General features: G+C 34.9%; 9 protein-coding genes and 1 pseudogene across 17 annotated transcripts in view; all 10 read left to right on the top strand.

Annotated features, from left to right (window-relative positions):
• LOC107406076 (OVARIAN TUMOR DOMAIN-containing deubiquitinating enzyme 4) overlaps window positions 1–2,269 on the top strand; it is a 15,764-nt gene extending 13,495 nt beyond the window's left edge. For all 7 annotated transcript variants that reach the window (XM_048465985.2, XM_016013327.4, XM_025069016.3 and 4 more), the window contains 5 exons: window positions 1–592; window positions 729–850; window positions 1,201–1,241; window positions 1,615–1,713; window positions 1,972–2,269. The exon at window positions 1–592 is cut by the window's left edge and continues 5 nt beyond it. In XM_048465985.2, the coding sequence (XP_048321942.1) occupies window positions 7–592; window positions 729–850; window positions 1,201–1,241; window positions 1,615–1,713; window positions 1,972–2,143 (1,020 nt within the window). In that variant the 5' untranslated portion in view covers window positions 1–6 and the 3' untranslated portion in view covers window positions 2,144–2,269. The remainder of the gene's footprint in view (window positions 593–728; window positions 851–1,200; window positions 1,242–1,614; window positions 1,714–1,971) is intronic.
• A 1,691-nt stretch (window positions 2,270–3,960) lies between these two features.
• On the top strand, window positions 3,961–9,827 carry LOC107432411 (receptor protein kinase-like protein ZAR1). The gene is made up of 2 exons (XM_048465977.2): window positions 3,961–5,610; window positions 8,808–9,827. Exons 1-2 carry the CDS (start codon window positions 4,278–4,280, stop codon window positions 9,443–9,445), a joined length of 1,971 nt encoding a protein of 656 aa, XP_048321934.2. The 5' UTR covers window positions 3,961–4,277; the 3' UTR covers window positions 9,446–9,827.
• Window positions 9,828–13,818: 3,991 nt separating this feature from the next.
• On the top strand, window positions 13,819–17,137 carry LOC107404261 (transcription factor bHLH130). Of its 2 annotated transcripts, none has more exons than XM_048465981.2 (6): window positions 13,819–15,054; window positions 15,624–15,937; window positions 16,047–16,214; window positions 16,421–16,486; window positions 16,589–16,657; window positions 16,758–17,137. In XM_048465981.2, the coding sequence occupies exons 1-6, from the start codon at window positions 14,532–14,534 to the stop codon at window positions 16,827–16,829; spliced, it is 1,212 nt and encodes a 403-aa protein (XP_048321938.1). In that variant the 5' UTR covers window positions 13,819–14,531; the 3' UTR covers window positions 16,830–17,137. The 2 variants fall into 2 exon arrangements, with proteins under 2 accessions (XP_048321938.1, XP_048321937.1); XM_048465980.2 differs by having other exon boundaries at window positions 15,600–15,937.
• A 3,543-nt stretch (window positions 17,138–20,680) lies between these two features.
• LOC107409154 (ras-related protein RABA4d) lies at window positions 20,681–23,223 on the top strand. Of its 2 annotated transcripts, XM_016016690.4 has the most exons (3): window positions 20,681–20,987; window positions 21,070–21,316; window positions 22,432–23,223. In XM_016016690.4, exons 2-3 carry the CDS (start codon window positions 21,090–21,092, stop codon window positions 22,871–22,873), a joined length of 669 nt encoding a protein of 222 aa, XP_015872176.1. In that variant the 5' UTR covers window positions 20,681–20,987; window positions 21,070–21,089; the 3' UTR covers window positions 22,874–23,223. The 2 variants fall into 2 exon arrangements, with proteins under 2 accessions (XP_015872176.1, XP_015872112.1); XM_016016626.4 differs by having other exon boundaries at window positions 20,681–21,316.
• A 631-nt stretch (window positions 23,224–23,854) lies between these two features.
• On the top strand, window positions 23,855–26,785 carry LOC107432412 (protein POLYCHOME). Its single transcript, XM_016043541.4, has 3 exons — window positions 23,855–24,006; window positions 24,345–24,744; window positions 25,971–26,785. The coding sequence occupies exons 2-3, from the start codon at window positions 24,358–24,360 to the stop codon at window positions 26,355–26,357; spliced, it is 774 nt and encodes a 257-aa protein (XP_015899027.2). The 5' UTR covers window positions 23,855–24,006; window positions 24,345–24,357; the 3' UTR covers window positions 26,358–26,785.
• Window positions 26,786–30,552: 3,767 nt separating this feature from the next.
• On the top strand, window positions 30,553–32,707 carry LOC107432420 (3,9-dihydroxypterocarpan 6A-monooxygenase). The gene is made up of 2 exons (XM_048465979.2): window positions 30,553–31,619; window positions 31,861–32,707. Exons 1-2 carry the CDS (start codon window positions 30,705–30,707, stop codon window positions 32,494–32,496), a joined length of 1,551 nt encoding a protein of 516 aa, XP_048321936.1. The 5' UTR covers window positions 30,553–30,704; the 3' UTR covers window positions 32,497–32,707.
• Window positions 32,708–44,054: 11,347 nt separating this feature from the next.
• Window positions 44,055–46,010, top strand: LOC107406846 (cytochrome P450 93A3). Its single transcript, XM_016014093.4, has 2 exons — window positions 44,055–45,023; window positions 45,120–46,010. The coding sequence occupies exons 1-2, from the start codon at window positions 44,115–44,117 to the stop codon at window positions 45,744–45,746; spliced, it is 1,536 nt and encodes a 511-aa protein (XP_015869579.2). The 5' UTR covers window positions 44,055–44,114; the 3' UTR covers window positions 45,747–46,010.
• A 736-nt stretch (window positions 46,011–46,746) lies between these two features.
• LOC125419635 (cytochrome P450 93A3-like) lies at window positions 46,747–48,962 on the top strand. The gene is made up of 2 exons (XM_048465978.2): window positions 46,747–47,759; window positions 47,972–48,962. The coding sequence occupies exons 1-2, from the start codon at window positions 46,842–46,844 to the stop codon at window positions 48,605–48,607; spliced, it is 1,554 nt and encodes a 517-aa protein (XP_048321935.1). The 5' UTR covers window positions 46,747–46,841; the 3' UTR covers window positions 48,608–48,962.
• An 8,066-nt stretch (window positions 48,963–57,028) lies between these two features.
• LOC107404437 (uncharacterized) lies at window positions 57,029–59,595 on the top strand. The gene is made up of 2 exons (XM_016011420.3): window positions 57,029–58,218; window positions 59,343–59,595. Exons 1-2 carry the CDS (start codon window positions 57,029–57,031, stop codon window positions 59,593–59,595), a joined length of 1,443 nt encoding a protein of 480 aa, XP_015866906.2.
• Window positions 59,596–67,546: 7,951 nt separating this feature from the next.
• LOC107404530 (cytochrome P450 93A3-like) lies at window positions 67,547–70,367 on the top strand (annotated as a pseudogene).
• The last annotated feature ends 458 nt before the right edge of the window (window positions 70,368–70,825 follow it).

Here is a 70,825-nt window from a genome sequence, read left to right as displayed (position 1 = left end):
GCCAATATGATTGCTTGCCCTCCCATTAGCACATGTGCAAAGAGTGTTGTCTACATAAGGAGCAATATTCAAACACAGATGGGCAGCAAGATCTGCACTGTGATGTCTCGAGGATCATCCAGGTCATGTTGCTTCTGCGTGTATCCTAGGAATTCAAGCACAAAATATGCTTCTCTATCTCTCTCCAAGAATTGTTCATCTGTTATTGGCCAAACATTCCGCGGAAACTTTGTAAGCTCTTGTTTCTCGAAGGAAAGAAGAAGCCAACAGTTTTTATCAGTTAAGAGTTTAGTAAATGCTGGAGGGAGAAGACATCTTAAAATTTCATTGACAAGCCAGGGTATGAGCATGAGATTTTTTGTTCCCAAACAAGGAAAGGTTCCTAAAATCAATATTAATGCAGGACCAGTATCTTGGTCAGTAGGATGTTCCTCTGCTGGTTTAATTTCTGGGTTATCGATCTGTTGTTCAAGTTCTAACCCACTATATGCTGAAGCAATGTTGGAAGCGAAGGATGAAGAAGATGACTGTGATTTATCATATGTTAAATTCTTCAATGGAAAGAAAGTCTACACTGACTATTCCATTATTGGTGAGCAGTACATCTTATCTTGTCTGGTCTTCATGCTATCATTTGATGATAGTTGATGATTATTTCTTTTTGCTGGCATTTAAGTATCTTTATTAAACTACTTCCATATAATTAAAACATGCTGCATGCTTGATAGGGATACCTGGAGATGGAAGATGCTTGTTCCGCTCTGTAGCTCATGCAGCTTGTTTACGATCTGGGAAGCCAGCTCCAAGTGAGAGCCTCCAGAGAGAACTAGCTGATGACTTAAGATCTAGAGTATGTTTTTATGCAGACTTGTAAAACTTCGTCATGATAATAACAAGTCTGAAGTTCCTTTTATCAGAATACATAATGATAAAAAGAAAAAGGAAAATATAAAGAAGGCATGTATTCCTTATGGTTGCTCTATTTAAGACCCAAGACTCGATTGACTTGCCTTTATTCAATTTTCTTTCAGTCCTCTTTATTAGTAACATTTAATTGTGATAAAACATTGCTTTACTTCACCTTTTTTACCTCCAAAACCAAAGCCAAGGCCTAGGACCTTTACCTTTGTTTAACTTGGTCGTAAATTACCTGCATTTATGCATAGGGCCCCTAATATATTGGCTTTATAATTGTTTCAGGTTGCAGATGAGTTTATCAAAAGGAGGAAAGAGACGGAATGGTAAGTTTTCTAGATTGTGCTTGAAAACTACTCTGTTAACATTTTTATGCATGTTTCCTTCAATTGTGGACGATATCTATCATCTATGTTGCTAGAAGTATTGTCATTCATCTTAAAGTTAAAGATTAGCGAAGTGATCATTTAATCATAAAAGCTGATTTCAATGGACTTATCTCATTTGACCTAAAAATGAATTGAATTTGCGTACTTTGCTCCAATAGACTATGCCTATGAAACAGAAAAGGGATTATTGGCTATGTTCTCATGGAAATTGACAAACGTCTACCATATGATGAGATCATTTTACCATTTGTCTTCTAGTTTGAATTTCTTGCTTGATTGAATTGTATTTGATGACTTTACTATGTTGCAGGTTTGTGGAAGGTGATTTTGACATGTATGTTTCACAAATTAGGAAACCACATGTATGGGGAGGTGAGCCTGAATTGTTCATTGCTTCACATGTTCTCCAGTAAGTCCTTTATATCTCCCTCTCTGACAAGGAACCATGATATTCTTGTTGAGTGGTTGTAGTATCTGCTTGAGAATGACCACCTGTAAATCTAAAAACATAAATTTACTAAAATTGCGTAGCCAGATTAAATGTGGGAAGAGAACTTGCTCATGATAAAAATTCCTCCATTAAAGTTTTGTTTTTTTTTTTTTTTTTTTTTTTTCCAGAAGCTTTTATTTGTAGAATTGTTTTGATGTGGCCTTTTGATGACTGTAGGATGCCAATCACTGTCTACATGTACGATAGAAATGCTGATGGTTTGATATCCATCGCTGAGTATGGCCAAGAATATGGCAAGGAAAATCCAATTAGAGTTCTTTATTATGGTTACGGTCATTATGATGCATTGCAGATTCCTGGAAAGAAGGGCAGTAGATCAAGACTGTAACATAATATAGAACAAATAGGAAAATGAATAAAGTTTTTTTACATTATAGTATTACATATTTGTATCCTTAATTGTAACAAAACACTCGATTAAATGAAGGTTTCACCCTATGCATTTTTTTTTTTTTTTTTTTATTGTGTAAGTTCTGCTAAAAAAACATAAATAGATTGTCAGACTAAAGTCTATTTTCGTTTCTAGTTTCCGGTTGACGTCACGTGATTACATGTAATGCTTTAGTTTGTCTAGGCTTTGGTCTCAGAATCACCCAGATTCCAGGAAGTTGGATCTGGGTTTTGTGGAGTTTTTGTCTCAGTTGCTGGTGCAATGATTTTATGCTGGCCATTTTGGATATAGAAAGACTAGTTGACAATGCATTGTCTGGTGTCTGGCGTGCCTTATCATGGTCCTCCTATTGTAAACCAGTGGAATAACCTTAATGGGGTAGCTCAGTTGTGGTCGAATTGGTCCTCTCCTACGTTTTTCCTTTTTGTTGAACCCAATCGGAGTAGTGCTCTGGAGCACTGGTGTTCTACAAGTGGTCTCTGAGTTTCTACTTCTTTAATTTCCCTATTCACCATCCACCACTGTTCTCTAATTTCTGTCCCTTCCTCACCATTTGAATATCTCTCCAGTCTGTTTCTCTGTTTATTTATGTTTTTAATGAATAATTCGACCGACCTGTTTATTTTTATTTTCTTACAATCTTAAAAATAAGATGCAAAAGTGAAAGTGCATGGTAGTTTTTTTTTTTTTTTTTTTTGGCTAAAGGTCCGTGACTAATATATGAAGAGAGTGAAGCCCAATATATTTTGTATCAGGGACTGAATGAATGACACCAAACATTGAACTGTGAAAAGCATTGGACACGAGCTTCGAATTGCAAAACACCAATCAAAATCATAGTTTGTTTTCTTCTAGGGCTGGGCTTCAACACTCCCCTGTCACCATCAATTTGAATCCTTGTAAAGTTGCACAAATGCCCTTTCATTGGTGGAGCCTGAAAAAGTAAACTCATGATCCTGTGCCCTTTGCTCAGTGATTTCCTGACACACTCAAGCACTTACTGAAAATTACAACTCTGTGCCTCACTCTTGCCCTTTTCTTTTCTACTCAAATCTCCCACACGTTCCACAGCTTTCCTATCATCTTTGCATTTTGAAGCTCTTTTTTCTCTTGGAATGTATGACTCAGAAAGTTCAAAATGTAACATCGCAAATGATTTTGTAAAAATTAATCATAAGAAAATGATAAATTTGAATTCCTTAATTTGAATTTTTTTTTTTTATGTATTTCTTTGAAAATATAGATATACTTTTTTTTTCTTCTTATTTTTAATTGCTTTTAGCAAATTATTTTTCGTGTGACATATTATATATGGTACCAAACAAAAATTATATATATATATTGTACAAGATGCATATTTTAATAAAATGAAAAGCACGGATATATTAATTTATATTCAAACTTAGTGGGGTTTTTACCCGCATAAAAAGAAATTCAAACTTAGTGGGGCTTTTCATTTTTTGGACAAAAAAACAAATTGGTTTTACAACGGTCCAAATGGCACCAAAAAAAAAAAAATGTTTAAGATCTCAGATTTGGATAACAAAAATAAAATAAAATAGAAACTACGCAGCAGAAAATCCTTATCATAGAAAAGAATTTTTTTGTTTTTGCCGGGTCTGGAAAAGAGTTTTAATGACATTATATTAAAAAGAAAGTAGCAAGTTGTTATATTAATTTGGGTATTATACTGTAAGAGAAATTTTAATTTTTAATGGCTGGTGCGGAAGTTCTACTGTAGAATTTCAATTTATTTCATATATATATATATATATATATATCATGTGTGATAATTTTATAAGTAAAATAATAACAAAATGTTTTTTAAATGTGTGAATTACGAGGTGTAGAGGCTACTACACTGGTAAGAGAAATTCAAACTACATGGACACGTTGACAGTTGCCACCTCGAGAAGTTCACTACTCTAGTTCAAATTTCATCTTCTTCTTCTTCAAACCACTCTGCACTTTCGTGCTTCCTCTGCAACTTCTCGTTGCTGAACCTACCACCAAATGAATGTATAGGATTAGGAAAGTGCCATTGTTGAAAATCCAAGCTAACTAACAAAAAATGTTCATTCCATCTCCGACTATTTTTATTTCCTTCTTCATCTTCGCATTCGCTCCTGGTCTATTGTCAGCTCTCAGCCCCGATGGACTCTCACTCCTCGCTCTCAAAGCCGCCATTGAAAGCGACCCAGACGGCGTTTTGGATTCATGGTTGGAGTCCGATTCCACCCCGTGTCATTGGCCTGGCGTTGTTTGCACTCACGGCCGAGTCACCGAGCTCTACCTCCCCAGTAAGCGCTTCACCGGCTACATTCCTTCCGAACTCGGCCTCCTCGACTCGGTCAGACGACTCAGTCTCGCTAACAACAACTTCTCCAAAACCATCCCTGCTCACATCTTCAGCGCTACCAGTCTCGTCGCTCTGGACCTCTCTCACAACTGTCTTTCCGGCCCAATTCCGGCCCAAATCAAAGATCTCAAAGCGCTTAGGCAGCTCGATTTATCTTCCAACCTCCTCAACGGCTCTCTCCCCGAAGCTCTCGGCGAGCTCGAAGGCCTCGTCGGAACCCTCAACTTGTCGTACAACAGGTTCTCCGGCGGAGTTCCCGCCTCGTACGGACAACTCCCGGTGCTGGTAAGCTTGGATCTCCGGCACAACAATCTTACCGGAAAAATCCCTCAGGTTGGGTCGCTGGTTAACCAGGGTCCCACAGCATTCTCGGGAAATCCCAGTCTCTGTGGATTTCCATTGGAGACTGCGTGTCCAGAAGCTCAGGATCCTAGCCTTTCCAAACACGCTCCTGCTGAAAACCCTCAGAAGCCTTCGAACCCTAACCCTAGTTCCCCAAATCGCGGTGACGAAGAGCGAGAAGAAGAAGAGAGCGGTGTGTCGGTGACCGTACCGATTATCTCCGGCATTTCGGTAGTGATCGGGGCCGTCTTTCTCTCGGTGTGGCTATTTCGGAGGAAATGGAGATGGAATGCTGGCGAGGGCAAAACGGGAAAGAAGAAAGTTAAAAGCGATGTTGACGAAGAGGAAGGGCAAAAGGGGAAATTCGTGGTGATGGACGAAGGGTTTAATTTGGAATTAGAAGATTTGTTGAGGGCATCGGCTTACGTGGTGGGAAAAAGTAGGAGTGGAATAGTGTACAGGGTGGTGGCTGGGAGTGGGACAGGGAAAGTATCAGGTGTGCCGGCAACAGTGGTGGCCGTCAGGCGGTTAAGTGAAGGTGATGCCACATGGCGGTTCAAGGAGTTTGAATCTGAGGTAGAGGCCATCGGTAGGGTCCACCACCCTAACATCGTGCGGTTGAGAGCCTATTACTATGCAAATGATGAGAAACTAGTGGTTAGTGATTTCATTCGCAATGGCAGCTTGTACACCGCACTTCATGGTAACATTCTTTTTCTTTCCTTTGTCGATTTTGTTTTCAAATATTTTCAGTTGATTGAGACTTAGTTAAATTTTGCAAAAAAACAAAAAAGATATTTGATGGTGCATTTACATAAAAATCCCCGATTTTGCTAAAAAAGAAATATATATATATATATATATATTTCTAATGTTTGATTATTGATGTTTTAAAATGTGCCACCTAACAGGGGCGGAGCCAGGATGTTGATAGTAGTAGGGTCAACAGTAAATGGAAATTACGATAATAGATGTTAATATTTAACATTATATTAAAAAACAGTATAATTTAATTTTATCAGAATAAAATTAAATGGAATATATATGTAAAAAAAAAAATTATGATAACATTTCAACTCAATCATATATCAACTCATATATATATATATATATATTTATTTATTGAAGAAAATCATTAAAAAATATTAATTGTTTATCAAAATAGATCCCTTCGCTATTTCAAGTCTTCAATTTTTTTTTATTAAACTGTGATAAAATAAAATATACACGATTGTAGTTCTACAAAAAAAATTAAAAATAGTTATAAATAGTGAATATTAATAAGTAGAACACAAACAATTCATCCTATGTTATTCACTTCTAAAAAAACCAACAATATTAAAATAGAGTTACATAAATTTCTTGTGTATTTTGATTTGTTGTTGTATTTTTTTATTGTAAATAATATATATGTATATATTTTGGTGATATATTATAGATTTTTTTTTTTTTTTGGCTTAAAAGAATTATATAGATTTTATAGAATGTCAACATGGTGAAAGAAATATATATATATATATATATATATGTAGTTAACTTAGATTAGGCTACCAGATTATAAATTGCAAACTATTTAAAGTAATACTTTAATGTCAAGAAGTTAATTGGAATATCCACAAAGGAAATAATGATAAAGACTTACTAAAATGAATAAAATTTTCAAAATAGCAAAAAATAGGGACGGAAGAAAGATATGAATCATACTTTTGGGGTGCCATATAAGGTCAGTTGATAGATAAAAATTTAAAAACTACCTAAGATGTAAATATTTTTTACCAGGGGCGTGGGGGTCCATGGCCGCCCCTACCACGTAGATTGTTCAACAAAAAGTTGGACTTATATACTTTGTAGCACCATTTAGATGCAAAAGTGATAACATTAAAGAATGTTTAGGATTTGGGCGGCTTAAATTTACAGCAAGTGGTCGCTTCCTTTAATTTTTTTTTTTTTTTAAATAATGATAATTAAATGCTACTTAGTTTGATCCATAGACTTTATATCCTTGTAATATGGAGAACACACATATGCACCCCACACCAAAAAAAATGAACGGATTCAAAATCGGTGCGGGGTATCTTTATGGAACAAGAACCAAACAGGAAAGAAAATGCCACATTTTCATAAAAGCGCATGCATGTGTTATGTGGTTTCTCTTCAATATATCTCGCTTTTTGGTTTTCATGATTATCCAAAATTCCTTTAGCGTGTGTTGTTTTTGTTGTTATTCGGGTTAGAAATAACAAAAAGGTTCCACTTCCACAGTAATGTCATCATCATTCGTTTGACAATTATACCATCCTTCATAATTAAAGGCACATCTCAAATATATTCCCAGTTTTGTTCTATCCATGGCAGCCAACCATCTAATATTTGAAAAATCTCCCACTTTTATAGTCATGGGTACATTATGAATTCTGTACTGTGTGCTCAAGCACCATTGCTCAAAATTAGTCCTAAAGTTGAAGGATTAATAAGATAAAACTGGAGTCCTCTGTTCTTTGTGCTTTGTGCATTTTACATTGTTGATAGTTGGGAAGTTGATGACCTATCATTTAATTTTTTCATTGATTTCTTCATAATTTTCATGACAGCCAATAATTTTGACATGGAATGTTTGTAACTTGTAAGCTAGGCTGTTAAATTATCATGGAAGTGTAACATGTTCATTGTTCCGTACAATCGTCCCAAAGAAACTGGAAGACTTTTTTTTTTTTTCTTCTTGCTTTCTTTTTGGTGATGGAGAAGGAACTATGTAGACTTTAATTTTCGATTAACTTGATAAAATATTTGAATCATTGATCTGATGAACCCAAGTTTTATAGCAGATAGATGTCATTTTAATTTACAGCTCATTCCATGTGGGCTGCGTATCTTACCTTTGAGTTGACCTTTATTTGTTATTAAAATTTTCTGTAGTATTTGATACGAGTCCATATCCTTGCAAACATGTATGTGTTAATCTTTAGAAATTCTGTGAGCTGATATGACATTTTTTTTGTCTTGTTTTTTGTAAGACTTTAATAGCTTCATTTTAATGATTTTGGTCCATGCTACCCATGATGCTATATTACATGTTTGTCCCCCTTAGTGATTAACCAAAATGTCAATATTCATAATTTTATTTGCAGTGATAGCATGTGGTTTTGAGGAAATAGTAAAAACTTGCTTATTTTTTTTATTTTTGAGCATCTTTTAAGTGACAAATATAATTAAAAGCTTGCTCTTGTTTTGGGCCCTCTTGGGTGTTAGTGCTTGAGCTGAAACTCTTGCAGAGCATTTTGTCCCCATATTGACTCATTAATAATTTGAATCTGGCACAATTGTGGCATATTTTTTTTGTTTTCGTTCCCATCCAGTTTTGCATGTTACCTGACATTTTAATTAATTCTTCAAAGGACATATCTGCATGCTCATTCCAATTTTCAAAATCCGCTATTCACAGTTGGTATCGTAGATCTATGACAGCACTCTCATATATAAACAGAGGCTCAAATATAATTAATGATCTTAATGATGGTGACTGACATATGTGTTTCGTATTCCATGCAAATCCCATTCATTGGCCACATCAACTAAATTGGACCACTGGAACAAAGTTGCCCTTGCCATTATGAATCCAAACTACTTTCCACTAGGTCTATTGCATGTTAATTTTTACCTTAGAAATATACAGATTTAATTTTAGTTGATGGGAAACTAGGTGTTGTTCGTCATATAATTGTAGCGTCACTTTAGATGAAGGGAAAATCAGAGTCTATTACAATACTTGTTTGATGCAGGTTTACTTGCAATTTCTGTCTGGGTTGTGTGAAATTTCTTGGTAGTTTGCAATGGAATTGATTAATGTGAATATGTTATAACTAAGTATCACTTTACTACGTGGACAATTAATTACTGCAGGGGTACCTTCCAATTCTTTACCACCATTGTCATGGGCAACAAGGTTGAAAATTGCTCAAGGAGCTGCTAGGGGTCTGATGTACTTGCACGAGTGCAGTCCTCGAAAATATGTTCATGGCAACATAAAATCAACTAAAATCCTCCTTGACGAAGATCTCCAACCTTACATATCTGGTTTCGGACTAACACGTCTCATATCAGGGTCTTCGAAATTTGCTACTTCAGCATCCAGAAAGCAGAACACAAACTTTTCCTTAGTAAACTCTGGTGTGAAAATTTCATCTCCATCAACAATCTACTTGGCACCTGAGGCTAGGCTTCCTGGAAGCAAGTTCTCTCAGAAATGTGATGTATATTCTTTTGGCATTGTGCTCTTAGAGATATTAACTGGTAAACTACCAGATGAGGGGCCAGAGAATGATGGCAAGGGACTAGAAAGTCTGGTCCGGAAGGCCTTCAAAGAGGAACGGCCATTGTCTGAGATTATAGACCCAGCACTGATGCATGAGGTCCATGCAAAGAAGCAAGTTGTTGCAGCCTTTCATATTGCCCTCAATTGCACGGAACTTGACCCGGAAGTTCGTCCGAGGATGAGGACAGTGTCTGAGAGTCTTGATCGTATCAAATCACATGGATAAAAAGAAAACTTGGAAAATGATGTAAAGTAGGAGTGTTTGGATATATGTTTTTGTTAGGTGCATTGTTGTAAGGAAATGATTATCTGAAGGGGTTAGGATAGATCTGCCTTCTATAAGAGTATTGCATGGTTGAACAATTCCGGATAGGCAACTCTTCGATAGGATTGATTTTGACTTGTTTTAGTTTTCTTTGCCTAAAATTTCATCATGTAGTTGCAGCACCTACTTCTAGTGTTGTTGAAATTTCATGCGCCTCTATTTTAACTATATATCCATCTTCTTTGAAATGTGAACTGAAATCAAGATTCACACTGTAAAAACTTGTTAAGCTCCGTCCTGAGCAATCATATCAGGGTGTATGTGTTTTTTTGGGTGCTGATAAGATTTGATTAATTTTGTTTTTTTGGGTGCTGATAAGATTTGATTAATTTTGTTAATAGTTGGTGAAAATGTCCAGTCGTCATACCAAACGCTCAGGAGGGATTACCTACTTCGGAAGGAAAGAGTAAAATAATGTCAAATAGTGGTTGAAGAAAGTACTACTCAAGATTAAAGGTCCATTTTCATATTATTCATATTAGTTGGAAACCTGAAACTGGGAAATTATTAGTTAATCAATGTTCAAAGTTTGAAATTCATTATATAAAATATATAATATTTGCAATTTTCTTATATATTCCATGTGATTTTTTTTTTCTTTTTTCTTGTAGGTTTTTAACCATAAAACAGTCTTAAAAATTAGGAATCCTTTACAATAGCATGATTTGGATTTAAACAACACCGCTAGCTTTCAAAATAACACCAGGGAAATAAAAAGAGGTTAAATTATTGTCGTTCTTTCTGCCAACAAAAAATATTTCGTTGGATAATTTTTCCCCCAGTTTACCTAGTAATAGATTTTTGTGTGTTCAAACTTCAAACCGCTTAGCTGTATTTTTTGTTTAGAACTCAAATTAGGTGTAACTCCCATCACCCTCAAGAAACATGGAAAATTGGAATCTAAGTCTACTATTTAAAATTCAAATCAAAATCCATGAAAATTTTGAACTTTGAAATATAAAATATAAGTTAAAAATATTAATTTATAAAAGTCAACCAACCACCACTTGATAAGATTTAGCGAACCTTACCACCAAAAAACATACAAAATAATAATAATAATAATTAAAAAAAAAATACTAGCCTTGTCTTTCAACAGTCACATTTGACACTGGAAATAACTATGAAAGTCAACCAAACCCACCTCTCCTCCCAGCACCCACCTTGGCAAGGGTTTTAGTCAAATCTAACCTGGCTCAATTGGTCCCTCTCGAAGCAATTAAAACAAGTCATAAATTAGTTGACTTCAATTTTTTGTACCATTACTGAACTAGATCAAGCATAAAAATCCTCATTTTGCATAAAAAGGCGGGAGAAATGTCACAAAAACAAGTTTGATATTCGTAATATTTTTGGGTTAAAAAGCACCCCCAACCTCCAAATAAAACTATTTGGTCCTTTTTCATTACTTTTCTCTCATGATTATGATTATTATAATTCTTCTCCTTTTTCTTCATTAATTGTTATTGTTCTCTTGAAATCTTCGTGTACATAATCAAATTATAAATCTTTAAAGAAAAAGTAAAAAATAATAAGAGAGAGAGAGTGTGTGTGTGTGTGTGTTTGTACGGACATTGGACCTAGGAAGAAAACAAATGATTGGGCCAATTACCAATGGGCCCATCTTATGACTCGGTTGATAAAATTTGATGTGACAAAAAAATATTTTTTAAAAAAAAAATAAAGGGAAAAAATAAAGAGGGGGGTTTTTATGTTGGCTATAGAAAATGGTCAAAAAGTAGAAATATATAGAGAATCTATATAAAGGATATAACGAAATCTAAGGGATACCTAAAGTAGAAATAATGCACTAGATCCTTAAAAGGACAGGAGAATCAAACTATATCAAAGGAAGGGTTTATGCTTGATTCATTTAAAAACACACAAACCCAAAATAAAATTAGACAAAGTATGGATTTTACTTGATACAGATTCCTTGCTAATTTTGGGTCCCACAATTGCTCTCTCTGTAATATAATTTGTTAAAAAAGAAAGTAATTTTCTTGCACCACATTCACAAGCTCTTGCTTAAACAAGAAGCCCTTTTGACACCCTTTTTTTTTTTTTAAGATGTATGTGAAAAAAAAAATAATAATAAAAAGGCAAACCCATTTAAGCAAATGAGGAGTCACGTGTGTGTGTTTCCCTCCACACAAGCACTGCCTCTTACTTTAATAAGAGCTTTGAATGTTAAGGGCCTGAAGGCGTTGTCTTGTATCTCTCACAATTTACTTTTTTATAATTTGGCTTTTTGGGATTTAACTTTTTTCGCTCTCTTTTTATCACAGGCACCACGAGATGGGAAAAAAGCAGGGGGACCACAATTAATTCACAAAAAATTGATACCTTCGGTTTAGCCAAAGTTTAAGTGCCCTAACCAAAATTAGCATTTGGGTTATTCAATATTTTACAATGCTGTGGTCTGAATTTTGCAATTGAAGATAGAACCTAAAAAATATCAACAAACAAAAAGAGAGAAAATAGAATCAATCAAATATACATTATTGAAAATTAAAGGAATTTTTTGGAGGCTCCACATACACAAATACAAGACGGGTCCAAAAATTTTCTTTGGCACAGTTGCAATCTAAAATGAACTTTTTAAACGACCAACTTCCATTCCAAGAATAATTCAAAATTCATTGATGTTTTTATGCTAACCTCATGCTCGAATAAATTCCTACTTTTTTCTCCCTTTTTTTTTAAAAAAAATTCCTCCTCTAATTATAGTTAATCGGAAGTTAATTAGAGAATAATTCGAAATTTTGACCGAATAAATATACTTTTTTTTTTCTTTCGTTTTTTTGACCAAACGAATCGTGGGGATAAAAAGAAAGTGCAAGTCCGACAAAAATAATACTTTTCAGCTCAGTGGCAAATTAGTAAAATTTGAAGACAATCAGATGCGAAAGTGGAATTTCGGTTTCGAGAAAGACGGCGCCTGTGATATAAGGGGAAAGGTGAAAACGACGACGGGAATCAGATGCGGCGTGAATCCGGTGCTCAGGGGGACTAGTGATGACGTCAGCTCCTAAGCAGTTATGCTCCTAACCCGTGGTATCGCTACCATGTTGACACTATTCCCAAGGCACGCACTAACGCCGTTAAGACTCCTTATGGTTCGCCGTTAACAATTTTGCGAGCTATTTTTAGTTCTGATGATATAATAATAAAAATAATTTTTGGATATTTATTAATTTTTACACACACACACACACACACATATATATATATATATATATATATATATATATATTTCACATATATCTCGAGTGTTTTCACGGATCTTATGCTTTTTCATTTGTCCATACGACAAAAGCAAATGCTTAAAAAAGATTTTTCACAATCCAACCAAAATTATACTCAAAGCTAGTAAATATACTTTTATTCAGTTTCTCTGTCTTTTTTTTTTTTTTAAATAACAAAAAGAATCATTTTTGTAATATTTAATTCTGTAAGGTTTGTTGAATTTGAGAACTTAAATTCTTGGAAATTTAGTCTAATTAGGCTTATATTATACAAACCATCTTTTTCGATATAACATGCCTAAAATTTAGCCCATTTTCCTTTTTTGTCTTTTTGGTAATAATTTAGCCCATTTTCGTTGCTTAAATTACCATTGCATTTTTCTTGCCAAATGATAAAATCCTATTACCTTATGATAATACTCATCGTTCCTTTTTGACAAACAGTATAAAATGTTTCAAACCACAAACTCTAGTAAAATATACCATGTCAGTAACAAAGATACATGCTTAGGATTGCTTTTAAAAATGTCAAAATGGTTTTTTTTTCTTTGGTCAATCAAAAGGACTAGAGGATACCAAAAACAATAAAAATGCTTGCTTTCAACTATCTCATGGTGTTTGGCCAAAGATAAACAATTCTAAAGGACTCAAAAAAAAAAAAAAAAAAAAAAAACTTAACAATGCTTTCTAGATAAGCATCAAAATGTTTTAGATTTTTAGATTAAAATATCTTGTGGCATGTCTTACAAAACAATTAAATAAATAATTTTATCATGAACCCAAAAAGATTGTCTAAAAATTGAGACTATATGCTTAAAGTTTGGACCATTTTTATTTCTGCAAAACGTTGAGAAATGTTAAAAGGATACGAAAGGGCAATATTGGTAAAATATTGCTTGGCAAAAAGAAAAATATTAGTTACTTTTTATTAAGTAATTAATTTTAGCTAATTTTTATTAAATAATTAATTTTCTCCGGGAAGTGGCAAAAATAGAAAACAATAGGTGGAGAGACCAGATTTGATGGCTTTCTGTACTTTCCCATTGGCCGCACTTGCATTACAAAGAAGAAGATAAATATTGCCTCTTTCTTTCTCTCTGTCTTTCTTTCTCTTTCTCTTTCTATCTCTATATTTTCTCTCTTCTGCCATCAACACCCATCTCTCTCTCTGTGTTCTCTTTTCGGCCCAAGATCCTCCTTGCTTTCGGTGCTTTGAAAAGTGAATTTAAAGCTGCTTATAATCACCTCTCTCTCTCTCTCTCTCTCTCTCTATTTTTTTTTTTCTCTGCTCATAGAATACCCTCCATCTCTTCCTCTATTTGTCTTTTTAGTTGTTCTGCTTCTCCATTCTATGCTACGAACCGACCTCAAAGTTCCAATTATTTACGGTTTTTTTGTTATCTTCTTGCTATTTTTTTTTTCCCTTCTATTTTGGGTTTTTTTTTTTTTTTTTTTATGTTTTTTCATTAGCTTATGCTGCGGTCAAGCTTTTCTTTTGGTTGCTTCATCTACAAGATCTTATCCGACTCTGCTTAAAAAATAAGCTGAAAATTTTCTCTGGAAAGTGAAAGAAAAAATTCTCAGAATTTTCTGGGAGAAAAAAAAAAAAAAAAAAGCTACAGGAGTGGATATGTTTAATGGTTCTCTTATAGCTTAAAATATTTGACATGAGCCGCAGATTTTAGTCCCCACCCTTTTCAGAAACATAGGAAAACAGAGCAAAAAAACAAAAAACAGTCATGGATTCAAATACCCATCAGAGTTTTCATCACCAACAGCAACAGGATCACCAATCCAATTCTGGGTTATTGAGATTTCGCTCAGCTCCGAGCTCTCTCCTCATTAATTTTACCGAGGAAGGTGGTGGTGATTGCGGCGGTGGTGTTAATAAGAACGGCTCGTGTGAGGGTTCGGAATCAGAGAGATTGTTTACCAGATTCGTCAATTACAGTGGCAATAACGATTCCGATTCTACGCCGAGCTTCCAAGACTTTGATGACAAATCGACCGTGACGGCAACTGAAGCAGCTGTGGTTTCGAACCGCATGAACTCCCAGCAGCAGGGTTATAATACTGGTTTACCACCTCATTATCCCAGACACGGTTCGAATACCAGTGCCTCTGCAATGGATAATAGCTCGTTTGGATTGGTGGGTTCAATGGCAATGGATCATCAAGCCCAATCCAAGACCGTTCATTCCAATCTTGCCCGCCAAAATAGCACTCCTGCTGGGCTTTTCTCCCACATCTCTGTCCCAAATGGTATTTTTTTTTTTTTTTTCCTTAATCCATTCACTTCCTTTCTTCAAATGCTCGTAACTGTTCTATCGTCATTCGTATTGTATCCTCTAGCTAGCAACTTAGATTCGTTACCAAGAAAATCTACCTTATTGTATGCAATACATGTTAATGAATACAATACTACTACTTATGATGCTTATATACCAACTTAGTTGCAAGGTAAAAAAAAAAAAAGAAAAAAAAAAAGAAGGGAAAATGAGCTAATTTCTGTGTCTACTACTGCATTATGACTGGCAGGTAGAGTGCTGAAAATTTCTTTTTGAGTTATTGTGTTGCCTATAGAAAAAGGCTGTTCATGATCTGATCGTTGAAGCTTCAATATCGAGGATTTTAATTTCCATTTTTGTGTGGTATTTGCCGTAACCTAATAGTGTTGCAGATTTTGATTAGCATTTATCTAGGATGCTTTATAGTTGGGGAAATAAGTTGTTAAAAACAAAGTGAGCTGGTTGGTCATAATTAAATGCTAGTATCAAATATTTGATAACTTTTCAGTAACATTGCAGGCTTTGCCACCATAAAATGTGCAGGAAACTACGGTGGACTGAATGGTAGTAATGGAGAAGTAAGTCCACCCACAAACAGATTGAAGAGTCATCTTAGTTTCTCATCAAGATTCCCCACTTCTTTGGGGATGTTGTCGCAGATTTCAGAAATTGGGAGTGAGAATCTTGGAGCTGGTGGCCTTGAAGAAGGAAAGCTCGGGAGCAGCAATGGTGATGGTCGATTCTATGGCACTGGATTCCCATTAGGTTCTTGGAGTGATTCATCAAATTTCACGGAGAGTCTGGGTGGTTTGAGAAGAGACCAAGACAATGATAGAAAGTTATTTTCTAGCACTCAGGTAGCATTAATATTTTCTCTCTTTCGTTGATTTTATCACTCTTTTTTTTCTTTTTTGTTTGTTTTTCTACTCGATCTAATATAAATCTTTGATAATTGTTCTTAATTAGAATGAAGAGTTTGGAAATCGGATACATTTATTATCACACCATTTAAGTTTGCCTAAAACTTCAGCAGACGTTGCCATGGAAAAGTTGTTACATTTCCAAGACTCGGTTCCTTGCAAAATTAGAGCCAAACGTGGTTGTGCTACTCATCCTCGAAGTATTGCAGAAAGGGTAAAAATTTTATCTATATATTTCTAAATCAAACCAGCTATGATTCTTCTTTTCTTTTATCATAAACAAATACTACTTTAACTTATATGCATGCTTGTTCTTCTGCTTGGTCAATATGATATCCTCAATATAGAAGTACTAGATGATTTTAGTTTTAAATTGGTTTCAACCATGAAGTACTTTAATATGTAAAAGCTGACTTTCAGGTAAGGAGAACGCGGATCAGTGAAAGAATGAGAAAACTACAAGAGCTTGTTCCAAACATGGACAAGGTAACTTGAACTCCAGCATGCATGTTATTTCGTTGGTATTATTTTCTATTATTGGTCTGTCTTTGAAAACTCAGGATATTTATGTTTCTTCTTGGCATATAGCAAACAAACACAGCAGACATGCTGGACCTGGCTGTCGAGTATATTAAAGACCTTCAAAAACAGTTCAAGGTATCAAAGAAAATAGTCAATATATATATATATATGTAATTGTTCATTTTCATTATATATAATTTCTTAATAAACTTGTTTTTTTTTGTTCTAATTCCAGACTCTTAGTGATAACCGGGCAAACTGCAAGTGCTTAAATATCCAGAAGCCAGTCTCAAATCAAGTTGTTTGACTGGCATGCATATGCTTTTTCCATACAGAGGGAAATAATGAATCCGATGGATTAGTGGATAAAAACGACCATGTTGTTTTCCTTTATATGCTCTGAATATCAGGTAGAAATTAAAGAAACTACATAAGAAAGTACACTTCCAAGTGGATACATGATATAGAAAGTTGGTAGATTTTGATCAACCACTACATCCTGGTCTTGTAAGCTAACAAGTGTTTTAGTTGCAACAGGATATATGTAATAATGATCAGAAAAATTGTATAGGACATGTGGCTTAATAATGAATTTTGGTAATTTTTCTTTCTATATATATATTTTTTTCCTTGGTAATTAAATCTCAGTTACTATTTGTGAATGAGACATGGTTGAGAAATCAAGAATGATACTTTCCTTTTTGGGCTGGTATATAGATTTAAAGCAATTCTACCTCCTTGGTAATTAAATCTCAGTTACTATTTGTGAATGAGGCATGGTTGAGAAATCAAGAATGATACTTTCCTTTTTGGGCTGGTATATAGATTTAAAGCAATTCAGGTAGAGAGACTATTTTTGGTGAAACAAATAGATCTACAGACTTTAATCTTACTTATTATGGCCATTAAATTTTCCTTTGAAAGATATTTCAAAGTATTATTGAGGAATACCAAATTCTTAATTTGGTGGTCAAATTATATATATATATATATATATATATATATTTTATTTGTTTTTGCAATATTTTGCTCATTATACTCTGAACTGCTCTAGACGACCCTTTTGCATGTCTCTGTTTTTCAAGCTATCGATGTTATTATTCTTGAATGAACGTTACCTTATTTCCATTTTTCGCAGGGACACCATTAAATGCAATTTCAATCACCTGAGCTGACACTTGTTTTTCTTGTCTTTTTATGGGTGAACAAATTATAGCTTTTTGTCGTCTTTTTTTTTTATTTAAATTTTATGGACGATAAAATTTAGAAATAAAAAAGACCGTATAGAGTATTTTTTTTTTTTTCAAATAAATAGATCCGGCCCCAGTTTTGGCGGGTTTTGAAAAGGAAAAGTCATTGTTGTATCGAGAATGAATTAGGATCCTTTATACATGGATCTTGTAGGTTTAATCAAAATTTTAAAGATTAATTATGTTTTGGCATTTTATGAGTTTTACAGTTTATATTTTTAATTTTTTAGTTCAACAATTTAGATTTATTACTTTTCAATTTGTTATTATTTGAATCTTATTTAATTTTTGACTATCGAATTTAAATATTGTCTTATATCCATTTTTAAACCATAAAATATTAACGGGCAAAACATTAAAAATAATTTTAATATTTTTTATTTTTTTGATGTCATTATAGTATATTTATTTAATATTTCTATCATTATTCTTTAAATAATTCAGTAAAATTATGAAATATTTCATTTACATCTTTTAAAGTTTGTACTAATTTCAATTTAATTTTTTAGATTTTAAAAAAATACAATTAACATTTTTACAAGGTGAATGATATTATTTTAAGGCTTTGAATGAAATAATAGATGGAAAAAAATATTGATGATTTAAAACTTAAAAGAAAATTGATGATATATATATAGATATATATTTGCTGAATTGATGATATTTTTAAAATTAAATAAATAAATTGTATCTCAGCAAACTATCAAATTAAAACTATTAGCAGTTATTATGTTTGCCCCATGTAACAATATATATACATATATATATATATATGTACATATTATTTTTACTCTGATGGAATACCTTCTCGGTTCATTGAGTATCGGGCTTATTTTAATCTTTATGGTGGCGTTTGGTATGTAGGATAAGTCCGGATCGGACAGGACAGATTCGGATCGGATGGGATCGGACATGATAGAATAATATAGTACTGTGTTTGGCATAATTTCGGACTGAATTATAGAATAATTGTCCCATGTTTGATGCAGAATCAAACTAGATTGGACTATTTTATAATTTTAATTTTAAATTTTTTAAAAATAAAAATTTTAAAAATTATATTTATATTTTCATAAAAAAAATATTATATTTAATTGAAATTGTAAATTTATATATTTATATTTACATACAAATTTTAATTTTTTTTTAACACCTACAAATTAAATTAATATATAATTTTAGAAATAAATTAAAATAAAATTATAACATTTTACAAATTTAGGTTCCACTTTAGAACTCAAATAAACTACAGCAGAAAATTTTTGTCCATATAAATGACGGTGTATGATTAGCAACTTTGCAACCATGAAAGCTCAAAATATAATTTATTCCTTCTATCTTTTCACCAAGATAAATGAACGTCCACCAAGCAGCCACATTACAAAATTTTCATAATTTGAAATTTGAGATTTTCTTGATACCATAAAACCAGCTACAACAAAACTAAGGATATAAAAACATTGCAGAAAATTTTTACTCCATAATTGCAACTCCCCCAGCAGCCTTTCTCTTCTCTATCATGTCATTTGCTTCTTCTTTGGTAACTCCTTGCTTAACCAAAACAGGTGCCTTCTCAACCAGCTCTTTAGCTTCCTTCCGTCCTAGATTGGTAAAGGCCCTTCTTTAATCACCTTGATTTTTGCAACAGTGTCAAACTTCTCCACCACCAACACACACACACGCACATGCACACACACCCAAAAAAAAAAAAAAAAAAAAAAGAAAGAAAAAATTCCTTGCACTCCTTGACGTAGAACATCATCAGCAAGAAGAAAAGTATCCTGAAGGGGTGTTTGCTCATCGGCAGTATCAAGCAGACGGTCATTGGAAATCACTATAAGAGGGTCAACATTTTTCTGCAATTTTTCAATAGCCTCCAATGCCTGAAAGAAACAGAACCAAGGCATAACAATTGTATTGTCCAAATACTTCACAACAGCAAGGTGTTTTGCGGTGGTGAAACGAAATGGGAATTGAAGGCGAGACCAGCGAGAAACAACGAGAGACAGCGAGACCTTCGGTGAGTTTAAGACAAAACTGACCCAAGGGGGAGAGAGGGTTAGTTTAATCTTTCGATCGGAAGACTAATTCATTGTAGAGGTCAACTTGTCCCAATCTCTATATGTTGCTACCAAACACCGGACTGGGACACAATCCTGTCCTAACCGGCCCAGTTCGGTGAAACAAATATGCCCTATGTATTGGTTTGGAGGTAACGCCAGGCCTGACCCCTGTCCACCCTGCTTTGCCAAATTTTGAAGCTTACGCATGCACGTGACATATTACTAGGTAATACATGCCATTACATACCATACGGTTTCTTGGGTTATTATTGTTCTCATCCATGTGTCATGCCATTCTATTTGTCAAGCATGTGCTATGCTTTCTCAAGTCATGCCTTGTCAACCCACATGGCTTGTATATGATTATGATTATGATTATTATTATTTTTCAATTGTGGATTGAAATGTATATGATCAAATTGTTAAAAGGAAAAAAGGGAAAAAAAAAAATTGTTTTGCATAACCTTAACCATAACCATATGCATCTTATTTAAAAAAAAAAAGTACAATGTGATGTTTATCATTGGAGTAATTTCCATTATTTTCTTAATCTTTCTAAAAAATTTCATTTTATCTCTTTTTGGTGAATAATTTCATTTTATCTCAATGTGACAAAAATAAGCCTCTATGATGCTCTAAGCAAAAGCCTCTATGGTGCTTTATTTTAAAGGCATCGTACCCCGTTGATAAAAAATAAGTTCCTTTCTACTTTCCATTTGTACCTCGAGTCAAGTCATCAAACTTAACGGCGTAGATTCACTGGATTGGCTAAAATACTAAACTTACTTATCATACTTGTAGTACACCAGAACATTTCTCACATACTCAAAAAACCGTTAATTGAAGGTCCCGCAGTAGCCGTTGGTATTCCCAATCTCCCTCTCTCTCTCTCTCCCTCTCTCTCTCTCTTCCTTCCTCACCTTTTCACACACAGCCTTCTCGAAACAAATTCCACCATGTCCAAAACTTTCTGATCTTCCTTTTCAAACCCTAACCCTAACCCTAATTTCCATCCCAAATTTCCCATCTCACCCCCTTCGCTTCTCTAATTTTGTTAATTTCCAAATGCAATACAGCTTTTTTGTTCATGTTTGATTCTAAAATTTAAAGATTCTCCAGAATGTGCGCACCAGATTGATTTGGAAAATCTCGGTTCGTGTTTTCTTTTATCTTTTTTGTTGTAAAGTTTGTATTTTTTATGTTTGAAATTGTGAAACTGAGAGTCGGGGTTTAGGAGGAAATTTGGTTGTGAGGATGTCGAATTTGTATGGAGATTACAATCAGAAGATTGATTATGTATTCAAAGTGGTTTTGATCGGAGACTCGGCGGTCGGGAAAACTCAGCTACTTGCACGGTTTTCTAGGAATGAATTCAGCGTTGATTCGAAAGCAACTATTGGGGTTGAATTTCAGACGAAAACCCTTGTCATCGATAGCAAGATTGTCAAGGCACAGATTTGGGATACCGCTGGCCAAGAAAGGTAAGCCACTTCCTTCATGATCCATCTTTCATTTTTCAATTTTGAGATCTAATTTGATTTTGGAGGATTATAATAAATAATCATTTAATTTGGGTAACAGATTATGGTACTTGTATAGGAGACCATCTTTGATATGATAGGCCCATAATTTCCGTATCTATAGGAAGTAAAAGAACAAGAAATATATAATTAAAAAAAAAAAAAAAGGAAACACGTTTTGGGTATTTATCCTGAAATTGTTAATTGTTAACGTGTTTCCTTTTTTTTTTTTTTTTTTTTTTTTTTTTTTTTTTTTAATTACTTACAATTTCGTTAAATGTTGAATTTCAAACCTCAGTGAGCAATAATTCTACATGGTTAGATCTAATGACAGTTGAAAAGATGCGCGCTGATATTTGAGATAACGGATTGGATTTGACAAGAAACAAGTACGACTTTGTGTTTGATGTTCAAAATATTGATTATTTCGATATAGTGAAATCAGGATTATCTTGAAGACTTTATGTGGGGGATTGAAACTAGAGGATCTTGATTGGAAACTCTGCTCATTGAAATAATGTTAAGCTTTATTCTCAAGTCTATTCTCAATCTTGGGATGCAGGTTTGAGTGCATTCCTGCATTTTATATGGTATATTCATCAGATTAATGATGCTAGCAGAGATATCTAGGTAACGATGATGGAGGTTTTGCAAAACTATAAACTTAAACTGCTTTTTAGTTCTGATCTCCAAGAATTTTGGTATAAAGGAGCCTTCAAATACTGGAAACTTGGAATTACTAATAAAAATAGAATTTAGTTAATAGGCAACATACGAATTACCAACAATTTCTGTTTCATGGAAAAAAAGGTTCAAAATGTTGCATAAAATTTTCTTTTCACTGACCAAAAGGTACTTATCCTCAATTATGTTAGAACCAGCCTTTCCTTCTGACTAGAGAATCATCTTTCACTAGAACTAGCCCTTCCTTCTGACTAGAGAATCATCTTTCACATGGAATGCCCGCATTTATTTGCCTGTGTCATTGTTGCGTTATTATATGTTTGTTAAACCCCGATATGAAAGTTTGAAGGTTCTATCTCTTTATAATGACATTTCTCTTTTGTATAATTCAGGTACAGGGCAGTGACAAGTGCATACTACAGAGGAGCAGTTGGGGCAATGCTAGTTTATGACATGACCAAGCGTCAGTCATTCGACCACATGGCAAGATGGTTAGAGGAATTGAGAGGCCATGCTGATAAGAATATTGTTATCATGCTAATTGGCAACAAGTGCGATTTGGGAAGCCTTAGAGCTGTGCCAACTGAAGATGCACAGGAGTTTGCTCAAAGAGAGAACCTATTCTTCATGGAGACCTCGGCCCTCGAGGCCACCAATGTTGAAACTGCATTTCTGACAATATTAACGGAGATATATCGGATTATCAGCAAGAAGACTCTTACTGCTAGTGATGATATTGATTCCAATGGTTCAGGACTCCTAAAGGGAACCAAAATCATAGTTCCTGGTCAGGAACAGGATTCTGGAGGAGGGAAAGGCTGCTGCTTTGGATGATTCATTTTACCTTCATTTTGAACTTCTCATTTTTTTTGAGTATTACTTCTATTCTCATGTCTTTGTTTCAAAGGAATTAGCATGTACTTTTTAGATAAAAAGGGATTTTGTTCAACGAGGCATACGAGAGATTGATGCAATATTAATTGTTGTCCATATGTATGTTATGGAAGTGCACGTCCTATAAATTCTTGGAAGATGGATTTCCATGGATTACTATATATATACAACAAGTGGAAGCCATTTTTCTATTGCTAGAATATAGGTTTATTTGTACAAAGTTCCATGCCTCACTCCTTTGTTATCCAAGCCTCACTGCTTTGTTATCTTATTTTGATTTACATTTTTCATATCAAAGCATTACTTCATATTCTTAAACTATTTATTTGACTCGACGAAGCAGCCTAGCTCACTTGGCTCAGCGCGGCTACCCAAGCCAAGACTTGCTGGGTTCGAGTTGAATTTTGTTAAAATATATACTAATTTGTTCACATTGTGTGTGTGTGTGTGTGTGTGGTTTTGGCTTTCAATTTCTCAGCAAAATTTTAATTATAATTTTACTGTTACAAGAGTATGCAATCTCAAGCTGTACATATGTAGCAAATGAAGTTACTAGCATTATGATCTTTTACTTTACATATTTTGTCAATAGCACAAAATTCGATCACTGCAGCTCTAAATACACCACCAAAAATACTGCCATGCCAGCACCTATTTTTTCGAATTCATTTTTATGTGAATGTATACAGATTTTCCCGATGTATTCAGAAATATCCTGGATGAGTCCACTCGACCCATTAGCATATTTGGTCAAGTTGTCAAGAACTTGTCTTGGGCCCAAGAGGTGATACCGTGAATCCAGGCTTTCTCATCCCGCTCTTGAAGACAAATTTGAAATTTGAATCGGTACAAAAATGGGAAAGGGCAAAAATGGAAACACAGGCGTAAAAATTTTGGGGGATGTGGCTCTTTCAAGTTTCTATAATACCGCCCATTTCACCACTTTGAAAAATTTGCCAATTTGGTCGATCTCTCACAGAGCTCCCTCCTATTCAACTTCTATTTCAATTCCATTGAAACCCCCATCTTGTGCTTTCAAGAAAACGCTCCAAAGCCCTAACATTTTTCTTACGGTAAACGAACCATTCTTTTTCTCTTTTTTCTCTTTGAGCTTCTTTTTTGGGTTTGACTTCTTAGACCGATTAGCAATCGGAAAATCTCAGTTTAGGGGTTGATGAAAAACAAGAATCTTAGAACTGGGTCGCCAAAAAAAACTTATTTTGTGGTGGAAGTGTAACCTGGGTCGTTATAGAAATATGAATGTGAAATGTTTCTGGAGAAACTTCTGCTTTATTTATTTATTTATTTATTTTTTTTGGGTGAAAATTTTTCCATTTTCCTTGGGACTTTCTGATATGATGAAAAACTCATGTACTCTTTTGAATTTGATTTTTTTTTTTTCCATTTTCAGTTGAAGCAACAAAATGCCGGAACCAAGAGATAGGCTTTCAAGGCCAGTAGATGTTGCCGCTGTGTTCGTTCGGTGGCGGTCCCGCGGTGTAGTCAACGAGTCGGACGCTGCGTCGGACTTGTTTGGATCTCCGATGCGGCAGCAGACCACTGCGACGACGCCAATTGCTCGTAGAGTGACGGGTTTTGGGGCTACACGTGGTGGTGGGTTCGGAAGGGGCATTTTTGGAACCCCAAGAACTGTAAATCGGCGTGGCCGGAATCGTCCTGGATCTTCATCAGCGGCTAGAGAGAATACACCGGCGGGGACTGCCCGGCGGGGAAGGGGTCGTGTTACGAACAGTGTGTTACCTTCTTGGTACCCAAGGACCCCTCTCCGTGATATCACTGCGATAGTGACGGTACTGATCTCTTTCTTGATCCTTGATTATGTGTTATTTGACTTAATTTTAGTTGAATGTTGATTTAGTAGATTTCTGAAATTTTTTTCCAAAAACGAAAAAATTCTTATAATATTTGTAGGAAGAAAAGACTTATTTGTAGCTTCATTTATATCATAATTCATCTAACTATGACCAAAGGGGGTTTTACTATTAATTGTCCAGTGTGGGATGTTTTAATATTTAATTGTTTTTGTGTGAAATAAATTTAATAATTTTGTGAAATTAGTTCTTATCCTAATTATTAATTCAGCAGAAATTGTAAAAAAGTCAAGTCTTTATTTGTTTCGTTATCGTTACTTTTATTTTTATTTTTGTGATTTCTGTTATTCTTTGTTTTAATGGAAATTTGAGTGTCCTGATTCTTCTGAATATCTATACTCTATTGCAGTTTCAAAATACGGATATATGAAATGTAACCCTTTTTCACATGACTCTGTAGTTTTGTAGAGGGCACTTTTTGTTAGATTGAAAATTGCTTAATGTTAGTTTAGTGTTTTTTTTTTTTTTTTTTTTTTTTTTGGGAGCAAAGTTCGGTAAAATTTGGTGGGCATGTTTTTCTCATGTCTATTGTTATGTGGTGGGCATTGTCTGGTCGTGTTATTTTCCAATGTACATTTTTCTTGTATGCATGCTCATTCACGCGATAGATTCCTTCCTTAATTTTGCATATTTGTTATGATTGGTGACCATCATCAATGTGGAACATTTTGCATTATAGTTCTCCATTTTTATTCCATTTGTTATACATCATCTTTTTACAGTGTCTTAGGTATAGCTCGTGGTAAATGAAAATTTTATATTTTTCCAAATAATCTTGAAATACTAGGTTGGTGAATAGTAAGCGTTAACCCAGGATTCCTTCCCAGCTTTCACCCCCATGGATGGATTTTAGTGATGCCTGCTGATTCTATTTAATTTATGAATTTGAAGCTGTTTGATTAATTATTTGATGTCAAGATTCCCTCTTTTAGCCAATCATTTACCTATTATGCAAATATTTAACAACTCAGTGGGGCATTACACATACTTAAAAGCTACAAAACCAAAGTATTGAATGCAATGCTTGGTGTGTCAAGTTCTGTCGTCCTTCCTATACCCATACCGGGTTTCTAACTCAAACACTTTAGTAACTGCAATCAAGTTGTTGATTAATATGTATAAATTGAGGTAAACCTATTTGTTAGGCTATTGAGAGGAGAAGAGCTCGCTTGAGAGGAGACGAAGGCCTACAAGTAGGGACTCCTATATACCAGGACCCAGGCGTTCTTGATCCTCCGGTGTCTGTTTCTCCTGCTCCACTCGAGCAGGATATCCCTATAGCATCTCCAAGTACAGCTGTCAGAAAGAAGGGTTGCCCACCTTCTGTTGGTAAAGTGCCTAAAATTCTGCTTGGAATCACTAATCAGACTACGGGAGAATCGGAGTGTCTCACACCCCAGAAGAAACTTTTGAACAACATTGACACAGTTGAGAAAGCAGTCAAGGAGGAATTGCAGAAACTGAAGAGGACCCCTAGTGCTAAGAAGGCAGAGAGAGAAAAAAGAGTCCGCACTTTGATGTCAATGCGTTGATTTCTTATCACGTTTACAGGAACCAACATTGAGGGAACAGAATCGGTGCAGATTAGAAGACGACAATAAGACAGGAGCATCTTCTAGCGATACTTTTATCATCTTCTGGTGATATTTTCTTGGAGTTCTACATATAGCCAATATGTTCCATTCTTGTCTTTGAATCTATTTCTACTTGAAATCTTTGTATAGGATCAGCAATACTTTTGCTTCTTGACATCACGTCTGGTCTTTGTTTAAGACTGTGGGCATACCTTTCTGCTGTTTCCATCATTCTTTGATGGTCTGGTGTAGGACTAGTAGATATTTTTTACGAATTGATGTATATAGAGGCCAAGTTTGTAGTTCTTCTACAGTGCTTCAGGTCCTTTCACTTGTAACCTTCAAGGAAGAATCAGCTTTATCAAATGGATTTCATTTTCACGATATTCTTTAGAATTTCTGCGATTGGCAAATTTATAGAATTCCATTGTTGCAATGTTCTTAGTATCCTTTGAGGCGTAGTATGGTGGTCGATAACCTAAAATAGATGACTTTTTCTGGTCACTCTTGTTTTGGGTGTATGAAGGTGTTTGCTGATGAGGGTTTTTTCTATTCAACTTTCAAATCATATTCAGGGTGCTAATAGGTCTTCTAACAGAGGTATCGAGAGTGTCTCACTGAGGTTGTTTATCATAGTAATTTAGGAGACTAAACACTTTAGACAATATCAGTTTTCCAGCTCTTTGACTGGATATCGGTTGAAAATCAATTACATCTGACAGCTTCCACCCACATTCTTTTTGGAAGCTAATACCATATATTCTGATGCTATTGGCCCTGGTTCTAGGCTTTTTTTTCTCATGACAAGTAAATTAAGAAAATCACAACAATTTGACTATACATGTTACATAAGGCAGATGTACATAAAGAAGCAAAGCACAGAATACAGCAAAGAAGCAAGTCATATTATTATCCACAAAAAAAAGAAAAAAAAAGAAAAAGAAAAAGAAAAAAAAAGAGAGGCAAATCATATAAGCGAGGCATGTTTATTATCTCTTGCCAAATCTTCGAGTGTTCAACATATTTTCATGCCAGAAATACATAAAAAGTGCACAAACGACTGAAAGGTATAAACTTGCTTACCGGAGACATTCCGGGACAAATGAGACGAGAGAATTATATAGTTTGTAAACACCTTTCTTTAAGTACAATAAACTGGCAACACAAAATCATTCTGCCAAACTTCCACAAACTTCGAACCCTTTTGGGAAAACCATCTTTTGCATCATTTTACCTCTCTCCTGGCTGCAGAATCCTTTGCGAAAATGCTAGTTTTCTTTAGTCTGTAGAGTTTGGAAAACGGAAAGAAATGGATTGGTTTTGTTTGATCCAATCATTGAACAAGTAATGGGAAAATGGAGTAGGGCATGTGGGAAGGATGTAAATTTTCCGTCACCAATCCATGAGTTTGCAGAAGCCATGGCTTGGTAAGGGCATCGATGACAAGGGAAATATAAGAAACGAGCCAGAGAAAGAACAGATAGAAGTAGTATTGGCTGCTGAAAATTGTGTCCATGGTTATTGTGAGAGACTTGAAAATCTATTTTATATATATATATATATATATATATATATAGGAGGTTACGGTGCGAGTTGGTGGTAAATAGACCTGCATCAAAATCAAAATTGATATTTTTTAAAAATATTAATTTTATTGTATATGTATATTGTTTTTTTTTTTTTTAAAAAAAACGATTTAAATACAAATCTATATATAGATAGATCATACTGTAATTTTTTATATATATAGATATGTATATAATTATTATTAATTCTGTATTATATACAACTTTATGAGTAGTAGGCTCATGGAATTATTATTATTATTATTATTATTATTATTTTTTAATTACAACTCGATCTCAAATAGCTATGACAATTACTGCTTGTAATAGGCGGCTTATTCACGCCAATTCTATAATTAAATTAAGAATCCAAGTTTGACTCTCTCTTATTTAATGATTACTGATAGATCTATCATGAGGAAAAAAAAATAATAATAATATAGTAATAGAAGTGAAGTGCATATTTCAAATTTGGCTTATTGTCTTTGTTATAGTGGAAAATTTGACTTCCATATTTGCGTGCCCGCTTAAAAAAAAAAAAAAAAAAATGTTCAACAAAGAGTAGGTAGAACCATTTATTTATTTCAACTAGATCTTAAGTTTAAATACTCTCCCTTTTCTTTTGACAGAAATAATTTTGTTCGCATACTTTTTCTTCATTACTCTATCAATTTCGTCAACTTTGGTATGTGCAGTTTTACAAGTACTGCTCGAAAAGAATCATTTGTGGGTTCGAACTCCACTATAGTCAACATTTTTTAATTTTTAATATTTGTTATTTTAATTAGAAAATTTTAATTTATTTTTTAAACTCTATCTGGGTGTTGAAATTGAATTTATTATATAATAAACAACGTCGGGTTGATAAAGTTGGTCAAAGCAACAGAAAATCGGTGTATATATAGGATTTTACAATTGGATATATGAACGAGAGACTAATGATTGTTGAGAGGGACCAAATAACTTTAAGTTTCAAAACAGAATATTTTTATTTTATTGGGTACCTATATGGTGCTCCATTGATTAAATTGAATATGGGCCGAATGACAAGGCCAGTCTAGCCAAGAGATACTGTTGGGCTTTGATTCTCTTTCCGCAACCATACCACAACAACTAATTAAGAAAAAACGACGACGACGACAACAACAACAACAACAACAAATAATTTGGTTGTTTGATTCAAAGCACCCTTTGCAAAAGTTTAATTAAAATCTTATTTAATTTTCTTTTTCTGAACTTCAAAATATTTTTCTTACTAATTGTTAGAATGAAAAATGTAAAAATGAAAATTATATGCCTTTACTTTGCTAATTACCTGTAAAAATTTAAAAATAGATGTTTGTACTATGGTGAAAATAAAAGTGTTGTCATTGATTATCTTCAATATCCTATCTTTTATTCGTTTAGCATAAATTCAAGTTGATTAAGGTATGCAATAATTGTAGTTTTACAAACAACACAGGAAAAGCTATATATATAAAAAATTAAAAAATAGTATTTTGAAAAAATTGTATTTACAACTGTCAATTTATTTTTTTTAATATCAAGCTTTAAACTCAAAATCTAGTGATTATCATCTGTAGTTATTAGCAACTGGACTAGACATAGATCCATGAAAAAACATGGTATTAACTATTAAGCACAGCATATATTGAGGCTAAAAATCCAAATTTTATGACTAATTGCTTTTAGCTATAACAAATGTTGTTACTATGCTGAGCCAACACTTCTGCTGTTGAAAGATTTCTGTCATAATATATTGTGGCTTAAAAATTTTTAGTTTTAACATATTGTGACCAAAGGCCCAACTACTTTTCTAGCTGATACTAATTGTTGTGACTAGAACTATTTATTGTGGTTAAAATAGTTTTAGCTATAATAATTTTTACTGTGGCTAATGCTTTTCTATTATTATTATTATTATTATTCTGCAGTGACTGTTTGAATCTCCACTCGAAACTTTGGCCAATGTTTTATTTCAAACAATACTGTTTGCTTCATTATTTTTTGGTAAGACTCTTTGCTTCATTATTAAGTCAACGTCCCACTCGAATAGTGCATGACTGACACAATATGAGGGTGAATTAATTTTAATTAAAAATTAAGAATTAACAATATCTAAGGACCACACCCGCACCCGTGTTTGATATCTATTAAAATAATATTATATTATATTCACTCAATTATATGGGGATAATCAAAAGCTATACTACAAAGGTTTTTAGATTTTGCTATCAAGGGTGATATCATTTATATTGATTTTAGTAATATTTCCATGAGAAAGACCAAGACGTTAACCCACACCCCCCCCCCCCCCCCCCCCCCCCACACACACACACAACCACCCCCAAAGAAAAAAAAAAAAAAAAAGAAAAAAAGAAGAAGAAAGAAATAAAATATTGCAAGCCGATAATTATGTTTGTCGTTTGAAAAACGTTGGGATATAAGATTCCCCATTCAAATAATTCAATCATCTAAGTACCTTAATCATTCGTTATCTCATATAATATAAGCATATATAATGCATTATTAGAGAAGAAACAAATATATATATATATATAGATATATATGTTAACAAATATTCTTGAACCCTTAGAAGTACACTGTGCCTAATATTATATAAGTAAGAAAACTATGTGCATGATTTTTCCATCCATGCATCAATGAAGTAGTCCATCTTTTTCTTGACTTTTTGAAGGAGAAACTAGACTTATTCTCTATAGCTCAAAGATCAATATCCATGGCAATCACTAGTACCATCGACCTCTTCTATGTCTATCTCTTGTTGACTTTCATAACTGCCTTTCTTTTCCACTCGTTCATCAAAACCCATCTGAAACCCAATCCTGTACTCAAAGCCCCACCAAGTCCCCAAGCTCTACCAATCATCGGCCACCTCCATCTCATTGGCTCCGTCTTGCCCAGGTCCTTTCAAACCCTAGCTCGCCTCCATGGCCCTCTTATGCAGCTCCGTCTCGGTGCCTCCAGCTGCGTGGTGGTTTCCAACTCAAACGTGGCTAAAGAAATATTCAAAACCCAGGAGCTCAATTTCTTATCCAGACCCGAATTCGGATCCTCCGAGTACTTCATCTATAGAGGTTCCCGATTCGTCACCGCCCAGTACGGCGATTACTGGCGATTCATGAAGAAGCTTTGCATGACAAGGCTTCTGGCAGTACCTCAACTTGACCGGTCCATCAAAATCCGTGAACAAGAGGTTGTTAAGCTTTACGAAAGAGTGAAAGCGAGGTCTCAAGAAGGAAAGCCTTGCGATTTGAGTAGCGAGTTAACAACTTTGACCAACAACACGATTTGTAGAATGGCTGTGAGCACAAGGTGCTCGGGAAGTGATAATCAGGCCGAGAAGATTAAGAATTGGGTTAAGGAATGCTTGATGCTCGCTGGGAAGTTGAGTGCGGGTGATATATTAGGGCCTTTGAGGTTTCTTGATTTGTCTGGGAATGGTAAAAAGCTTGTTTCGGCGTTGAAATGTTTCGATCAGTTGGTCGAAAAGATTATGAAGGAACATGAAGCTAATGTTAATGGATCGGAAGAGAAAAGGACTATGGATCTTATGGATATATTATTGGAGATCTACAATGACCCAAAAGCTGAATTGAAACTGTCCAGAAACGATATCAAGTCCTTTTTGCTTGTAAGTTTTTCTTATTGTTAAAGTTCTATAATTTATTTCAAAATTTTTTTCTTTCTATATTTATGGCATATTACATGCAATTGTAATAATAGATTCATATTTTTACTATATAAATGTATATTTTAGTTTATTTTTATCAAGCAGCTGCTCATACTGTATTAATTTTCTATAATAATAACTACTTTTGAAACGATCATTCCTAATTGAAATAAAAGAAATAATTGATTTTCAACGTAAAAAGGACATATTCATGGCGGGAACGGATACATCATCTACAGCCATGCAATGGGCCATGGGAGAGCTGATCAACCGTCCACAGGTGTTGAAGAAACTGAGGGACGAGATCAACTCAGTCGTGGGACCAGACAGGCTGGTCAAAGAATCGGACGTACCAAATCTTCCTTACCTTCGAGCCGTGATGAGGGAAACTCTGAGACTCCATCCATCAGCACCGTTGATCATAAGGGAATGCGGGGAGGATTGCAAGGTCAACGGGTATCTGGTCAAGGCCAAATCAAGGGTTCTGGTCAACGTCTATGCAGTGATGCGGGACCCAGCTCAGTGGAGTGACCCAGAGGAGTTCATACCGGAGAGGTTTCTGGAGATGTCGGAGGAGAGGATCGGCGAGCACCAAATGGAATTCAAGGGTCAGAATTTTCGGTACCTTCCCTTCGGAAGCGGCCGGAGAGGGTGTCCCGGTGCATCTCTGGCCATGCTGGTGATGCAACCGGCGGTGGCGACCTTGGTCCAGAGGTTTGACTGGAAAGTCAAAGATGGTGACATGGTTGATTTGACTCAAGGCTCGGGTTTTGCTGCTGAAATGGCAAAACCCCTTGTTTGCTATCCTATACCAATGCAATGCACTTACCTTAATTAGTGTATACATGCTAAAAAGTTTCTAATAGATGGATCTATGATTTTGCTATTGTGGGAGACAGAAGACCAGTATACACACATTAGCGTTTATGAATGGATCTACATGGATAGGGTGAACTTGCTAGTTTCTATATGGTTATGGATAACACCAGTATATATTCTATTCTGTTACTTCTTATGTGTGTTTCCTAATTTGAAGTGGAAGTTAAAATTTTTCTTATATTTAAATCTGAATTAATCTATTTTAGTACAATATTCAACAAATATTATAGAATGATTTGTTCTGAGAGACTTGAGCAGTCTTCAATAATATATATATATATATATATATGGTGATTATTAGTTCAGTGAAGTATACAAGAAACTCGCGTAAAATTGAATTGCATTATGGATCGCACTTATTCACACCAATTTTTCTAATTAATTTAAGAATTCAAATTTGCCTAACTCTTTATTTAAATGGTTTCCGATCAAAGTTCTATCAGGAGGAAAATATTAATATAGTAATAGAGGTCTATTTTATTGTAATGAAATGCATGTATAGTTCAAATTTAGCTTAATGGTCTTTGTTATGGTAAAAAATTTGACATCCATATTTGCGTGCTTGCTTTAAATGGAAATGTTCAACAGAGTAGGTAGTAATTTTTTCAATATCAACAAGATCATTACTTACTTTAGCTTAAATTCTTTCCCTTTTCTTTTGACATAAATAATTTTGTTTGCATACTTTTTCCCATTAGGTTTTCTAATAAGATTTTTAATAAGATATGGTCATAATGCAGTAATATCCAAATAGAGTTGATATAAGATGGAACTCTATGCAAACATTACTAAAATCCATATGAACTTATATTACTAGGAGGTTTTCACCAGGAATTCTTCTTCGCATATAAAGTTTGTTATAAGCCCAGTTATCAGCATTCATTCTATCCATTCTAGTAACAAACTTACAAATTTATTTATGAATAGACTCTTTGCTTCAATATTTAAAGTGTTTGTACACAAAATGAAAACGTGCCAACTGAAAGATTTGAAGAAGAGTTAGTCTTGTTTTCTTGAAGGGAACATACATGATTATACTCTTTTTCCATTATCATGATTTTCACCCAGGCAACATTAATTCAACATCTAAGGAGAGTGTTATATTATTAATTGTTGGTGTTTGTTATTGGCCATTTACATAAAATATTTACTAGATGTGATTTATCTTTATTATCTAGTTAATTGTTTTTACTATAATTATTTATGTTATGAGAGGGTCTATAAATAGTTTACGAAGAAGATGATTTAGCACCTCAATCAATGACGCTTGATGTCTTTTTAGATAGCTCAATTATTTGTAATTAGTTGATGTTCTATTTCTCAAATAAAATATTAAAATAATACAATTACTCTTCTTTTTCATCTTCTCTTCCATTGTCTTTACTCTTTCTTTTATAACAAGTAAAAATTAAAAATACAAGTTGGATGATGGAGCGGTGCAAATAAAATTGTTTCTATTTATCAACTCAAGTTGATTGATAAGGAAAGCAAACGTAATAGTTGTAGTTTACTCGAATGGTATATGACCTTCAGACTTTGACAACATGATCAGGGTGACTTATTAAAAATTAAAAATTAAACATTTACATATACAATTTGTCCTTTATTAGAACGTTTTCATTGTTATTTAAATATTATTTATTAAACCTTCAAATCTTATCAAAAGTTAAAAATATATTTGAAATTTTATATAAATTTAATGGATACTAAAATTTTAATAAAGATTAGTTAGTTTAATTATATATACATATATATAATATTATATTCTCTCAATTGCGGGGATAATCAAAAGTTATGGATCTATTATCCGGGATGATATTGATTTTTAGCAATATTTCCATGAAGATTGAAGAAGACCAACACGTTAACCCTATCTTTTTATTTTTTTTAATTTTTTAATTTTTATATTTACGACCCAATTATGTTTGTCGATTCCAATTTTCCATGGAGAAACGTAGGGATATCCACTCAAATAATTCTGCCATCCATATACCTTTATCATTTCTTATAAAAAAAGTACAAATTATTTATTTATTTATTTATTTATTTTTTGGAAAACAACTCCCTAGCTTTGAAAAATTGCATAAGAAAACTATACGCATGGTTTCCTCCATGCATGTATCAAGAAGTAGTCCATCTCTTTACACACTTGACCCAAATTTCTTTAGCACTCCATGGCAGTTATTAATGCCAGCGACCTCTTCTATGTTTTTTTCTTGTTGATTTTCTTCACTGCCTTTGTTTTCCACTTGTTCATCAAAACCCATCTGAAACCCAATCCTGTACTGAAAGCCCCACCGAGTCCCCAAGCTCTACCCATCATCGGCTCCGTCTTGCCCAAATCCTTACAAACCCAGAAGCTCAATTTTTCAGATCCCCCCAAACCCAAGTGCTTCATTTATAGAGGTTCTCGGTTCGATATGGTACAATATTAAACATATTGTAGTATCACATGATTAATTTGTTAAATGCAAATTATATAAGTTCAATCTAAACATGAACATATTGTAAAATCTTGTATCAAATATTGACTGTTGTCCATTATTAAAAATTGTAAATATATAATTTTTTTTTTTTTAAGGAAAAACTTCAGTGTTAAATTATTATGGTTTTTCCTTTCCCAAAAAAATAAAAAATTATTATGTATTTTAAATATTATCCTAGTTATATTATCTTCTTCTTTGCTCTGTTTTCTATCTGTTCGGTCATATCTAGCTAACGGAAGCAAATAATTTATATTTCACAAACAATCTAAAATTTGTGGTACCAATTCAATTTAATAATGCGTGCACGTTTTCAAAACAAATAAAGCTAAATTCGTATTATTGCAAGAGGCCTAATTACTCATATTCCGATTTTGCCCTTATATAAACATTTCACATTCTACCCATATTTGCAGCACAAGAGGCATTTTAGATTCTGTTCAGCTCTATTCACCCAAAAAAAAAAAAAAAAAAAAAAAGATTCTGTTCAGCTCTTGAATGAAATATCTCTGTCTTTAGTCTCTTGTAGAAACACAGGCTAGCTCATTGTCTTTTTTACCCATTATGGTTTATTACCAAGAGTTACCTTTTCCTTTTACTATTATGGCTTATCTCCATCATAGCTTTCAAACCTCTATGGACCTCTAATATAACATCACGTGGGATCAAAACCTTATGTGACTGCTTCCTCACCTAAAATAGCCAAAGAATGTCTCAAAACCCATGAAAATTCGTTCTTACTCAATTTGAGAAACAAACACTGGTAACTACTAAATATTTTTGGTGGCGCTATTTTAACAGTAACAGAATCAGAAAGAAATTAGCAATTGAGTTAAAATTTTTTGCAGAACATACGTTTGGGTGCAGGAACTGACACATACAGTACAAATGGGCATTAGCAGAGCTAGCTGATACCATTTTTGGACAGAAGAGATTAGTAGAATTATCAGACATAGCAAATATTCTTTATATATCTTCAAGCCTAGGTTTAGTCTTGGCTTAGGTTTGACCCTGCTAGCCCATTGATCAGGAGGGAATTAACAGAGAACAGTACTATCAAAAATTACTATGCCCATTGATCAGGAAAGAATTAACAGAGAACAGTACTATAAAAAATTACTATACTCCACGAAAAAAAAAAGAAAAAAAGAAAAAAAAAAAAAACCACTGGAATATAGACCAGAGAGGTTTATTACAATGGAGGAAGAGAGTACAAGGAGAGAATTGAATGTTAGGGGACAGCGTTTCAAATTTCTTGCCATTTGAGGGTGGGAAGAATAGGCTGTGTCCTAGAGCTTCAATTGCATTGCAGATTGTTGAGACAACCTTGGGCTGTGCTATGATATAGTACTTTGAATGAAAGGGACCTGGGGCTATTCTCATTCTTCCCATGTCTCATACTTGTCTTTAGGTTTTTATCCATTTCCGTCATTCTGATTAGTGATTATCTGCAGTACTAAATTATATATCAGCAGAGAAGTCTATATATCTCTGAAAAAGCTCCTGATAGCTCTCATCAAGCAAAGCAAATGAGTTCATCTCTGTTTTCAAACATTCTCATAATATATTCACAAGGGTTAAATTATCCATACGTATGACAATTTTGTTCTCTTAAAAAAAATAAAAAAAATGACAATTTCGTTCTTGTAGAGTGCTGGATAAAAAGATACAATTGCCACTAGAGAAAATTTCCCTTCCAAGGGGAATTTATGTCAAACTTTATTTAACTATTATTTTCTTTTCTAAACTTCTACTCAAGAAAATGAATTACTTTTTAAACCAGTATTTTAAAGTCTCAAAAATAAAAAAATAAAAAAATAAAAAACCTCTCTTTTAAAATTCTCCTGCTTAAAATTTAGTTAATTTCTTCAAAAGAAAAAAAAATATATATATATATATATATATATTTAATTTCCAATGTGGAACCGGTTTTACAGTTAGTTGGGCCTACCGTCTCCTGGTGTTCCCCTCCCTCTTGAAACATTTCCAGAAACTCGAGTCTTATTTCCTCTTCGTCTTTCGGTGGAGCTTCCTCTCTAGGTTCTTCTTGCAGCCTTATCCTTTTTTTTATTCTTATTTTTTAATAAGAAGTGTATATATATATATATATATTTATCATTGTTGATGAATATCACTAATGAAATTTATATTTATGTGTAAGTTATTAACTAAAATTTTAAACTGATTTAAATATAATCAATTACTAATATACATCTAAACAAAAATTTATATCAGTATTGATAAATAGTTATATTTAAATTTAATATTAAAAAAAATTGCGGGTTTTTATGCAATTATAGGACAGTGAGCTAATATGATTTGGTTCTGCAAGAATTTGGATTTGAAAGGACATGAAAGAAGAGTTGAGGACGTCTCGAGAAATGAGAATGGCTAATCTAATACGTGTTTTTTACAATATTATGATATTATCGTCATAAGGATTTAGGTCTAACTATAAATCCATATCCATATATAGTAATGGATGATTAATAACCATATATATATATATATATACATGTATATGAGTTTGTACAAAAACACTCTATCAGGGCTTTGAATTTTGATCAACATTATTATCATTACATGAAAAAGAAAAATCACTATCAGTACGGATTTTTACAACAAATGTATATTAATCAGAACGTATAACCTGTTGTGGTTCTCTGACCACTTTAGAGAAGAAATATGAGAAGAAAATAAAAGAATTCTATTAATCTCTTAAAAATAGAATACAAAAATAAAAACTTCTCTCATGGAGGATTCTCTCGTGGAACCTCTCTCTGCACTCTCCAATTCTCTCTGGAATTGCTCACTCTTCTCTCCAGTTCTCTCTGGAACTTAAACAACTCTCTCTCTTGGAGTTTTCTCTCAATTCTCCTCACTTGGGAGGATTGCGATTGCTCTCTTGGCTTGATTTTCATGCAAAGGTAAGGAGCCTATTTATAGGCTTACAAGGCCACACTTTTCAACATCTTAGCCCACAATTGTTGATCGGTGCAGCAATGGTGTCAACAATGGTGGCTGTCAACAATGGTGGCTGTGGTTGGTGAGGTTGGTGCGGCTGGACTTCACAATTCTCCCCCTCCAGCCGCATTTAAAACTGATGGTCATCTGCCATCTATTCCAGCTATGTCTCTGCATAGCTTCAGCTTCTCTTGAGCAACAACTTTTGTTAGCATATCTGCTGGATTCTCTTTTGTGTGGATCTTTATCAGTTTCAGCAACTGTTGATCTATTACTTCGCGTATCCAATGATAGCGGATGTCAATGTGCTTTGTACGGGAATGATACATTGAGTTTTTGCTCAAATCCATGGCACTTTGGTTATCACAATGTATCTTGTAGTCTTCTTGCTTGATGCCCAATTCTGTGGAAAAACGCTTTAACCACAACATTTCCTTACCCGCTTCCGCTGCGGCAATGTACTCTGCTTCAGTAGTGGATAAAGCAACACACTTCTGCAATCTTGACTGCCATGACACAGCTCCCCCTGCAAAAGTGTAGAGATAACCTGATGTAGACTTTCTATTATCAGGGTCTCCGGCCATATCTGCATCTGTATAGCCTTCTAAGATTGGATCACCTCCCCCGTAGCACAAGCACAGCTTCGATGTACCTTTAAGATACCTGAGAATCCATTTGACTGCTTCCCAGTGTTTCTTTCCAGGATTTGAAAGAAATCTGCTCACAACACCTACTGCATGAGCAATGTCTGGTCTGGTACACACCATTGCATACATCAGACTTCCTACCGCTGAAGAATATGGTACTGAAGCCATCTCCTCTACCTCTTCTTTGGATGAGGGGCACAATCTCTTACTCAACTTAAAATGATTTGCAAGTGGAATGCTGACCGGTTTGGCTTTATCCATGTTGAATCTCTTTATCACCCGTTCAACATACTTCTCTTGAGATAGCCATAACCTTCTATTCTTCCTGTCTCGGATTATTTGCATTCCCAAAATTTGTTGATCTGGTCCTAAGTCTTTCATATCAAAAGACTTAGACAATTCTTTCTTCAGCTGACTAATCTTCATTGCATCTTGTCCAACGATCAACATGTCGTCCACATATAGCAAAAGTGCAATGAAGTTTCCACCTGAAAATTTTTTAATATAAACACACTGGTCTGCTGCAGTCCTTTTATAGCCTTGACTCACCATCAACGAGTCAAACTTCTTATACCATTGTCTTGGTGCTTGCTTGAGGCCATACAAGCTCTTCTTTAGCTTGCATACGAGGTTTTCTTTCCCTGAAACCTCAAATCCTTCTGGCTGCTCCATGTAGATTTCTTCATGTAAATCACCGTGAAGAAATGCTGTCTTCACATCCATCTGCTCAAGCTCTAGGTTTAGACTTGCTACTAAACCAAAAATGGCTCGAATTGAAGTCATTTTTACCACTGGTGAAAAAATCTCATCAAAGTCAATTCCTTTCTTCTGAAGAAATCCTTTGACCACCAATCGAGCTTTGTGTTTCACCACCTTTCCGCTGCCATCTTTCTTGAGCTTGAACACCCATTTATTCTTTAGTGCCTTCTTTCCTGTTGGAAGCTTAACCAACTCATAAGTATGATTTTTCTGCAAGGATTCCATCTCATCTTGCATTGCTTGCAGCCACTTTTCCTTCTCTTGATGAGAAACAGCTTCCTGGAAACTCTCTGGCTCCCCCTCTTCAGTAAGCAGAATATACTCAGATTCTGGAAATCTCTTTGATGGAATTCGGCCTCGCTCAGATCTCCGAACTTGCAAACTACTGGTTTCAGGAGGTGTACCATCATCTGATCGCTGTGATGGCCCTGCAGCTGCTTGAGAGGATTGAGTCTCCCCCTGCTCATTATCCCCTTCTTCCTCCTGGTCTGCTTCTGGTATATCTTCATGCACCTCATTATCCTCTGTGGCTATTTGTGCTGGTGCTGGATTAGGACAAAAATTCTCGGCACTAGAACTACAATTAGGAGACATTCTGGGCTTTGCAATGTCTTCCATTTTCTGGTTTTCATGGAATACTACATCCCTGCTTCTAATAACCTTCTTGGTTTTCGGGTCCCAAAACCTGTATCCGAATTCTTCGTCTCCATATCCTATAAAGATGCATGGAGTAGATCTTGCATCGAGCTTCTGTCTGAGCTCCTTGGATACATGTACATAAGCTATACAACCAAACACTCTTAAATGAGAGTAGGAGGGAATCTTACCCGACCACACTTTCTCCGGAATTTCAAAATTCAACGGTACTGACGGAGATCTGTTGATTAAATAGCAGGCGGCACGAACAGCTTCTCCCCAGAATGGCTTTGGCAGCTTAGCCATACTGATCATACTTCTGACCTTTTCCATAATGGTTCGGTTCATTCTTTCGGTTATTCCATTATGTTGTGGGGTGCGAGGGACCGTCTTCTCATGTCGAATGCCGTGTCTTCTGCAGTAGGCATCGAACTCCTTGGAAGTATACTCGCCTCCATTATCTGAGCGGAGACATTTCAGCTTCTTTCCTGTTTCACGCTCTATCATGGTATGAAACAGTTTGAAGTAATCCAGTACCTGATCCTTTGTCTTCAAGAAATATACCCACACCTTCCGTGAAGCATCATCAATGAAGGTCAGGTAATACTTGTTGCCACCTAATGATTCCACCTCCATGGGACCACAAACATCAGAGTGCACCAGACTAAGCAACTCTGATTTTCTCGATGCAGAGGAACTGAAAGAGACTCTATGTTGCTTACCAAACAAGCAGTGATTACAAGGATCTAGCACAGCATCCTTGCAAACAGTGATAAGCTTCTTTCTTGCCAAAGTGGACAATCCTTTTTCACTCATGTGACCGAGTCTCTGGTGCCACAGATTTTGAGACGCCTCTCCTTCTGCAATATTGAGGCTATCTGCACATATCTTCACATGAGTCTTGTACAACGTTCCACAAATATGTCCTCGGGCGACAACTATGGCACCTTTCGTCATTTTCCATGTGCCTTTACTGAAGTAGTTGTCATAGCCTTGCTTGTCTAAGGCTGCTCCCGAAAGTAGATTAAGCCGAAGGTCTGGAACATGACGGACATCCTTCAAAGTGATTGTACAACCAACATTCGTTTTTATCTGAATATCACCAGTTCCCATAATCTTTGCGAAACTGGAATTTCCCATCTTTACTGTACCAAAGTCTCCTGCTTTGTACGTTTTAAAGAAATCTCTGTGTGGAGTGACATGGTAGGATGCTGCAGTATCGACTACCCACTCAACATCTTGGGTTGATATATGAAGGCATGTCTCTTCTTCGGTGGAGCAGAGCGCCACTTCTCCTGTACAAGTGACTAGTGTCTCTCCATCCTTCTTCGGCTGATTACCTTGGAGTCTCTGCTCTCTCAACAACTTTCTGCAGTTCTTCTTCATGTGACCCTCCAGGCCACAATGATAGCACTTATACGATGATTTTCTGCCGTCTGTAGATCTGCCTCTGCTCTTGCTCCTGCCTCTCCCCCTATCTCGACCACCTCTTTGCTGTCTTCCTCTCTCTGTGACGAGGGCATGTGACTGATCCATGCCAATGTCCTTTCTCCTGGCCTCTTCATTAAATAGGGCATCCTTAACCATAGACAGAGTAAGTTTGCCATTCGGGGCCGAATTGCTGAGAGAGACTACCAATGTCTCCCAACTGTCTGGAAGAGAGCTTAGAAGTAGGAGGGCCTGATCCTCATCCCCTAGTTGGTAATCCACAGCAGATAGTTGATTTACCAAGCTCTGGAACTCACTGGTATGCTCGGCTACAGAAGTTCCACTCTGTAATGTTAGATGTACCAATCGCTTAAGCAACAGGGCTTTGTTCCGAGCAGTCTTGGCCTGGTACATGTCCTCCAATTTTGTCCAGAGGGCATATGCATCCGTTTCCTTCGCTACATGATGGAAGACACTGTGGTCGATCCATTGCCTGATCTGACCGATCGTTTTCTTGTTTAATTTCTTCCATTCTGCTACTTTGCTGGGATCGGGGTTTTCGCCTTTAGCTTCTATAGGATCAAACAGATCCTTACAATTGAGGAGATCTTCCATCCGAGGTCTCCAAAGTGTATAATTTGTGGCAGTGAGCTTAACCATAGCTCCCGAAGATGATTCTTCCATTGACATTATGGCTTGACCAAAATTGGAGCTGAATTTGGCAAAACGGAGTTAACCGTTGCGTCCGGAACGGCCGAAAATGGTGGACTTGACTCTTCCGGGGTCAAAATATAATTACCAGGAATTTTGGGGCAAAATTGTAATTTCACAAAATTTCTGGGTCAACCTGCAAATACAGAAACTTCAGGGGTCAATCTGTAATTTCCAATAGTTCAGGGGCTGAACCGTAATTTCAGAAAACTACAGGGGTCACTCTGTAATTTCCAATAATTCAGGGGCTGTTCTGTAATTTCTGAAAATATTGCTGACGTGGCAGATGGTGCTGACGTGGCACCACGTGGCAGATGACGTGGCAGGGGTTCGCTGACGTGGCTGCTGACGTGGTCGTCTTCAACCTCCAGACGGCGCGTGCGGCGCGTGGGCGCGTGAACAGTTGCAGAAAAATTTCAGTCGGCGCGTGCGGGCGCGTGGGACGTCCGTTTTCTCTCCGGCGAACTTCGTTGTTCTCCTCTCGTCGGGTACTTTCACCTGGGATTGTCAAATTAATTATTTGAGCAACTTTCCGAAACAACAACTTGAAGAACAGTGGCTCTGTTTCTTCAAATTTTGAACCCAAGCTCTCAACCTGGAGCTCTGATACCACTTGTTGTGGTTCTCTGACCACTTTAGAGAAGAAATATGAGAAGAAAATAAAAGAATTCTATTAATCTCTTAAAAATAGAATACAAAAATAAAAACTTCTCTCATGGAGGATTCTCTCGTGGAACCTCTCTCTGCACTCTCCAATTCTCTCTGGAATTGCTCACTCTTCTCTCCAGTTCTCTCTGGAACTTAAACAACTCTCTCTCTTGGAGTTTTCTCTCAATTCTCCTCACTTGGGAGGATTGAGATTGCTCTCTTGGCTTGGTTTTCATGCAAAGGTAAGGAGCCTATTTATAGGCTTACAAGGCCACACTTTTCAACATCTTAGCCCACAATTGTTGATCGGTGCAGCAATGGTGTCAACAATGGTGGCTGTCAACAATGGTGGCTGTGGTTGGTGAGGTTGGTGCGGCTGTGGTTGGTGAGGTTGGTGCGGCTGGACTTCACATAACCATTGGACAGAAAGAAACAAAGGAATCAAGACGAAGATGAGGTATGAGATAAGATCCCCATTTTATTATAAAAGCATATTATGCATTTGGCATATCCAGGGAGCTGTTTCGATTTCATGGACCACTTCAGAGGACCACTTCCTTCATCATGCATGACTCCATGAAAGAGCAGCAATGGATTGCCTGGTTTTTGACCTTATTAATGTCTTTCCCAATAATGCTTGTAATAATAATTTTAATTTGCAATACAAATACTAATTAATATCAACAAAAATTAATGACGCTCGTGCTCATAGTCGTTTTCATCACAATCAGCACAGAGATGTATATTGTATTTTAACAATTGAGATAAGTTCAAATACTTTTTAATGTGACATATTGACAATATATATGTACTATGTATATAAAAACGAGGAAGAAAAATACCAAAATCCAAACCAATAAAATCAACATGGTGATTCCAATTGGACAGTACACCTAAGAGTCTCTTTTTATATTTAATAGAATAAAGGCAAATCAAGTTTCAAAATCATTTTATTATGAAAACATGCTTACATATGATTTGTCTCCACTAGAGAAGAAATGGCGAGAAATATGATGGGAGATAATGTAGAAAACACCAAATTATTATTTGACATCTTCAATTAATAATATAGATTCTTCCCAAACAACATATATGCCAAATTATTTATTTATTTATTTATTCTCAATTTATGAATTTCATTTTATTGGCCAAAAAAAAAAAATTTGTATATAATTTTGAGAATATATATATATATATATATATATTTAAAAAAAGGTTATTAATAAGTGTCCATTTTAGAAACTTTATTAATAAGTATCCATTTTACAAACAGAGTTTTCCAACATTCTTCGGCAACAGTAATGGCTGATTTCCAAGACAACTTTTTTCTTCTACTTGTAGGGCTAGCCTCCATGTTCTTGATCAGAACCATAATCTCCAAAACTAGAAATAAACCTCGTCTTCCTCCAAGCCCACGAGCCCTACCAATCATCGGACACCTCCACCTCCTCACCAAAATCCCTCACCAAGCTCTTCACAAGCTCTCAAACCGCTATGGACCTCTAATCTACCTCCTTTTCGGCTCCAAACCTTGTGTCATTGTTTCCTCACCAGAAATAGCCAAAGAATGCCTTAAAACCAACGAAAAATGTTTCTTGAACAGACCCAAAATGGCAAATATAGACTATCTCACTTATGGCTCCGCAGATTTTACCATGGCACCTTATGGACCTTACTGGAAGTTCATGAAGAAGCTCTGCATGTCTGAACTTCTCGGGGTTCGAACACTGGATCTGCATATTCCAGTTAGACGAGAAGAGATTAAGAGGTTTCTAAAATCCACGTTGAGAAAAGCTGAAAAGGGTGAGGAAATGGAGGTTGGAGCAGAGGTTATAAGGTTGACAAACAACATAATCTCGAGGATGGCGCTGAAACGGAGGTGCTCTGAGGATGAAGATGAAGCTCACAAGGTGAGGAAGCTGATTGAAGAGATGTGTGAACTCGCTGGTAGATTTAATGCTTCGGATATGTTCTGGTTCTGTAAGAATTTAGACTTGCAGGGATATGGGAAAAGACTCAAGGATGTACGAGATGGGTATGACAGAATGATGGAGAAGATTATGAATGAACACGAAGAAACCAGGAAGAAGAAGAGGAGTCAAAGCGATGAAGATGGAGTGAAAGATTTACTTGATATTCTGCTTGACATCTATGAGGATGAAAACTCAGAGATCAAACTGACCAGAGAAAATATAAAGGCATTCATAATGGTAAAAACAGAGCCATTTCACATTTGCAATATACGATAAATAGATTGTGTAAAATATTAATATGTCCATGTATTTAAAAATTTGTTTGTGGTGCAGAACATGTTTGGAGCAGGGACTGATACATCCGCTGTTACAATAGAATGGGCATTATCTGAGCTAATCAACCATCCAAACGTGGTTGAAAAAGCAAGGAAAGAAATTGACTCTGTAGTGGGACAGAGCAGAATAGTAGAAGAATCGGACATTGACAACCTTCCTTATCTCCAAGCCATAGTCAAAGAAACGCTTAGGCTTCACCCAACTGGGCCTTTGATAGTGAGGGAGGCAATAGAAGACTGTAACATCAATGGGTACCATATTCCTGCAAAGACCCAGATCTTTGTTAATGTATGGGCTTTGGGTCGGGACCCGAATCACTGGGAAAACCCGCTGGAGTTCTTGCCTGAGAGGTTTACAGGAAAGAAGAGGCAGTTGGATGTAAGGGGCCAGCATTTTGAGTATTTGCCATTCGGGAGTGGAAGAAGAAGCTGTCCTGGAGCTTCCTTGGCTATGGAGGTTGTTCAGACAACACTGGGTGCTATGATTCAGTGCTTTGATTGGAAGGTTGGAGAAGATGCCAATGGGAAAGTGGACATGGAAGAGGGACCTGGAATATCACTCCCCAGGGCTCATCCTCTGGTTTGTGTCCCTGTTTCCAGGCTCAGCTCATCTGCGTTTACCTGATCTTGAATAGTATTGGGCTTGGTATGGAAAGCCCAATGAAGTTATTAGGCGTGTGAACGTTTTATTCTGGTTTTTCTTTTTTCTTTTTTTAGTTCAAATGTTTTATTTTTAATTCTGTGAATAGGTTGAATTCTATTAAGTATTAGCAACTTGTCCTTACCCAGTAACAAAAAAGAAAAAAAAGTATTAGAAACTAGTAAAGTCTTCTTGCTGTAATATATTTATAATTATATTATAAATATCTTGTAATATTTACTTATTTTATTGAACATAATAGAAGTTAAAAGAGCTCAGTGAATGATGATAAAAAAAAAAAAAAAAAGCTTTCTGAAATGAAAATTAATTTATCAAATCAAAGGAAGATGAAAAAAACAAAAAATACTAGTGCTCCTTGAGGAAATTTCCCTTTCCTCACTAATTTATGTGACATTCTTTAGCTATTGTTTTCATTTATTTTCAAGCCTATTAAAACAAACAAACAAAACAAACTTCTAGTTTAAAATTCCCCTAAAAATTTAGTTAATTTCCAATGCGACACCCATTTTATGGTACTGACATTGTATACCAGATCAGCCACAATAAGACAAAAACAAAACAAATGTAAATGCAGGCTTTATCCAATGGCGACAAACAAGTTAGGGTGAAGAATTACCTTAAAAATAAGACTTAGTCCAGGGCAACCACTACGGCCGGCTAATGGGGCTACCTCCATGTCCAAGAGCAGAGATACACAAATATAATAGCAACATTAGCGTCTAGGCATTACCAAAAATAAACATTAGCATCTAGGTGGGTTAAATTATAAGAAAACCAGCCATTTTTAAAGTATTTAATTAGTCATATTGACTAATTCTCAATAACCCCATGTAAATATCCTCTTCAAAACATCCAATTTTCCCCTTCGGAACTTCACCCTCTTGCTATTTTGGTATTAACTATTACACACACACAACCAAAAAAAAAAAAAAAAAAAAAAAAAAAAGAAAAAAGAAGAAAAAAAAAAAAAAAAGAAAGAAGAAAACTTGGTGCTTCTTTAATAAGAGAAAAGCACCTCTTTAATTAAACATTGATCTTCCTTATCAAAGAAACTCATCCATGGCAGATTGGCACAGCTACATCATAGTTTTCCTTGTTTGGCTAATTTCCACAATCCTCTTCCGATCCATATTCACCAAAACCAAGACCAAGCTTCGTCTTCCACCAAGCCCACTTTCACTTCCAATCATTGGTCATCTTCACCTTCTAGCTCCATTACCACACCAAGCTCTTTACAAGCTATCAATCCGCTACGGACCCATAATTCATCTCTCCCTCGGCTCAAATCCTTGTGTTGTTGCTTCTTCCCCTGAGGTTGCCAAAGAGTTCCTCAAAACCCATGAAACTTCTTTCTCTAACCGCCCTAAAGGAATTGCCGTTGACTACCTTACCTATGGCTCTGCTGATTTCTCTTTTGCACCATATGGACCCTACTGGAAGTTCATGAAGAAGCTCTGCATGTCTGAGCTTCTTGGTGGAAGAACACTCGAGCAGCTTCTTCCTGTTAGACGCGAAGAGATTAAGATGTTTTTGGAATTGATGTTGAAGAAAGCTGATGCAAATGAAGCTGTTGATGTTGGTGGAGAGCTCACGAGGGTCACTAACAATGTGATTTCGAGAATGGTCATGAGCCAGAGGTGTTCTGAGAATGAGAACGAAGCTGACCAAGTCAGGAAATTGGTGAAAGAAACAGCAGAGCTTACTGGGAAGTTTAATCTGTCGGATTACATAGGTTTCTGTAAAAATATTGATTTGCAAGGATTTAGGAAAAGGCTAAAGGAAGTCCGTGAGAATTTTGACACTATGATGGAGTGGATTATAAAAGAGCATGAACAGGCGAGGAAGAAGGAGAAGAAAATTAATGGGGGAGGTGATGATCATGGAGTGAAGGATTTACTTGATATTCTGCTTGATATAGCAGAAGATGAGAGATCTGAGATTAGATTGACAAGAGAAAACATCAAGGCATTTATCCTGGTAAATAAGCATCATTCTTCTTTATCTATCTTGCTATATAATATCAATTAACATGTAATTTGAGCATAAATTGTTTTGCAACATTGTATTACTAGTAGGCTAGCTAGTTTGTGAAGCCCTGTTAATGTCCTGTTTCATGGACATTTGCAGAAGAATACAGAGAAACCATGTTTATATACTTAACAAGGAAGTGATTTTTCTGATATTTGCAGGATATATTTGCTGCTGGAACAGATACATCTGCTATTACTATTGAATGGGCATTAGCGGAGCTAATAAACCACCCAAACCTTGCAAACAAAGCAAGAAAAGAGATTGATTCAGTAATTGGAAAAACCAGACTATTACAGGAGTCAGACATTGTCAATCTTCCTTACCTCCAAGCCACAGTGAAAGAGACACTGAGGCTTCACCCAACTGGTCCTATGATTGTTAGAGAGTCATCTGAAAGCAGCAAAATCTGCGGGTATGACATTCCAGAGAAAACCCAATTGCTTGTGAACGTGTGGGCTATTGGAAGGGACCCAAGTCACTGGGAAAACCCGCTTGAGTTCAAACCAGAGAGGTTTCTGAGCCAAGAAGGCAGTGGAAAAAGCCAGTTAGATGTTAGGGGACAGCATTTTCATCTTTTGCCATTTGGGAGTGGACGAAGAGGATGTCCTGGTACCTCACTTGCTCTGCAAATCGTTCAGACGACACTTGGGGCTATGATTCAGTGCTTTGAATGGAAGGTTGGTGGTGGAGATGGTAGTGTTGACATGGAAGAAGGACCTGGTTTAACACTCCCGAGGGCTAAGCCTTTAATTTGTGTACCAGTTGCTAGGCTGAGTCCATTTCCATCAATGTGATAGAAAAGCTAAAAAATGAAAGCATACATATTGAGTTTAGAATATGGGTTTTGCAAGTAATCTATGTTGAAGATTGAAAATTGTAAGTTGGGTGTGCCTTTTGATTATAGTGTTATTACGATCTATTGCAATTTATAATAACTCTGCCAAATAGAATACGTTTGAAATTGAGCAATTTATAGTTGAGAGTTCTAGTATATAGATATTTAAGAAAAGGTATTGGAGGTGTCAATGGTCAAATCCAGCTTTTGTAATCAACACCAGGTTTTCTAATTCTGCCCTAACACTACTTTTCTGCCTCCTCCAATTCCTCTTCTTGCTTTTCAGCGGTGGCTCCTAATTCATTCAACCTGGCTTCTAATTACAAATATCCTTGAAGCCATTCAATAGTTCAACTATTGAATTCACACAACTCTCACCGTTGTAAAACAAAAAACCACAATCAGAAAAGAAAGATATATATATATATATATATATGGAGTACAAAAAAAATAATTATGAATAAAGAGACATGAAAATGCTCACCAAGTCAGCTGACTTTCTGTAGTACAATCGATTGAAACTCTAAATAAAGCTCCTCATCAGACACCCCCTTAACGACAACAATAAAAACAAAATCACCAAGAATGAATTAAAAAAAAAAAAGGGTTTCAGAATGCAAAATAATCAAGATAAAACGGTTAAAAAAAATAAAAAATGGAAACAATGATATACACGGCATTGCTCAAACAACCCCATAGTATCGAAGATTGGGCACAGATTACAGAGATCCAAAAAGGATAGAGATCACATACAAGGGCCTTGCTAATGTTGCTAAACTCCGAAGGTCCCCGCAAAACCAAGATGATTGATTTATGGATTTAGATGAGAGGAAAAAGCAGAGTCAGAAGCACATTATGTGAGTAAAAACTGTTAGAGTTAGTGACTCGAATTCTTGTTGACCCGACCCGAAAAGCTCGCGGTGCGACCTATTTGGTGAAACTAAATTTTGGAGAAAAATTTGGGGCTTTGTGGTGGAAGCGGAGGTCTCGAGCCGATAGGCCCGAGACCGTAGCCCATCACTGAGCCCGACGGGGGTGCGGGGGCAGCGCCCCCGCGGTATGGACCTGTTCAATTTTAGGGTTTCTTATGTACTATATATTTTTGGTTTTCGGCTGAAATTAGAGTTTAGAAGGTATCGCGCAGTCAGGCTCACCTTTTGTACCAATCTTTCGATATTGGATTTGCTTCTCCCTGCCCGTGGTTTTTCCCTTCAAGGGTTTCCACGTTAATTGTGTGTTTGTTCTTCCCTTTCTTTGTTTCCGTTGCTATTTGTTTTTCCTCCCAATTCCGTATCAAAAACAACTTACAATATCAAAGAAAAATACAAAACATTAAGAGCTTCTATCTAAACCAATTTTATGTGTATATTCTTAATTCTCCACAACGATCAAATAAAAAAGCATAGCAGCCATGGGAATAAGATGCAAGACCATTACAAATAACATGAAAAGTAGACAATGCGCATTGTAAAACCTGGGAAGGTTGTTATGGAAAAGAACATACCCCGATGGTGAGTAAGTCTGTGGTTGGAATGGAGTACAGTGCAATAAATACACAATACCAATATCAAATCTGTTTCTTGGGATCCCCAATATCAGGGAACAAAAAAAGAAAAAAAAGCAATCGACCAAATTGTGATATAAACAGCAATTAATGCCAAAATGTAGCTGCTCACCATAGGACTCTCCGGAGGCAGCTCGGCATTGATTTCCTCTACTTTAATTATGAGGAATAACCTCCAAATGGCCATCGATTTCAATATCATCTTAAACTACTGTCTTATTAAAAAGAGGTTCAAACTTGCAAGGAAAAAAGAAAACAAAACAAAAGTAAAAAAGGGTTAATAAAATTCAATAGAGTGAATAAAATATAAAGAGAGGCAAAAATAAAATTATACAAACATGAACATGCAACTCCTTCGGCACCAGTTGCCAAGTCTTCATAGCTAACTTATCGTAAGAAGATTTTGATTTTCGAAAGTCGGATTATTCAGTATAATCACATATAGCCATCAAAGGATTCATGGTGACCTGCAAAATATATATTTACACACACACACATATAGATATATATATATATATATATATATTGTAACTTATTTGCAATAAATTAGTGTGAATGATTTTTGGTTTTAATGGGCCTTAAATGGCATTATTGGGTTTTAATTGGTTTTTCCGTTTTTGGAGTTTTTGGAATTTGATGGGATTGTTTTTTGTAAGGCAAAAGTAAGAAAATAAAAAAAAATTTGGTTTTTGAATTATCCTCTCTCTCCCTCACGAGTTGACTAGAAAACTAGAGAAAATCAAAGATTTTTGAACATTGCATAGTAGTGTAATAAAGATCAGGTGCACCGAAAGTTCGAAAAAAGTTTTGGTGGTACTGTGTCCAAAGATTTGCAATTCGTTATATCTTGGAAGATTGCTGTCGGAAAACATCTGCACTGGTGGGATGGGAATAGTTGTAAGGACATTGTGGTATCACACAGGCTTCGGATTATTTTTCAACAAGCAGATTAAAGCCAAGTACATACAGATTCTCAATTTATTTTGTTATTTATCTGTATTATTATTTGTCATTTTATTCCACATATATTCATATATTATTCACTTACATATATAAATCAATTTTCATTTTAAATATAGAGCCTTTGAGACCCTGTTGAAAATATTTAACAACAACTACTGAAATTCAAACATCTAATTCAGCAAACCAAAAGCAAATCAATTCACACCCAAAAAAATAAAATTAAATAAATAAAAAAAATAAAATAAAATAAAACGTTTATAAGGTTTCTAATATTACCCCTTTTACAAATAACTTGGCAATCAAATAAACTTCCAGAACAAATAAAAAACTCTAAGGGATTGGACTTTATGAGAGGATAAATCCCATAATGATTCCAAAATAAAATAAAATAAAATAAAATACAGCATCTAAAAGTGTATCACAATATATTCTAACAAAATTTTAATTACAACAATCAAAAATATTAGTGTACCTTACAAACTTTTTTTTTTAATTTTTTTTTACACTTTTTTTGATGACATAGGAATATGAACATTAAACGTGATTAACATGCATATTTATCAAATCAATAATCTTTAAAACATCTAACTCTTTCATTACTTATGCTATCAACTTCCTAGACATTTTAAAAAATGTAGTAATATTCATCAAAGCTAAACACAATATACTAAGAAAAATTAGTAAAATGTCTTCTTGCTAAACATCAATAGTTTCTAAATCGTGTATCGAATACATAATATAAAATTATGCAACTTAGTTATACCATTTTATGATAACTACATGGAAACAAGAATCTTCAATTTTTAAGAAAACAAGATTAATCAATTAGAGGAAAGAAAAAAAAAATTAAAAGAAAGAAGACAAGAAAGGATTATATTTATTAATATCTAGCTAGAATTTTTTGGACTGAAAATATATATAAAAAGAAAATTCTTGTAATAATGGTCATTGAGTATGTATAGCAAAGAAACTGTAATCCAATACATAAACTGAATATGGTCAATAAAATAAAATACCTTCTAAAAATTATTTAGAGAATATTTGACGAACGAATTAATTAAAAATTTTGGGGAAAAGAGAGAAAAACTATTTTTTTCTTTTTTGAGACAGATTATATGTGATAGCTGGATTGAGGAGATTTTTGACAGTGGTTTTTGTCTTTGTATTAGTTGAATTTTCCTGGTTTCACACAATAACAAAATAAATGTTGGAGAGTTTTCGATACTTTTGTATTTAATCACGCACGTTTCCGACATGCATTCTCTAAAAGTGGAGTGTCGACATGTATTAGTTGAATTTAAAGACAGAAGTTAAGTTTTTTCTTTGACAACAACAACAACAACCCAAAAAAAAAAAAAAAAAAGAAAGAAAATGTAGGATTCTTGTCAAAACATCGGTTAAGAGACCTAAGCAAAACTTTGAAGATTATCAACTCCTACAAAAAAACCAATTTAAAAGAATAATAACACACAACATGAAAATTTAATTTGTATAACAAACCTGAAACTTTTCTGGCTCTTCCAGTTACTTCATGAACCTTAAATTCAGTGGTCTAGTGAGCAAATTAGGATCAAATTTTGCGTCACAAAAACTTTATACAGTTCAATAATAAAATCACACTACAAGAAATAAGGGCAACACTTACAAAATTTTTCTCGACACAATGAAAATTGTAACTAAAAGAGTAGCAATAGTTATAATTTTTCCCAATGTCACTTTTGGATGCCTCATTCACTTACAATAATCATGACTGTCACATTTCTTTGGTATAACCATAGTATCTGCTACAAAATATACATTGTCACTGAGATTTTGTCACGAGTGGTCCCAAAACTCATGGCGCCAAGCATTCCCTCGCATATTTTGGCCAAAACAGTGATGAATTCCTCAATTTGTCACTCAACAATTTGAAAACTCCCGCCCAATTAACTTTAGTTTCATTTAACTAATTGTCACTGTTGGTCATCATGCAAAACGCAGTGTTTTGGTCATGCCTTTATCCAAAAAAATGTAGACAATATATTAAAAAATTGCATAAATATATTAAAAAATAGTGCAAAACGCAGCGTTTTTGTCCTCCAGCTTAAACACGGTGCGTTTTTTACATCAGACCGGCCCCAAAAATTTTCTAAGTAAAATTGCCCTCATCTTCTCTAAACACTCGCTAACCTTCCTTCTCCATTGACGCCATCCATCCCTCTTTAACACTGCATTGCCTATGACCATTTCCTTCCTGCCTTCACTTTCTTTTTACGTTATGTATTCTGCTCGGACTCGCAGCAATTAAGTGGCAGGTTGAGCCCTAAATCATTATGCTCCCAAACAGCCCCCATTAAATGAATTGTAGCAATTGGAGACTAAGCCCAGTCGATTTCTGATGTTTAGCTTCTTTCTTCTACTTGTTAACTGCAATTCGGTGTTCGGCATTGTAAGGCCCAAGTTTTGTTTGGTGTCATATTGACCTCTGTGCTTCATTTAAAGGTTTGTTTCGTGTACTATTTCCGACATTGCCCATTATATTTCACATTGCATATTGGGTAACTTCTACTATAGCACCATCTCCTTTGCTAAATTTTTGACAGCAAAAAAGTTTAATAGAACCATGCTGTAGATGATGGACACTATTGGTTCACATTTGTTTGTTTCCATCTGTTGTTCTCCTTTGTTTTGCATTTTTCGGTGATTTTGTCTTATTATTTCATTGTGGGTCTATTAAATTCGGGCCACGAAACACATTTTGTAATTATATTCCAAAGGGATCAAACATTCAACTATACCCACCGAAGAAAATATCGATGTCGATGGAAATGTCGAAGGTATGATTTTACGGAAATATCGATATCGATGAAAATCGGTAAAGTTACAGAAACTGTAAATTTTTAATTTAGAATACAATTTTTTATATATGAGATAATTAATATAATAAAATTATATAAAAATACAATAATTAGAATACAAAGATATTATTAACATAGTTCATAAATATTAAAAATTATTGTAAATAAAAAAAATATAATATTTATTATCATCAAAATATAAAAAATTTAACAAATAATATTAAGATATATAAAATTATCAAATATAATTTATAATACATCATTAATACCAAAAAGAACTCTTTGGTGTTTTAAATTGATTTGTTAATTCTATATAATCTGCAATTTCATATTATAGTAGCAAAAAATTATTTATTAATATCTTTACTATAATTAACTGATTTTAAACTATTTTGAAAAACTAAATTTAAAAAAGATAAAAAAAAAAAAGAATCCAATTTTTTTTTTCAAAATCAGTTTATTTTTTACCCAAAAAAATTGAATATAATATTATGATGGTTATTTTGTTAACCAAAAACATCAGCAAATGGGAAAATAGTAGAAATATGTAAGCAAAGCACTTACCATTTACAATTCATTTGCCATTTACCATTTACCATTTTTAAGTATTGTACAATTTATTATTAAAATATTATTTCTCTGGGTAATTAAAATCCGTCAATCCGTTAACTATTTTTGTGTATATATATATTTTCTAAATTATTCATATTTTATTATTTTTAATTATTTTAATTTTTAATTTTTTTATTCCTTTTACTGGGGATATTTTTCATTCTTCCACTCTCCTCTTCGATCTTCTTCCTGATCACCCAAAAGAAAATAGAAAGAAACCACCAACCTTACGACAGCAACTCCCATAAACAATTTCTTTTCATTTTTGGACACCCACCAAAAAATACTTATACTAAATTGATACCCACATTCCCAGGAACTTATAGCACCTTTATTCGGCAGTAAAATGGTTTAGGTTCGCCGAAAAATCATGAAAACTGATGGGGATTATATTTTCCGATCGCCGTTTTTCGGTGAGTACCAAGTCGAATGGATGGGTACTGACATCTTAGGTAGCCCCTTGACGAGGGTTTTCATCAAATCTATCCATCTTTAGATTCATTGGTATCATCTTTCTCTCCCTTTATAGTTTCCCCCTCTTGGTTTTGTTTTTTATTTTCTTTATCTCATATTTTCCATTTTTTGGTCATTTTTCTAGAAATTTTTTCATCTTTTTCTCAATTGAATTGATGAGATTTTGGCTGAGGTCGGTTTTTGGACCTATTTGGTTTTGGGAAAGATCGAAAGAGATGAGAAACGAAGGTAGCCAAGATTTCGTAGATTTCCATTAGTTTTCCATTGGATTTCCACAAATTTTTCAAAATTTCAACCGATTTCTTCCGACAATGACGATATTACACGGAATCGGTGATGTTTCCATGACATCACTGACATAAATTTCTTCCCCCCCTCTATCGATGTCGATGCTTGGCGATACCCGAAACTTTCGACGACATTTCGATGATTTCGGCGATATTTTCTTCCTTGACTATACCTTTAAAATGGTTTGATAGTAGTGGCATTGTGTTAATAATTTTTGATATACCTTGTAGGATTATAATGATTGGGTGGTGATTAGATAGTCCCTGTCTAGTTCTCAATGCTTATATTTTACTTGCATTACCCATCATTAGAGATCCAACATATCACGGTATTTCTTCGGTCAAGACTGTTAACTTACATTTCGAACCCACTGTTACACTTTCTGTTGCTGCAAAGTTGATTTATTTATTTTATTTTCTGCCACATTGTGCTTTAAAATGTCAATTTTCTTCCTTTCTGAGTTAATATTCCGTCTAATCACATCTGCCATTGTACGTAGGAGGTGAGATTGCATATCAGTACACCATGAATAGAAGTTGCTTTGCTGCAATACTTTTAGGTTTGACTCGGCTTCATTATACTCGTATTCTAAAGTGCTTTCTTTTGGCCATACATATCTTGGTTGGTTAATATAGTTTGCATATGCAATTTGTTTGCTGAACATGATATCAGTTATATTTGTAAAAGTTACAGCATGTGTGACACCATTTCTTAAACCTTGTAATGAACATCAAAAATTGACATGGTGGTTATTTGTACACATAACTATTGCTATGATACCTCAATTTATATATATATATATATATATATATATATATGTAATTTGGACATGGGTTTGTTGTACCAACCTTGTCAGTTTTTATTAGAAATTGTATATTGGAATATTGCTGTCAACTGGTATTCCGAGTATAAATGTGTTATAATGTTAGCTACATACCTTTTGCAAGGATATCTTGCAAATGTGCCTCAAGGAAGCATACATGTTGTAGAACATTTACACCAAGTTTCACTAAGCAATGTCAAGTACTTGTTTTGTTTATGATTATCAAAAGTAAATTAGTAAGTACACTTGGTTTATGCGAAGAACAATAACTTTAACTTGGCGATGTTGACAAGCAAACTAAATGACATCTAAATGTGCTGACGGTTTTGTTGAAATAGTTACTTGTATGCGTGTTTGCAATCTGTAAAATTTCTTCAGCTTACGATTTCTTAGTTGCCGTGAACTGATTTCGCACCAATGTCTCCCATGTTTTTGAATCCACATATGTATATTTGTAGCTTCACCCTAACATCTTGAGTGTGTCGTTCATGTTCGCATCTATAGGTTGACTTATTGATAAAAAAAGTTCCATGGTCATCCTAAATTTCGTGGTGTCTTTAATTCCAAAAATAAACATTGCCTTCATGCATACCAAAAAGATTGTACTGGTTTTGCGTTATGTAGTTCATAGGGTTATATTACGTTTTGTTCCATAATTGACTTGCTGTGTGTACTAGCCCTTGCTTAAGAACTTGTATATCATCACATGTCCATGCAAATTGTGTGGATGTGAATGCCTTAGTCACAACAACCATTGTTGTAAATAAATGGGATCCTTATAGTCTACTAACTCTTGCTTCAACCTACCATGCTTGATAGATGGATAGAAGTTGGATGCTACTTGGTAATAGAGTACTACCTGAATATGTTAATGGTGTCAATGATTTCTTAAAGTTTTCCATCAATCACATGGACAATGGAAATACAATCCGCTGCCCATGTTATAAGTGCAACAATTATTGTTGGCTTACTCCAGATCAAATGCGGGACCACTTGGTCATCCATGGCATTGTAAAGGTATACAACCCATGGGTATATCATGGAGAGATGGCTGCAGCAGCAAGTGAATCAGAATATAACAAGGATGACAGTAATGATGTGGTTGATGATGACATAGATATTGTTGGAGATGGAACTTGGGATATGCTACATGAGTTGAATAACGAATCACTATTTAATGATTGGACATCTTCCTCCACATCTAATTGTGCTGTTGGTGATGTGTCAATTGATTCAAACTTTTTTACAAAGCTATTTACTGATGCAATGCTACCTTTGTATTCGGGATGCAAGACATCTAAGCTTTCCTTCGTTATTAAGCTGCTTCATTTGAAGATAATCGATAAATGGACTAATAAGTCCTTCACAATGTTACTTGAGTTATTCAAGTCTATACTCTCATCCGATGCTCAATTCCCTTCAAATTACTACAAGGCTAAGAAAGTCATCCGTGATTTAGGACTCCATTATGAGAAGATTGATGCATGCAAGAATGATTGTGTCCTCTTTAGGAAAGAGTATGCGGATCTAGATTCATGTCCAACATGCAACTCACCTATGTATAAATGTAGCTTGAATGGTGGTGGTATAATACCTGAAAAGGTATTGCGTTATTTCCCGTTGTCACTTAGGTTGCAAAGGTTATTTATTTCTTCCAAAACAGCTGAGGATATGAGATGGCATTCAACTAGGCGTGTCAAGGATGGGTTGCTAAGACACCTCGTTGACTCAGAAGCTTGGACGCATTTGGATCAAGAACACCCTTCATTTGGTAGTGAACCACAAAATGTGCGTATGGGATTATCAAGTGATGGGTTTAATCCTTTCAACAACATGTCTAACTCTTATAGCATGTGGTTCGTGTTTACTGTCCCATATAACTTACCATCGTGGAGATGTATGGAGGAGCCATTTCTAATGTTAACTTTGCTAATTCCAGGTTCAAAAGGACCAGGTAATGACATTGATGTATATCTTCAACCATTGGTAGACGAGTTAAAAGTTTTATGGTAACATGGTGTACAAGCTTATGACGCATCAATGAACAAACTTTTCAAATTGTGGGCGGCCATTTTTTGGACTATCAATGATTTTCCAGCTTATGGTAACCTTTCCGGTTGGTCCACAAAAGGGAAACTAGCATGTCCTGTATGTAACTTAAATGCATTTCCAATTTGCATTACGGGGGCAAGACTTGCTACATGGGTCACCATCGCTTCTTGCATATAGAGAATAAATGGCGTAATCAAATTAGATTCGATGGTAGGGATCATAGACCACCTCCTAACCTATTGTCCAGAGATGAAATTCTTGAACAATTAAATGGAATTACACAACCAATATCTGGTAAAATGCCACATGGTAGGGCAACGAAGAGGAAGCGTGCTATATCGGAATTAAATTGGACCAAAAATGGAAAGATTTAAAAATCCGCCACAACCTTGATGTAATGCATATAGAGAAAAATGTTTATGATAGTGTTGTTGGGACAATATTGACTATTGATGGGAAGACAAAGGACACATTTTAGGCTCGATTAGATTTGGAGGCTATGGGTTTAATGTGCGACCTACATCCAAGGAGCTTGAATGGTGTAACCTTTTTTACCGCCTACATGTTATATGCTTAATATAGAGGAGAAGAGGAGGTTTTTTGAATTTTTAGCATTGGTTAAGCTTCCGGATGGATATGGCTCAAATATTGGCAAATGTGTGAGCTTAAGGGATTACAAGCTTGTTGGTTTAAAGAGCCATGATTGTCATGTTCTCATATAATTGTTGCTGCGATTGGCTTTGCGTGATGTTTACGTAAAGATGTGAGCAAAGCATTGATTGATTTTTGCATCTTCTTTAGAGAGTTAACATCTAAAACATTGAAGGTGGATGTATTACATCAATTGGAAAGCAAAATTGCTGTTGTGCTTTCAAAGATAGAGACATTATTTCCTCCTATATTTTTCGATGTCATGGTGCATTTACTGATCCATCTTACACGGAAGCCACTATAGCCGGTCCTTGTCAATATTGGTGGATGTACCCATTTGAAAAGTAACTAACATATTTTGTCTAATATAGGTTGTTGGTGATGAAATAGCATGCTTTTTATGACCTTACTGTGTTTGTATACCTTTTAGGTACATGCATACGTTTAAAGGTTATGTTCGTAATAAAGCCCAACCGGAAGGATCAATAGCCGAAAGATATATTGACAATGAATGTTTGACATTCGTGTCAATGTATATTCGTGATACGGAAACAAAATTCACTAGACCAGACCGGAGTTGTGATGTTGACCATGGTCAAAGTTCCAGTGAATTATCCATCTTCCAACACAAAGCTCGTGGTTTAGGGGCAGCCATAAATGTTGATCTTAACATGCTTGATTAGGCACAAATTAGGTGGTATGTTTTGAATAATTGTCCGGAAGTTTTCCCATACCTAAAATAAGTATTCGATGTTAACTCTAGCTTATATTCCTTAATCATTGGGCTGTTGGATTAAATTAAATTCACACAGCAACTCAATATACAATAACACCATTGATATGTTTACTTCCATGTCGTTGTGTTATGGCCTTGTGCTATTTATGTAGTGAACATAAAGGTCTTGAAAGAGACAATGTTGAAGACATTGAAGTAAAACAACAACTAGAGTTCCCTAGATGGTTTCTAAAATGGATGCGTTATACATCCCACCCCATTTCATCCAGCTTATCAATCAATCATCAACAGACATCATGCGGAATGTATGTTTTATGTGCAGCTTATTCAGTTAGAGTCGGATGGTTGTAACATTGGTGTGCATGACCTTAAAAGTATAGCTAGAGGACTTGATAGGTTTGCTCTTCAATATGCTGGCTGCATGATTAATGGCCATAGGTTTCGCATATTAGAACGTGATTATGTAAAAGAACCTAAAACAGTGGCACTATCATCAAGGGAGAACACAATGGGGCAGAAACTAATTTCTTTGGTGTCCTAAGGGAAGTCATTGAGTTGATTTATTTGAGTTAGAAGAAAGTGTTCATGTTTAAGTGCCACTGGTGGGACATGGGCACAAGAAATAGAATTCATGTAAATGACTTCGATTTTTTGAGTGTCAATGTAACAAGGACTTGGTATAAGGATGATCCTTATATTCTTGCAAGTCAATTTGAAGAAGTTATTTACATCCCTGACACGAAGTTGGGAAAGAATTGGAGAGTTGTTCAAAGGATGCAACCATGAAATATTTTTGATGCACATGTCACGAAACAAATGGGCGATGGAGCAGATGAGCCTTTCCAGCAATATGAATGCAATGCAGTTGATAATGATGACACAACTGATGACTTGGTCCAACCACTTATCCAGACCGACATGGATGACATTATGATAGATGTGAATGCAACAGCCTGCCTAAACATAAGAGAAGGATCAGCTACCTACGACGATGAAGACAATGATACAGATTTAGGGGATTAGAATATTTACAATCATATATAACCATATTTTTTATTACCTTATTGTGTTGCATGCTTTGTTCAACATGATGTAATAATATACATTTGCTTCTTTCATATTTATACAATTACCACAATGTATGCAATGTGCTTGGTCCATTGCTTACTGAATCCGTGTTAGTGAAGTTAATTTGACTGTCCGATTGATGTACATATCTTTCCATGCCATATTGGCTTGCAAGTGTTCTCAATTTTATGTTATGTGTCTAGGTAATTTAGCATGGCTCCAAACCAACAAGGAAAAAAGGTTGTTCGAGGCGGAAAGATTCCAATTAGAGTTTCACCGAGAAAGGCTAATCAGCTTCCTGCAGGTTAGATGCAACGTTATTCCATGACCTTTTTAATTTTCCAGTACGTTGTGTAATATTGATGGTCTACCATTATCTTATAAATATTTAATATGAAATTCCATCAAGATAAATACAAGGTGACACACGCTTGTTGCTTGCTTGCTCCTATTTTACACATGGCAGATTGTACATCTTGGATCAGTATAACAAAGGGTCATAGGATGAGTGCTGCCAGGAATAACAAAGATTATGCCATAAATGGAATTGATAGTACAGCTTCAGGTTTGTGATATGAAATAAGAGTTTGAATCTTTTTTTTTTCTTCTTCATAACGAGGTGAGTAGGTAAGGCCCATGTTTATATTTTAAGTATAGTATGTATGACGTTGACCTTGTTTTTGCAACTTTCGTGGTTTCATTACCATGTGTCGTTGGTTCCTATTATACACATGATATGTAATCAGCTCAATATGGCTGTTGGCGAAGCAAGGCAGTTAGAGATACATATATATATATACACACACATATATATATACACACACACATATATATATATATATATATATATATATATATATATATATATATATCTAAAGTTAGTGTATTTAATTCTTAGCAAAATGTTGTAGACGGTTGCTTTAACAGTTATGTTAGGACAATTGGAGACTTGTCAATGCATCATATTTGTTGTAACCATATACTAAGCATTTTCAGCATGGGTAATCATGTGATGCAACTCCTGTGTCCATGCTAACAATCTCTTGAATTTGTTGATATTTTCAGTGATAGAGAATATGGAAAAACTTCCTGTGTTGCCCATTCGCACATCGCCAAGGAAAAAAGTACCTTTGAAGTTATTTGAACCTTCAAATGCCAGACACCAAGACCTGCTGGCTGATGGAATGGGCAATCGTACAATGCAACGGGATCCGAACGACGGGATATATATACATAGCACAGGTGAGAGCTGCGTTGCATATATTATTGATTGGTATGCTCAGTAGGGTAGTATGATATATCTTGAGTCACAATCTCTATAAATTCTATGATGCTATGGTTAATGAATCCTCAGTAATTTACATTGTGCAACTTTGTACAATTGTCATGCAGGGACATTAAGTTAGTTGCTGTTTGCAGTGAGAGCGAAGATGACAAAACCTCCTGTGTTACCCACTAGGACGTCTCCAAGGAAAAAATGCAATCTCCAAGTACAAGCACCAGCACCGGCCATACACAATGACATTTCAAATGAAGAAGTGACCAATCCTACAACCCAGTGGGAGACAAATGGTGGGGAAAAAATATATAGCCTAGATTAGAGATTTGTATATGTAAGGATTGTAAGTGTGTTATGATTGGTACGGGGAACATGTGTTATATTATATGTTGACGAATAAATTGTTTCTAAGATGTAGGTTGTCAATGGGAATGTATGTTACATTTAGATAAATGGCTAAAAGGGATACACTTGTAAGTTAATTATGCAACAAAACATTAACCGTTGGATGTTTAACACATATTGTAGGAAGGATAATGGCTAACGGGATTGTTGGGCATACATCACAGGAAGTAGCCCCTCAACATGCAACAGTTGACTTGGCTACAATGACAAGCAGAAATGACGATGCAGATGCAGCATAACCCACTAAAGCAGACATTGAGGGTGAGCAGTTGCAGACCTACAATGGAAGATGTACAAAAACCTTTGATTTTAGAGAAAGTGGATGTTAAAAATATCTATATTATAGTGTAAAAAGCATTGAGATATGACTTGTGATATCGCAGATCCCAACAAAGGTCGATCAAAACGTGGTAAAATGCGAGAATCAGTAGCTACCCAAAGGAAATTGCCAAAAGAAAAGATGGCAGTTACATGCCCCAAGCATGTTATGAGGTTTGTAGGAAAATACGCTAAGGAAATAACATCGGAGACAGGTGTTGTTGTTAGGAGCCATTGGCCACTAGATGTGGGAGGTTGGGAGGAGATAGATATGGACATTAAACATGTCATGATTCAGAGGATAAAGGTATTATCTAAACACATTTGCTTGCACTGTTTCTCAAAAGAAAGTGTTCACTTTTTTAGCTGGTTTTAAGACAATGTGTAGTACGTGTTTACATATTTCCCCAATGAGTACGTTATGTGCATCTGACTGTTCTTACATTGTGGCCATATGTAGGATTGGTTCGACATTGGCAGTGAGTCACATGCAGAATTAGCCCTTATCCAACAAATGAGAAGAACATATAGGACTGGGAGATATAGAATGTATCAAAAAATTCGCCAGTTGAATGATGTGGATGGCATTTTAGAAATATGTCCAGATGGAATATCTGAGCATGAGTGGCTGAATTTTTTCTAAATTTACATGTCCGAAGCATTCCAGGTTTACATACAAACTTAATAGGTTATGATGTACTAGCTGTTGATGGTGTATATTGTGAATCAAAAATGTAGTTTATAGTGCATATGTGTCAACATGTAAACTGCAAAAAAGAAAATAATAGTGTAGTTGGAAAGTGTGTTGGAAGTAGTGTGCATCCAAGCTACGGATGCTAAGTTCTATACAACTCCATATGATGACAGGTAGATGTCAAATGGAACATTAATTTTAGCTTGTTTTTGTTTAGGAAAGAAGCCTTAAGAACAAACACAGTCGAGAAGCTCCAAGAACTTTGCATTGTGGGGGTACAAAATCATTTGCAAGGGTCATACATGAGGCAAAAACACAGGTGAGAACACAATGTCTTACATAAGCTTTTGTGTCCCTGCAATATTGCAATACTACTTGTTATCATATGCAGTTTGCTTTTGGGGTGCAACATTGAATGATTATATGCCTCTAGCATTGCCAGTAGGATCCAGATGTGAAGATGGAAATTGATAGAATTCCCTGTGGAATGACACCCATTACAGCAGCAAGATAAACAATTGGGTTGATAAAAAATCAAAGGACATATATGTAAGGAAAATTAAGTAATAAGAACCTCAAAATTTTAAGCATGCTGCACAGCACATTATATGTTACAATATAATGGTTGAAAGAGTAATGACAATGTGTTTTTATGTTAGGAACAACTGTTATCATTGAAACAATCTGATGACCTAACTTAAGATGAGATATTTGACATGTTATTGCCACAAAAATCTTGTTACATACCAGGAATGGGAGTGGGCCCTAAGCGCCTGAAATCAAAAGCAAGACAAGAAGTTGCTGAATTAGAGAGGCAAGTTCTAGATTATAAGAAAAGAGAGGAGGAAGCAAAAGCAAGAGAGGGGGAAGCAAAGGCAAGAATGGAGGAACATAGAGAGAAGGCCGATGATGTAATGAAGCACAATGAAGCATTGCCAGCAAGACTTGCTACCATGGAGAAGAACATGGCTAGGTTTACACGTGTATTAGACCAGAGATTTGAGTCATTCGAAAGACATCTTTCTCTGACCCTAGGATGGCTTAGTCAAAATTCCACTCAGCATGCAGCAGGTACTTAGTTAAATATGCCATGGATGGACTATTTTACATTAAAATATATTGCTTGTTGTTGCTTAAATATTGTTGGTATGACTAGCTGCTGTGATGTTTACTTGTTGACATGGTAAGATGCCTCAAGCATCTACTAGTCATTATTCATGGATTGTAAGTTCATTTAGCATTTGTTTTTGTTTCGTGAATAATGCTTGAATTAGAAGCAGACTGTTTGACCCACTGTGTGTGGTCAGTTAAGGGCCTATCAACTCTCCCCATGGCTGATCTTGAAATGGGGATACAATATGATTGATTGTGAGTCTAAGTTGTGTTGAGTGTTTAATGTATAATGTTGTAAAGTAGTGTTGCTTGCTTGATATTAATTAGCATGTATTAATGCACTGGACAAGAATGGCAATTTTTATTTTATGTTATTTTTTTCCTGCTTTGTACAAAAATGTGAAATGTGTTATTTGCTTTGTAGCTTAATTACATGATATGTTGGTCACACGTGTTACTCTCGTATTTGCATCTTTTCATTATGTACACAGTTAGTTTCATCTAGTAAGTGCTACGTGAATATATATGTAAAACATGTTTGCAAGGTGAAATGTCAACCAACTTAAGCGTGGTTTCAGGTGGTTCTTCTTAAGGAGTTCGATGAGCAACAATGGTAGATGGCCAGCTAGAGGTACATGACTGGAACAATTTTTGGAGCATAAGGGATCTGTTAGTTTTGGGAGGCCATGCACTTGTTGCTGGTTGGTATATATAAGTTGGACATGTGTTTATTTTGGAATATTGACCTGCGATCCCTTAACATGCCATATAGTAGCTGACGTTATGTAGTTTTCTTAACTTTAACTATGAAGTTGTAGGATTTAACAGTGGTATACCATAGGGTTAATTTTTCATGGAAGCATATACCATGAATGAAGATATGCTAACATGAAAAATTTTTGCTCTATCTGTCAACTCCCATGGTATATGAATTTGTGGATCCTATGTGAAAAGAGGTTACATCCTATATGAAAAGAGTTAGACATGTTGTGAATTTAACTATTTCTTGCATGACCATGTGATGTATATATTAAATTGAAAGGTGGCTAAAATGAATATTGTACGTTGTTATGTCACACTAAAAATATATAATAGTTTAAAATTGTCAAGCAAGGAATGTAACAGTGGTAAAAAAGCATCGACAGAAACAATGTGACAGATGTTATACTGACACTCAGTAACTATAACAATATCATAACTGTGCTATTTGTGGCATATCATTTAAAATGTCACAGATCCAACCGTGTCAATTTTGCCAATGAAACAGTGATCAATTTGTGTCAAGACACTAGATGTCACAGATAAATTTGTTATGTCGAATATCAAAACTGTCACACAAACAATGGTGGCGATACTATGTAACTAAAATATTAGATTGACAAGATCATAAATTGCAATTAATGACAACATACCATTTACTGTGACAATTATCATTGCTCATTTAGTGATGTTTTGTACATAGCTAATGCAATATGAAACACTGACAATGTCGTTTTTGTCACAAATACATACACTTTCAGTGACAACTAAATTAGTTACGCAGATAAATGCATTAGCGTCACATTTTTTGTGACAACATTGTGACACCGGGTTGTTGTTACTATATATGAAACTGTGACAAAATATGGGCATACGGTGACAAAAAATGAGGCGTAAGTGTTGTAGTGTCATTACTGATATAACAAGTATTAATTGACTGCATTTATTATCTTTCTCTTCTTTTTTTTTTTATACTTTTTAAACTAAAAATTTATTAACCCAAATGATAGTCAAAAAAATTAAAAAGGTAGTCAATTAAATTGGTGGTGATTGGTTAAATTTAAATTAGGTTTGTTTTTTAAAATCTAAAAATCAGACCAAGGTGAACTTATAGCATTAGCTAGTGTTGTGATGATTAAATAGTATTTTTCATATATAAATAAAAGTACAAAAATTTTGTTATATTATAATTTAATTATAAGATTAAGAAGTGGATTAAGGAAATAGTTTATTCTAACGGAGAAGTTGAATTTGGGTGCAGCTTGATATATTCTTTGGGGAACCTTGGGAATAAAAATGAGTAGAAGAGCTGGTTTCCGCATTGAAGGAATGCAAAGCCAATGCCAATGGATCATAAAGTTAAAAGGATGGATCATATTGGGATATATTATTGGAGATTAACAAGAATCGTAATCATTTTATTTGCATTGATTTTCTTTAATAATGCTTTCAAATAGGACATCTTCATGGCCGGCATAGATACATCATTGAAAAATAATCATCTATTGCACAGTAGAACCCAATTCTAGTCTCCAATTTAAGGTAGTCTAGGTCACAGTGTATTTTCTGTACTCAAATTCTTTAGTATATGTACATAAAATATTTATTGTTAGAAAACAACAAATTATTTTGTTATAGTTGTAATTTTCTACGATCAAACCGTTATTTACTTCCACTTCTTTTCTTTTTGAAACTTTATTTACTTTGGCTTGACAATTTTACTCACTATTATTACAAAATAGGTATGATACAGACGTTATCAAATTTTATTATTTTATGTTCGTTGTTGTTGGTCTCTGCAATATTTTGTTATAATTTCATTTTTTATTTTTTTTGACCAATAAAATGAATGTAGTTTACTTTTATTCAATTAAAACTTTGAAAGCATTAAATTAACTGATTTTAGCAATATATATATATATATATATATTTATATAAATATATGATTTTTTTTTTTTATCCGTCTTATTATCAGTAATAGGATAAGAATATCAATTGCCATTTGGTCATGGTCCACGAAATAGGGAAACCATTCACAGAGAACTTATCTCTAATGAATGCATGCCAGAATTGACCGTGCAACCCTCGAATACATCAACGGCGTAGCGGCTTTTGAATGTAATAAAACATAATATATTCTAGCTAGCCACTTTCGTTAAATTATTATTAACCAGTTGAAATTGTATATTCAACAAATGACAATGAGATGACAATGAAAACAGATCTCAAATCAAAATAATTGAACTTCTTAATAATGCAACACATCCCCATTGCCATGCTCTATTAAAACACTTCCTCAGTTCAACTCTGTTTCCCATTAAAATTCAGTAAATTATTCAACCATGGAAGAAAATTTGCAAAGCTATATCATACTCTTCATCGTATGTATAATCTCCACCATCCTCTTCAGCTCCATATTTACAAAAATTCAGACAAGAAAGCTTCGTCTTCCACCAAGACCACTGGCTCTTCCAATCATCGGACATCTTCACCTTCTTGGTCCATTAACTCATCAATATCTTCACAAATTGTCCAACCGTTATGGACCTCTGTTTCATCTCTCCCTAGGCTCTGTTCCCTGTGTTGTTGCTTCGTCCCCTAAAATTGCCAAAGAGTTCCTTAAAACCCACGAAACCATGTTTTTGAACCGTCCTCAGAGGATTGCTGTGGACTACCTTACCTTCGGCTCCACTGATTTCATTTTTGGACCATGTGGGTCTTATTGGAAGTTCATGAAGAAGCTTTGCATGTCTGAGCTTCTTGGTGGCCGAACACTCGATCAGTTCCTTCCGGTTCAGCGCGATGAGATTAAGAGGTTTGTGCAGCTGATGATGAAGAAAGCTGATAAAGGTGAATGTGTCGATGTTGGTGGAGAGCTCATGAGGTTGACTAACAATGTCGTTTCGAGAATGATTATGAGCCAGAGATGTTCTGGGAACGAAAACGAAGCCGATGAAGTAAGGAAAGTGGTGAAAGAGACAGCAGAGCTTACTGGGAAATTCAATTTTTCGGATTATATTGGATCGTTGAGGAATATGGATTTGCAGAGACTTGGTATAAGGCTAAAAGAAGTCCGTGAGAATTTTCAGACCATGACGGAGAGGATCATAAAAGAGCATGAAAAAGCAAGGATAAGAATGGAGGAGGTGATGATGATAAAGTGAAGGATTTACTTGACATTTTGCTTGATATTTCAGAAGATGAAAGCTCAGAGATTAAATTAACAAGACAAGACATTAAGGCATTTATCCTGGTAAATATGGTTTTTTCCATACAAATTTCTTCTCTTTTGCTTTGAACGAGATGTTCATTATTGAAAACTAGTTGCATAACTATCAACAAGTAAAATCCTATTATCAAATAAATAATCAACTTGTAAAATCCATATAAGGGAAGGTAGATAGACATTAAATTTTGAAGTATATATGATTTATTTACCCAATTTATACGCCTAACAAACCAATTAACAGACACTTTGCGATCAATTTTTAGGATATGTTTGCAGCAGGCAGTGAAGAAAATATCGATGTCGATGAAAATATCGAAGGTATGAATTTATAGAAATATCGATGGAAATGTCGATATCGATGGAAATATCGATGAGGTTACGGAAACTATAAATTTTTAATTTAGAATACAAATTTTGAGATATAAAATAATTAATATAATAAAATAATATAAAAATTCAATAATTAGAATACAATAATAATAAAATATAATAAAATACTCATCCAATTAAGCATATATACTAAAATCTTATATATTATATAACAAAAAAACTAACAATGTTATTTATTTATTTTTAAATAGATAAAATCAAATTTATTAAATAAATAAATAAAATTAAATTAAACACTAAAATAAAAAAATAAAAAAAATAAAGAGATGTGTATTAAAATACTACATATAAAAAAATCATATATTATCCTTTATATAATATAATATTATCATATTATTATTTTATATTATTTTATTATAAAATATTATCCTATTATATTTTATATTATTTTATTATAAAATATTATCATATTTTATTTATTTATTTATTTTTTTCTTTTTCTTTCCTTCCCCCCATGTGGAAGAAAGATTTTTTTCTTATCCTTTCTTCTTCTTCCTCTCTTCCCTTCGTCTTCTTCCTCCCTCTCTTCTCTGCTAGATCACAACCAATCCAACAAAAGAAACAAATTCATAATATGTCAGATCTTAGAATCACAGTCGCCGACATCTCTCCAAAAAATCCACCGAAACCCGACGACGTCTCGCCGAATTCTCCACCGGATTTTCCACCATATCCACCCAAAAAATGAAATCCCGATCGACTCCTGCGTTTCCAGGCGAAACCCATTGAATCCGGCGACATTCCAGCGACACCCATGACAAAAACTCTTCCCCCCCCCCCCCTTTTCGGTGTCGGAGGTGGTCGCCAACCGACAGTATCGTTGATTTTTCGCCCGTGTCGGCGACATTTGCTTCACTGGCAGCAGGTACAGACACATCTACTGTTACTACAGAATGGGCAGTGGCAAAGCTCGTAAACAACCCATCTATAATGAACAAAGCAAAAGAAGAGATTGATTCTGTAGTAGGAAAAACCAGACTTGTAGAAGAGTCAGACATTGCTAATCTTCCTTATCTCCAAGCTATAGTGAAAGAGACTCTGAGACTTCACCCAATTGGTCCATTACTTATGAGAGAGTCATCAGAAAACTGCAACATTAATGGCTACCATATTCCAAGAAAGACCCAATTGCTAGTCAATCTTTGGGCTATTGGCAGAGACCCCAAGTATTGGGAAAACCCGTTGGAGTTCAAACCAGAGAGGTTTTTGGAGAAGCAATTGGATGTTAGAAGACGGCATTTTAAGTTTTTGCCATTTGGGAGTGGAAGGAAAGGATGTCCTAGAATCTCACTTGGGCTTCAGATTGTTCAGACAAGCCTTGCTTCCATGATTTAGTGTTTTGATTGGAAGCTTAAAGGAAGATGTTGTGTTGTTGATATGGAAGCAGGTCCTAGTTTGACCCTCCCCAGGGCACATCCTATAATTTGTGTCCCGGTTGCTAAGCTCTGCCCATTTAAAAGTTCATGAAGGGTTGGGGGGGGGGGGGGGGGAATGCATACAAAATACACTTTCGTACATTACAAGACTATATGTATAACTTTATGGTTTTACAAATAATATTTTGGAGGAGAATTCAATTTAGCAGTAACTTCATCGTTTTGAATAAAAAATAAGTATAGTTCATTCTTGTCAATCTTAAATGAAATTCATAGTATAATATAAATCAATATATAGAGTACATACCAAATGCTTTTCAAAATAAAAAACGCCTATAAGAGGAAGCTCCACAAATAGGCCACTTTCTACTGCTTCCATGAGCTAGCCATTTAGAACACATAGAGTTGTTCTCGGTCTCAATTTAGTTGGGTGGACTTTGAAATTGATCAGGTCTGGATAGAAAAAGGGAGAAAATCTTGCCTAACATGGTGGTACCGGGTTTGCTGGTACCACTTCAAATTATTTAATGCTTTGTGTTTAAAAAT

The sequence above is a fragment of the Ziziphus jujuba genome, chromosome 11 (genome assembly GCF_031755915.1).
Source record: "Ziziphus jujuba cultivar Dongzao chromosome 11, ASM3175591v1".
NCBI lineage: Eukaryota > Viridiplantae > Streptophyta > Magnoliopsida > Rosales > Rhamnaceae > Ziziphus > Ziziphus jujuba.
Note: the sequence above shows the minus strand (reverse complement) of the source record. Positions and strands in the feature narration are given on the sequence as shown.

Coding starts and splice junctions, on each gene's coding strand:
- LOC125419635 (XM_048465978.2), top strand. CDS start 46,842: ATGGCAGATTGGCACAGCTACATCATAGTTTTCCTTGTTTGGCTAATT. Junction 47,760..47,971: donor ACATCAAGGCATTTATCCTG/GTAAATAAGCAT, acceptor TGATATTTGCAG/GATATATTTGCTGCTGGAAC.
- LOC107432411 (XM_048465977.2), top strand. CDS start 4,278: ATGTTCATTCCATCTCCGACTATTTTTATTTCCTTCTTCATCTTCGCA. Junction 5,611..8,807: donor CTTGTACACCGCACTTCATG/GTAACATTCTTT, acceptor TAATTACTGCAG/GGGTACCTTCCAATTCTTTA.
- LOC107406846 (XM_016014093.4), top strand. CDS start 44,115: ATGGCTGATTTCCAAGACAACTTTTTTCTTCTACTTGTAGGGCTAGCC. Junction 45,024..45,119: donor ATATAAAGGCATTCATAATG/GTAAAAACAGAG, acceptor TTTGTGGTGCAG/AACATGTTTGGAGCAGGGAC.
- LOC107432412 (XM_016043541.4), top strand. CDS start 24,358: ATGCCGGAACCAAGAGATAGGCTTTCAAGGCCAGTAGATGTTGCCGCT. Junction 24,745..25,970: donor ATATCACTGCGATAGTGACG/GTACTGATCTCT, acceptor CCTATTTGTTAG/GCTATTGAGAGGAGAAGAGC.
- LOC107432420 (XM_048465979.2), top strand. CDS start 30,705: ATGGCAATCACTAGTACCATCGACCTCTTCTATGTCTATCTCTTGTTG. Junction 31,620..31,860: donor ATATCAAGTCCTTTTTGCTT/GTAAGTTTTTCT, acceptor CAACGTAAAAAG/GACATATTCATGGCGGGAAC.
- LOC107404437 (XM_016011420.3), top strand. CDS start 57,029: ATGGATAGAAGTTGGATGCTACTTGGTAATAGAGTACTACCTGAATAT. Junction 58,219..59,342: donor GACGAGTTAAAAGTTTTATG/GTAACATGGTGT, acceptor TATACCTTTTAG/GTACATGCATACGTTTAAAG.
- LOC107409154 (XM_016016690.4), top strand. CDS start 21,090: ATGTCGAATTTGTATGGAGATTACAATCAGAAGATTGATTATGTATTC. Junction 21,317..22,431: donor GATACCGCTGGCCAAGAAAG/GTAAGCCACTTC, acceptor TGTATAATTCAG/GTACAGGGCAGTGACAAGTG.
- LOC107404261 (XM_048465980.2), top strand. CDS start 14,532: ATGGATTCAAATACCCATCAGAGTTTTCATCACCAACAGCAACAGGAT. Junction 15,055..15,599: donor CCACATCTCTGTCCCAAATG/GTATTTTTTTTT, acceptor GTAACATTGCAG/GCTTTGCCACCATAAAATGT. Junction 16,215..16,420: donor CTCGAAGTATTGCAGAAAGG/GTAAAAATTTTA, acceptor GCTGACTTTCAG/GTAAGGAGAACGCGGATCAG.